The sequence below is a fragment of the Saccostrea echinata genome, unplaced genomic scaffold (assembly GCF_033153115.1).
Source record: "Saccostrea echinata isolate AGI-Se365-2 ecotype Australia unplaced genomic scaffold, CSIRO_AGI_Sech_v1 ptg000257c, whole genome shotgun sequence".
NCBI classification, from domain to species: Eukaryota; Metazoa; Mollusca; class Bivalvia; order Ostreida; family Ostreidae; genus Saccostrea; species Saccostrea echinata.
Genome location: NW_026890006.1, coordinates 1 through 52,889, shown reverse-complemented (window position 1 = coordinate 52,889; position 52,889 = coordinate 1). Strand labels below are relative to the sequence as shown.

General features: G+C 32.7%; 1 protein-coding gene and 1 pseudogene across 1 annotated transcript; one reads left to right on the top strand and one right to left on the bottom strand.

The window, feature by feature from the left end:
• Positions 1-16,335: 16,335 nt before the first annotated feature.
• On the top strand, positions 16,336-17,980 carry LOC133177830 (prostaglandin E2 receptor EP4 subtype-like; annotated as a pseudogene).
• Positions 17,981-19,776: 1,796 nt separating this feature from the next.
• On the bottom strand, positions 19,777-47,628 carry LOC133177829 (uncharacterized). Its single transcript, XM_061312714.1, has 16 exons — positions 47,568-47,628; positions 34,430-34,681; positions 30,611-30,859; positions 30,117-30,374; positions 29,436-29,687; positions 28,182-28,274; positions 27,635-27,873; positions 27,455-27,548; positions 27,251-27,355; positions 26,998-27,174; positions 26,463-26,561; positions 23,663-23,928; positions 22,517-22,601; positions 20,376-22,388; positions 19,979-20,103; positions 19,777-19,887 (listed from the first exon to the last, which is right to left on the bottom strand). The coding sequence occupies exons 1-16, from the start codon at positions 47,626-47,628 to the stop codon at positions 19,777-19,779; spliced, it is 4,479 nt and encodes a 1,492-aa protein (XP_061168698.1).
• Between the last annotated feature and the right edge of the window lie 5,261 nt (positions 47,629-52,889).

The following is a 52,889-nucleotide window of genomic DNA, read 5'->3' as shown; positions in this document are numbered from 1 at the left end:
TCATAGCAACTCTAAGGCGATCACATTTACACATTTTCGTGAACTCCTCCTCAAATTGTTGCATTAGGACGCGATTTTTTTCTTAAGATAATATTGCCAAACATACTTGCTTCAAACTTTGGCAATTTATTTATGACAACTATTTCTGATGAATGACACTATTTCGATATGTTTTGGACGACTTACTGGTATACACTTTCATATATCAATTTCTATACAGCTAAAATTAAATATCAGAGACAATATAAGTGCAACATATCGTTTATGCAACATATAATATATAGATTACAGTGTTATACATATGTTACTTCTGAGATTCAGAAATGTTTTGAAGACGGGGGATGGTGAGACATCAGCAGTTAGATCATAGGCGTAGTAATAGAGGGGCTAATGTCCACACCACCACTTTTGAAAAGGGGGCGGTCAAGAGTATCTTTGTGCCCCTTCCTCCATATTTTTTTACCTGAGTAAATATCTCCCGAAAATAATGGCGAATACTCGTAGTTGGAATATCAAATCTATTTTGTTTTTCTTTTTACTTGTCAAATAGTTTACTTGGTTTACCCCCCCCCCCCTTTGAACTTCGTGACTTATGCATATTGTCCGCGAAAATGAGGAATGGTGAAGCAAAAAATATATTACATCCTTTTAAGTAATAAGACGTTAAATCTGATCTGCTGATATTGGCATTTTATCTAATATTCTGTCATGATTCACTGTTTATATTTTTTGCGGGGGGGGGGGGGGGAGGGGGTCCAAGTTGTGGAGATTTACGGAGACCTATTCGAGATTCACGTCTATTTGGCGGATCCTATATGTTTACCACATAGTGTCAGAACGTCAAACCAGAGTTTACAAAACAAAAAAAAGTTTACAGAGTTTACAAAGCCAGTTCACTTTTATAATCTTTTTACTTAGGAATGATCAACGAATAGGCCTAATGCTACATATGTACATTTATATTATTAATACAACATTGAAGCAATGTCGTTAATTATTTTCCTCATCACAATATTTATTATGTATACTTTACAAGCATATAATTTTTATTTCAAAAAGAGATTGATGATTTTTTTTTCGGGGGGGGGGGGGGTAATAAATAGAGGATATTCAATGTTTGTAGTTGATATGGAATTTATTGGGACAGGGATTTTTTTTTAATATTTTCATGAGTGCGAAGCACGAGTGAAAATATCAAAAATCACATTTCTTGGCAAAATTTATGCTTGAAATACACCTTAAGTAATGCTTATCATATTGTAAACTTTAGATATTAAACTTTCATTCTATACCCAAAAAGGATCACATGTCAACTGGTTTTACTAATGCTGACTTTCACCTTTTATTGTGGCTTCCGTAGAATAAAGAGCTCCAAAAGTTTTTTTTTAATTCTACCACATTGATAATAACGCAAAAATTACATATTGTAATTTAAAATTCCATGCCAAATTGGTAAATTAAAATGTTTCTTTCTTTTAATAAACAGAAGAAATATATAAATTATTAAGTGATAAGTACAGTATTAGTTCTTGATATTCATCATATTTATTATTGAGGGGAAGGAGGGATTGATGATAAAAACAACGTGAATTTAGTTTTTTGTCAGACATTGAATTTTGATCTTGCCCCTTTAAGAAGATAAAATTGAACTGGTATTCCTTGTTAACAGGCAAGGAATTATCAAAATATGATCGTTAAAGCCTAACAAATCGTTTCATATCCACATGATTTATTCGGAATATTCAAAATAATGGGATTATTTCTATGCATTTTTTATTGCGACAAATATTACGCAAACATTATTATAATTTTAACAAATTCAAGAAAGCTTGAACAGGGCAGTTAAATCAGCCAGAGTATATCATTTTTTTCTGATCTCCTTGTACAAGTTGACAAAATTTTGATCTTATATACATTCCATTTGAAGATGACACTAATTTTATTTTGCAATTTTAAGGTATAACACAACAACATGAGGCGGTCACAAGTTTCCGTATATTTGTCTTCGGTCTTTCCAATAAACAATACTAATCAAAGGCATAACACAAAAAAAACTAGTATGCTGTTCCATAGAATCTTTATCACGCACACTTCAAACAAATTTGATCGACTTGCTTCTGTATATTTCCTATAAATAATGGTCTATTCTTTACTTAAATATATCAATTCTAGATCAATTTTTATCTCGTTATAACGAGATAATTATCTCGTTATAACGAGATAATTATTCTCGTTATAACGAGATAACTAACTTGTTATAACGAGATAACTTACTCGTTATAACGAGATAACTTACTCGTTATAACGAGATACTAACTCGTTATAACGAGAAAACTAACTAGTTATAACGAGATAACTAACTCGTTATAACGAGATAACTAACTCGTTATAACGAGATAATTATCTCGTTATAACGAGATAACTAACTCGTTATAACGAGATAACTAACTCGTTATAACAAGATTACTAACTCGTTATAACGAGATAATTATCTCGTTATAGCGAGATAACTAACTCGTTATAACGAGATACTAACTCGTTATAACGAAATACTAACTCGTTATAACGAGATAACTAACTCGTTATAACGAGATACTAACTCGTTATAACGAGATAATTTTCTCGTTATAACGAGATAACTAACTCGTTATAACGAGATAACTAACTCGTTATAACGAGATATTAACTTGTTATAGCGAGATACTAACTCGTTATAACGAGATAATTATCTCGTTATAACGAGTTAAATATTTTTTTGGTCTTGTCAAAAATGAGCCTATCCGGCTTTCGTACAAAATATACTATTTCTAAAAAAAAAAAAATATTGTCTCCAAGACCAGAAGACAAAGAGAAATAAATTTTTTGCCCCACAAAAAAATATGAGTAAACAAATAGTTTTTTCTAAAAAAAAAAAATATCTAGAAGTATCAAAGAGAAATTTCGAGCAGAATAGTAGGAAATTGATAAATAGTATTTCTAAAAATATATCTCAAAGAGATAAAGAGAATTTTTGAAGAAAAAAATCTTATCTTTTAAAGTAAACAAATAGAGTTTCTCAAAATAAATATTGTCTAGAAGAGACAAAGACAAAGTTCAAAAAAGAATTCTACAAAATAACAAAAAGTGTTTCTTAACATAAATAATGTTTGTATGAGACAAAGAGATTTTCGGCGCCAAAATGCACGATCGCTTGTGCGGGGTATTTAATTAAAAAAAAACCCACTTCTGACATCGATGTTGTATCTGAAATACCATACATATGGCACGCCAAATTCACAAAAATGAGTTAAACCTAGTTTCACAGTTGATAAACTAGGTTTATCGACCGTAAACCATAGTTAACGACGTTCATCTATATTTCACATCTCTAAACCATAGTTAACGCCTTAATCTATGTTTCACAAGTGTAAACTATACTTAACACCGAAAACAATCATTTGCGATTGCAAAACATAGTTTATCTGATAAAGACGGTTTCACGATTTGTAAACTATGGTTTACAACTCTAAAATACAATTAACGTATGTTAATTATAACTTACAGTTGTAACCTATAGTTCACAAATATTTAATGCGCCAAATTCACAAATTTGTGATAAATATAGTTTTACAGTTTAGAAACACAGTTTAAGGCCAGAATCCATGATTTTGTATCGGAGATGCACAGTTTTCTGTAAAACTATATTTCACGACTCTATAGTATAGCTTACGATCAAAACGACAGTTAACAATAGTTTTGTCCGTAACTTATAGATAGGTTAATTGTAGTTACAGCATAAGATTTAGCTATATAACGATTATTTTCAGTGGTTCTTAAATATATATATATATATATATATTTCTTGTTGACATTAAAAGTAAGTGTTCTTTCATTTTAAAGCAAATCTAGCTGGAAATAAAAAGAAAATGACGGGAAAATTATCGATAAAAATGTATGTTTTATTTAAAAGAGAAAGATAGGGGGAAATTCATTTTGATGGTTTGTAATAAAATTTTTCTTCTTTAGCAACGAAATAAATCACTGACATTTATCCTTGCCGTCTTTCCAACCTTTTGCATTGATCAAACAAAAATGACTGAGATTGCTGGTATCTAAAGAGTTATTGAAAGCTTAACATAAATTTAAGATTATCAAGATGAGAAATTACTCAAGTAATTCTGTTTATATGTTGCGTTTTTTATATAGAACTTACGGCAATGACACACATTCATTTTTTCCTCTAGTGATTGGTGCAGCGAGATTTTGAATTGAAAACTATCATTAACAGTTAACAGGTGTTTAGATTCATAAACTATATTTAACAACTCTTAACTATAGTTTACGAGTGTTAATTATAGTTTATGACGATAAACTATGATTGGCAAATATGAATCATAGTTTATCTCTCAAAACTATGGTTTACGATCGTTATGTATAGTTTACGTCTGTTAAATACATTTTATGAGTATTAATGACAGTTAACTATGGTTTACGACCGAAATCTATAATTATCGAATGTAAAACATAGTTTATCTGATAAATATAGTTTCACGATTTGCGAAACTATGATTAAGAACTCTTAACTATTGTTAACGAATGTAAATAATAGTTTACAAATGAGAATCTATATTTATCAGCAAAATCTATTGTTAACGTTTATTTACAGACAGATAAACTTAGATTAGCATTCGTAAACTACACTTTACAACCATTAAATATAGTTTACAGATGAAAACTATAGTTAACGAATCGTTAACTATAGTTTACAGTTCGTAAATTATAGTTTACAATCGACAAACCTAGTTTATCAACTGTTAAACCATGTTTATGAAGATAACGAACAGTATTCAATCTCGAAAGTCCAATGAAACGATACAAATTTGGAGCAGAGCAAACACGGACCTCAAAATATAGAAGTGGGATCAGGTGTCATGGAGGAGTGAGCATCCCCTGTCGGCCGGTCACACCGTGTGCTCCTTGTTATGATCGGGAAACAAAAATCGGAAAAATCCGTAGACAGTTCAGTGTATAAATAATGGTATAACAGTTAGTATGAAAAACGTCAGTCAGTGACTCGATGATAGGTTGTATGTACTGACAAGGTCATTGTATCGACCAAAAAAAAAGAGACTTGATATCCTTGTTTCGTCAACTTGTTTGTCAATAGCTTGCCTCGTTTTAGAAATTGTTCATGCGTAGAGCATGCTCTTGCGTATCGAATCAACTGAGAGACATAAACCCCATATGCAGGTGATAACGATATATTGCTACATAAATAAGGGAAGTTGACGGTTGAAAAGTTTATCTAATTTTTGTGAATTTGGCGTGCCATACATACAATATAAAAATAATAGCTCACCAAGGAAGGTGAATCAATGAGCTGCAAAATCTCCAGGATATGTTCAGGTCTATACACTGTCAGGTCTAAGATGCAGGTTGCGAAATAGTATTAAATTTTGCTATATATTCTTACGAAAATGCTCAACTTTTGAGTAGGTGATATTAATTAAAAACAAACTTTTGAGAGGTTTCCTTTTCAGATCTTGTAAAACAATTCTTTATAAAGTTTTTAGTACCAAAAAATATAGAGCCATCATGCAAGGTACGCAAGTTTGTTTTGGTCGAAGTCCAGCAGGTGCTTGAAAATTATGTTCAGGACCTAATCACGCCCCACTAAAATACAGTGTATAGAAAAATCAGCACGCTCTAAATTATAATGAATCTCGGCAATACAGGAAGTTTACATATAGTTTTTCACCCCCCCCCCAAAAAAAAAGAAAAATTCAGCTCCTGTCTCGTGCAAAAATGCCCGAATCGGGAGGAGGGATTCAGAAATTATTTTGCATCAGCCATGTTTTGACGTGAACCTCAACTGAAATACTGTTATAACACCAGAAGCAGCAGAATACTCTTCGTCACTTGTTTGCAGTTTACAGCAAACAACAATCGACATTAAATCTGTTTCGCTTTTAAAAACAAGTACTCTGGATGCATTTTACTTCTCGGTAGCCCGTTTAAACATTTTCTGTTTTATCCAGTTTTTCAGGGGCTCAAACTTTATGGAATGTTGTAAAATGACACTCTCTCCCCTTTTGACGTATTGATACATGTAAAAATGCTGTATTGTCCCTTGTAATAAGATGAACGTAAAAATTGGCAATTTTAAAAATAAACACTAAAGAACAATCTGGGTAAGCAATGATAAATAGCTAAGTCTATAATAACTTTTTAAAACGAATGGAATTCCCCTTAAATCTCGGATTTTGAGGTAGACTTTTCAACAAGGCAGTACTAGCCACGTCGAACAGCTTGTACAGGATTTGCTGTTCTATGGGAAGCTAATGTACGTTAACTAGCATGGGTTTTATATGGTCATATTTCTTTGTACGTGTAATAATCCTTGTAGCTATGTTTTGAATCTTTTGAAATCTTTTCAAGGAACTGGTATAAATAGCGTACAGTAAGACATTGACATAATCCAGAGGAGAGGTCGCAAGTGAGCATGTAAGGATCTTACAAGCACTCTCCAATATTAAAGGCGAAGTGCGGCAATTATTTCGCAGTTGATGGTAACACGATTTAGCGATGCTACGTAGTCCATATTTAGCATCGAATCAAAAAGATTCCTCGTTTTTTCAAATGAAATATGGAGATAACGAACAGTATTCAAGCTCAAAAGTCCAAATCAAACAATACACATAAGGAGTAGAGCAAAGTAGTACCTCTAAAACATCAGAAATGAACCAGGTGCCATGGAGGAGTGAGCATCTCCTGTCGACCGGTCACACACAGAGTGTGCTCCTTGTCATGATCGGGAAAAACGGAAAAATCTGTTGACAATTCAGTGTGTAAATAAAGGTGTAACAATTAGTATGAAAAAACGTCAGTCAGCATTTGATGACTTTAAACGAGACTGTTGATATTCTTGTTTCATCAACTTGTTTGTCAATAGCTTGCCACGTTTTGGAAATTGTTTGTACGTAGAGCATGCTCTTGTGTATCAAATAAACTGATAGACATAAATATTCACTTAATAAAATAAATTAAAATATCACTCTATCACAAAGGTAATCAGGGTATATTGCTACATGAGTAAGGGAAGTTGACGATTGAAAAGGTGAAGTCATCACGTTTATCATAAACCTTGGTTGTTAGCTTACCATTAACGTCTTTTTCTAGTAAAATATCCAAATATGAAGAAGATGTGTCAGACTTGGTGGTATCTTTTATTTCAAGGTCACTGGGATATATCGAGTCGACATATAAATAAAAGTAACTATTGTTTAATGATAATACGTCGCCGATATATTGTAGGCCAGTACAAGTGTTTTCTTCTCACGTACAAAATTTTGAATAAATTCTGCTTCATATGAATTCAAAAATAGGTCTGCTAATAACTGGGCGTAATTGGTACCCATGGGAAATCCGACAGATTGTTTGAAGACATTGTCTCCAAAATCTACGAAGATATTGTCAATCAGAAACGCAAGCATCTATTTAATGTTACCTTCAGAGTTCTTATGTTTAGTGGACAGAAATCAGAATGTTTTTAACAAAATAATGTTTCAAATGACCAATGACAAGGTAAGTATATTTACGAGTTCCATTTTTATTGAAAAAACAGTTGTCAGTGATGTCAAAAAACCTGGACTTTAATTTATCGTAAGGAATGGTTGTATAAAGTGTTGAAAAGTTGTACGTTTTGATGTTATTGATTTTGGTAAAAAAAAAATCATTTCAAATTTTCTAAAAGTTCCTTGGAATTTCTAAGTATCCACATCTGATTTACACCACTTCTTGAATATATTGTTGTGCAGTTGAAAATATCGTTGTGTAGTTTCTTTTTTACTGATAAGATTTTAGTGAGGATTAAAGAAAGAGGTTTGGTAGAACATTTACAGTAACCCGCTATGTATCTTTGTTGGTAAGGATTTTTATGAAGTTCAGGAATCCACAGTAGATATGGTAATTCAAATTCATTTTGACTGTTGGGAATATTAAAAATATATTGTAATGAACAAAAAACGCAGGATAACATAATATGTGGATTTTTTTTTACTGTCTGACTGAAAATTATGAAAACTGGTCAGAGAGGTATCTTAGTTACTGTCCACTAAAATCGGTGTTCATAATTACTCGATAGTGAAATGTATGAAGCCATGTAGCGAAAGAAAGTAGACTAAAAAGTTAAAAACACGTGCATATTGATGATGACAGGTTTTAAACATCTCTTGTAATGCCACTTGATGCACTGGAGGTATACACATCGATTTTCAATATTTATAGACAATTTGAAATTCTTGCAATTATGATACGGCTGACGGAAGTTCCATAGGGTCTGCCTACTGCATTGCCTAAGTAAAGAAAAAGGCAATAACAGGTTGAGGTGCAATTTGTGGGGACTTTATCCATTACAGAACTGGAAGGGTTTCCAACCAACCGTGATGATGACGTTGACCAGTAACAACGCCACAACAAGACTGAGCTATTCATCCTGCCACCTGTGTAATCACTACCCCACTACCACTGAAATCGCTATTAATACAGTAGGCAATCATAATCATTACATTCACCTAAACACTGAAAGAAACCGATTGCACGATTTTGGTTTTTGAGCTCGTCTTTACTCGCGCACACGTGCGTCGTATGTCTATGTTTTCAGCATGTTTACTCCCTACCCAATGCAGCCAGATTTTGCCAAGATTTTCTCACATACAATCACATTGGCCCACTCGACTGGAATCCGTAAAGTCTATATTTTTCTCCAGTCGAACATCTGTGGGATTGAGGACAGACGATACAAACAAACTTTCATCAAATATCTTGAAAATGACAACTTAAAGGTGCTTGGACACAGATTTGAAGTTAATATTTTCTCAAGTTTCTGTATAATTTCATGACTTATATGTTGCTATAGCATTTCATACGAAAATATAACAACAATTTTATTTCATCTCGAAGTTATTAAAACTTCGAATTTCTGGACGCGTTGGATTGACACATCCTTGCTCTTTCACATATTTTAATTTTATTCTTAATATTTAAGAAAAGTGGCAATTTTGTTGTGTATTAATAAAAAATATGAACTATAACCCAGAAAATTCAGAGTAGAAATGTTCGAAAGCAAAACCCACTCACAGTATTGGAAGTCCGTGCTCAGTGGTGTGTGCAGAGTTTAACAATTGAACACACCCGGTGAATCGTAAATATTAACAATAACAGAGCTCGTGCCCTGTTTACAAACACAGTTTACGTTTCACGGGTGTGTTCAATTTGTTAAACTCTGTACACATCACAGAGCACGGACTGACAATACTGATGAGTTGGTTTTGCTTTCGAACATTTCTACTCTGAATTTTCTGGATTATAAATGTAATACTTTTCATTAATACATAACAAAATCGCTTCTTTTCTTAAATATTAAGGATAAAGTTAAAATTTGTGTAAGTGCAAAGATGTGTTGATCAAACGCGTCCCGGAATTCGTAGTTCCAATAATTTCCAGATAAAATAAGTTTTTAATTATATTTTTGTGTGAAATGCTATTGTAATATATAAGTCGTGATATTATACAGAAAATTTGAGAAAATATTAAGTTCAAATCTGTGTCTAAGCACCTATAAGTCATGTTTATATCAGTAAATTGAGTAAGTTTAACAGCGTAGATTTTAATTTTTTTATTCAAGGTTTCACAATAATTGGATTTAAGCGAGAAAAAATTTGTATAGATTAATAAGAATGGTTACAGAAAGGTGGAATTTGGAACATCATAGAAAGTTTATAATTTCTAAATTTTTTTAGAAATTTATTATTCTAATCATTTACAACCAAAATAGGTACAAAAATATATACCAATCCAGGCATTTATTTTTTTGGAAGGCGGAGGGGTGGGGGTGTATCATCTGTCCATAACTGGGCGGTAGGGCTTGAAGGCGTCGGAAAGCCCGAGCGACTCTCCACCAGCTAAGGGCTGCCTTGTTGGAGGGGTTGAATAATATTCCTATGAGAAAGATAAGTGCACTGATGAACTCCATGCTGAAGAGAATCAAGGCTGTGACATAGCATAGGCATAGTAGATTTTGATTTTCACCGTTTACATTTATATGAAATTCAGTAACTCATGAATTATCAGTCAAAATCAAATGAGATTCTGGTCACTTGTTGGCTAACGATGAGTTTAAATTTAAGATTAGAATACTCGAAAATATGTATGAAAAAATAACATTAAATCACTTCAAAAGTTTACCCTGTATTTCTTTTTCCTTTCAGTGTATTTGAAACTGACATAAGACATATTACTTTATCATACCAATTGTTAGGCTTTTGTTTTTGTACTGAATTTGACTACGGAATATTCCGTCTATCTGATCAATACACAGGGCTCACGGCGTGTGTGACCGGTCGACAGGGGATGCTTAAGCCTCCTAGGCACCTGATCCAACCTCTGGAATTTCCAGTGGTCCGTGTTTTAGCCCTCTTCACAGATTTGTATTTTTAAAGATTTTTTGAGAGAAGGGTAGATAAATCGATCAATTTTTAAGAACCGTTTACTAGCATGCCTTTCCGATCGAGTACTATTGTACTCGGTCATTATTGGAGAAAATTCGAATTATACAGATAGATAATTTTGGTCCAACATATTGACAAAGAAATTATTAAGTTATACTGGTATAACAGATTTCTATATTTGGGATGGGTAAAGGGTTTAATGTAACAAGGAACTATAGTTTTACCAATCAAACACAGTATTGTTGATAGAACTACGTAATATATTTGGGGTAAAAACTTTTAATCTGACAAATCTCAGTTCCTTTCCAAGCAAAATGTTAACAATAACAAAGTACTGAATGGGTTTCACAAAAAACTATTTTTTTTTTAAATTAGATTATTCATTTCAACAAATATATCAAAGTGCTATGTTTACATTTCCTTATTGGTTGAATTATTCATGCAAACTCTTCATTCCTTAAAAACCTGGTAAAATCCAGTGAGTTTAATGTATAAACCTAAACCTTTTCTCTCCTCATAATTACCATAAGCATGCAACGAGGGATTTCTAGTAATATTAATGAGAAATTGATCAAAGATTAATGTTCAATGCAGTTTTATCGATCTCATATAAATATGAAAATTAAAATATGTCATAAAGCGCCAAATTTATTGATATACAGTACCGACCAGACACAACCTAACAGAAACCGAACCCAGAGCGCACCCTGGGTTCGCTCTCTGGGTTCGCTTCGGGTTCGCTTGGGGTCCGCTAGTGCTGACCCCGAGCGAACCCGTAGCGAACCCGCAGCGAACCCAGAGCGGTCCCAGAGCGAACGCTGAAAGCGAACCCCAAATTCAGTAGCGGTCCCAGAAAGCGAACGCGCGTTCGGTGTTGCGTAACAGAGCTGTCAATCAGGATTAGCGATTAACTCATCAGCGCGTCGACCAATCAACATGCCGAACAGGTCTGTCAATCAATATAAGGGATAAAATGCGTTGACCATCAGTGCATCGACCAGTCAACATGCCAGTTTGTAATCTAAACATTGTACAAGCAAAGCGTGTGAATGAACAGTGTAAAACTATTATCAATATGATTTTTAAACATGATTTTACATTTATATATTTTAATATCCAGGTACCATGTTACATGTATAGTTACATATTTATTTTCTTTATATTTTTAAAATCCATTAATATATAAATATACATTGCGTAAATTTATCAGACAATAAGTACTTTAATTCATAATAGAAAAAAAGAAGATTACATGTATAATGGTTATAACAATTATTACTAAAACAAAAGAATTTAAAAAAAAACAAACTGGTCTTCGATAAATTATAGAATTTTATCATCTCAAGATACAGTATAAGAACATGTACGTATACGTGCTTTAATTTAATTATTTTTTATTTATTATTTCAATTTACATGCACGTTTTAATTTATCCAGATCAACATCGAAATTATCGATCTTAATAATTGATCATTAAAAAAAAAAATAAATGTACATTGTACAGTATGAATGTGTATTATGTCAATACGTAAATTGGAGGGGAAAAAAATCTCATTTTTTTTAACTACTATGATATTTTTTTTAATTAATCTTTTACCAAAATTTAAAAAATAGCTTGATTTAAATACATGTATATAGGGAAAGATTATTTTGTCAATTTTAATTATCCTACATGTAGACCTTACATTGTATGTTTTTGAATTTTTGTAACTACTTGCAAGTCAGTCCAAAAAAAAAATAAATAAATAAATAAAAAAATAAAAAACGCAAAAATGCTTATCACTTTCCTTCGCGTCGATATATATAATTATACAGGTTTACATGTTCACGAACCTCTTACATGTACGACATGTAATTTTCGAAATACTTTATATGGATATAAAAAAAATACTAGACTTGCACTTTTTGTACTTGTGCATGAAAAGTACACGTAATTCCAACATTAGTAAATTGACCTAATGATACCTTAATACGAAAACGCACATATATTTTTTCAGTACATAGGTACCTGTATTTGAACTTTGTAATTGTCATAATTATTTAATTTTAACACTTTAATAATTATAGTTTCTGAGTGAAGCCAAGGTCATCACATGTCGGTAATCATCCACCTGTTTCGAAGATATTGCGGGTGCTAAGAGCAATTGCGGTGGGTTTTTTTAATTGACACTTGCTAGCTGGATGTATACTGTCTCCATGGTCACGGTATACCTGAGTATATACTCCCCCTACATTCAATGCCCCTCAAGTTACATGTGCTCGTCTGGGCACGTTATCAATGAGAAATTCAATAATTATTCTTTTTTTTTTTTTTTTTTTTTTTTTTTTTGAATTTAGAAACGTCACAGTTCTTTGGTACGTTGCATGAAGAGTACATGTTCATGTAATTTGCTGCCACCTGAATGCTTAAAATCAGTAAAATAGCTTTACGAGAGAGAGAGAGAGAGAGAATACTGTATATTATTTGAAATTAAGATCGCTACAACAGGCCCATAGAAAACAATTCGAGTACGGAGAGGGTTTGGGGGCTCATCGAAATAAAACAATAATTAAAAAAACAAAAACAAAAACAAACATCGGGCGTCATTATATTAATATCATCTACTTAATCATGCGAGTTTACAGTTATTGAATTCTTGTTTTGTTTGTTTTCTTTCTTGTTTTTATTTATTTTTAAACATTTAGAATTCTGTTTGTTAACATGCCGCTCCGGTATGTACATGTTTGTAGTGGGGCGAGGGAGGGGGGGGGGGATCATGAACCAGTAAGGAACACAAACTATTTAAATGATCAATTACATGTATTTGAAAACAACTTTAAAAAAATAATATATCCTTATCAGTGCACCAGTTATTGGTTTTTGTTTGTTTGTTTGTTTTGTTTTTTTGATTGTTGTTGTTTTTCTATAAGTCTTCCGTTAAACTCGCCTTATAAAACAATGACTTATAGCACGGAAGTAAATTATAAATGATCTGTAAGTAGAAAATCAAGTTACACTGTATGAGAATTTTTAGTGATTATCACGACCTACATATACATGTAATGGACGACAACCTAGCTTAAAGATAAACTGCTAAATATGAAAACTTAGCATTTTACATGTACGGTATGTCTCAGCTATTTCATAGATAAGAGCATAATTCAGTTGTTTGTCTTTCAAACATTTAAATTACAATTTAGCAATTGCAATTACAATTGGAAGTTCCAACTTATTTTAAAATGCATGAATAATGTAAACAAATGAATTTGAAAGCTTTTTTTATTAAGATACTCTTATCAATTTCACTCCATCCGATACATCGAAAATAAATTTAACACCTTTTCTTCTTTTTCTTTCGAGATATACTTAGCATGTAAGTTAAGAAAAATAAAAGTGATAATTCTACGTCGAATGTACGGGGAAATTCTTGGAAATTTATCAACGTTCTCCATATTGTCACTTACATGTACATGTTTCGATCGCCATAAAAACAGTAATGATCGATTTCACTACTGTATTTGGAATATAAAAGGGGCGGAGCTTACTGGCGGCAAGATTAAAGCGGGGTCCGCTTCACGCATGAGTGCGTAAAGCGAACCCGGTAAGCGAACGCCGGGTTCGCTCTAGCGGACCCAGCTGAGCTGACCCCGAGCGAACGCAGAGCGATCCCGAAGCGCACCCAGAGCGGTCCCAAATTTTCTGAAAGCGGACCCCGAGCGAACCCAGGAAGCGAACCCGGGGTGCGCTTTGGGTTCGCTCTGGTGTTAGGTTGTGTCCGGTCGGTACTGTAACTTCAATGCTGTATTTCATAATGTTTTATTTTTAGTATAGGCTCACTTAATCTATGAACCTGTTATTCCTATAAAAATAACGTCATATTGTAAAGTGGATTTTACTTCCATCCAGAAAATTTACACATTACAACAATGTTTCATAAAAAAATATGTATATTTCAATTCAGTTTTTTTTAAAATTAAATTTTTTTAACTTTTAATATACAGTATTATAGTAGAGTTAGATTCTTTCGAAAGATTTGAAAAAGTTTATCGTTCAACATAATGACAAATTAAATAGTTTTTGTACACACAGAAAAATGTAAAAACGATGTAATTTCAATAAAATATACTTTCAACAGACCATATACAATTTAAAAAGTGAAAAAAAAATCTGATTCTACACACAAGAACTCCGAGGTTGATATTAAAAGACGGATGAGTTTCTCATTGACAGTATTAATTGAGCCCCGTTTTTAGCAGGCCTGACAGGGCTGGGTTTTTCAAAAACATAGAAAGAAATGGTCTCTTCCTGTGGCATTCAATTCCATTAGATATATCGACAATTATGATAATATCAACTATGATTTTCATTTTCATTCCTACATTGTTTCGATATATCTCTTGAACTCGAAATAAAAGACTTCACAGAATCTGATACAATTGCTCCTTCAGATGCCAGGATGATGTGCCTTGGGGAGTTATGAAATATGAAGATAACACACGGTAATCAAGCTCAAAATTATGTTGCGAAATTAATTACAAACTGGGAGCAGAGCAAACCTCTAAAACATTAGAGGTGGGATCCGATGCCATAGAGGAGTAAGTACTTCCTGTCGACCGGTCACACCCGCCGTGAGCTCCTTGTCATGATCTGGCATACAGGAAATTCCGTAGGTCATAGAAAAATATTTTGCTTCATAATACGAAAAACGGCGAATAAAAAATCTGAGGCATAAACTAAATTGTCCAAAGAAGAGACAAGATAAAGTGAACCTTTGTTTTGAAAGTACAGCTTATCGAAGATCATGGAGAAATCATACAAACAGTTTAAGAATGTACAAAAATATTCCTAGCTGTAAGCTTTTGGGGAGTTGTAGGTAAACAATAAAAGCTGCAAAGAATGGTACTTACATTCAGTTATATCTCAGAAATCATTGATAATGATTACTCCTCAAATAAATATACACATAATGTTTCATCTACATATACACTACCTATCAAGTATATAAAAAATCGCTGCGAAGTGACTTTCGTATAGGTTATATAGACTCCCTTCTGTTTGAGCCATGTTTCTTAGAAATGTATTCTTACAATCATATATACTCTATATGTGCATTCGCTGAAGGATATAAATACCACACATAGGCATCGGAAGCAAATTGAAAGGGGGGCTAAACCAACAAAAACGTTTGGGGAGGTATATTTGCAAAGAAAGTGTGGGGGCTATGCCTCACACTAGCCCCCCCCCCTCCATGGTTTCGACGCCTATGCCACATGAAAAATAAAAAAAAGATTGTTGTACATTTATATTTAATAAATTGAATAGTAGTTGAAGGAAAATGCTGCCCGATTGTAATACGCATTAAGTGTGTGAATTTATTTATTACTTTTTTTAACTTAAAAATATAATTATATTAACACGTTTTATAAAGTAAAGCATTAAATACATGTATAAAATACTCATATAGCAAAAGAAATATTTGTTTTAACTATACATCTTGTAAAAAAAGCTAAAGTGTTTTGATTTTTTCCCTAAAAATCAATTAAATTCCAGTTTTCCGCAATTTCTATTCATCCCTTCCTTCTGGGAACTAATCGTCAGTTGTGGCATGATTTTGTTTTGTTAAATCTCCAATAGCTTTTATCGATGAATACATTAGGAATAAATAGAATTTCGTTATAATTAATCTTGAAATACTTTTACATCACCGGATATTTCATTGAATTAAAGTGAGTATATACTGATATATTTTCTTATTCATTTGCTTTATTTAGTTTTCAATTTTTAAAACTTAGGATATGCAGGAACAGGAAATATTATCTAAACAATATTATTAAATACAAGCTCTGTCTTAAACCATCACTTCGCAAAATGCAGCCGGAATTGACGGAATCACCTACAACTAACTTAACTATTGTGACAAAGATATGGGAATCAATGGTTCCTCCAGCCTTTCAGTTTGTATTAGGGGTAGCAGGGAACGCCATAGCAGTGGTTTCTCTAGTGTTATCCAAGAAGAGGCATAAATGGAAATCATTTTACAGACTTGTCGGGGGGTTGGCTTTGACAGATGGAGGGGGGATTCTTCTTTGGTGTACCCGTGATGATGAGATATTTCTCCAACTTTACGTATGATTTTCCTAAGCCTTTATGTGACTACAGTTCGTTCATTATAACGTTTATGACGGCATCTTCAGCTATGATTGTTTGTGCAATGTCTTTGGATCGTTTCATGGCTATTTTCTATCCATTCAAATACAACCTGCCTGGGAGGGAGCGTCGTGCAAATATCACACTAATTTTTGTCTGGGTTCTTGGGGCGGTCATTTCTAGTCTGCCTCTGGTGGGAATCGGTTCCAATGTTGTTTACTATCCAGGTTCCTGGTGCTTCTTGAATTTTGTGGGAACCTCTACTTTAGACAGAGTTAATTCATACATCTATTCAATATTTGGACTCTTTGTTTTGTCTACGACTATTTCCCTCAATTGTTTTGTAGTGATAAAACTTTGCAAAAATGTTAACGAAAAGAGAAAAAATCGAAGAAAAAGAGAAAGCACCATATATAACATGATATTACTGCTAGTGTTTGTGACTGTTTTTACCTTATGCTGGAGTCCACAAATTGTAAGTATTTAAAACTATCGCCTGATATAATCCTATATTTCATTGACTTGTTAGATTTTTTTAAAGAAAACTATAGCTTACCTGGTCCTTTATTCAAAAAGACTACTTGCTTTTTCTGGCGACTCAGTAACTTCACCACCAATAGATAGGTTTGTTTGCTTATTATTGTTTAACGTCTCTCTCGAGAATTTTTCACTCATGTAGAGACGCCACCACTTGCCGGTGCAGAGCTGCAAATTTTGACCTATACTCGGCACACAGGACCATTGAGCAGTGGGGGATCTTTTTCGTGCCAGCACCTACTGCGACACAGGACCTCGGTTTATACGGTCTCATCCGAAGGACCGGTCTCCACATCCCACGGTGGGATTCGAACCCACGAAGTAAGGATCAACTCCTTACTCCGCGACCCTAGAGCAAACGCTCTAACCACTGTGCCACGCGGGCGACCCAATAGATAGGAATTAATTTTTCTCAGCAGTAAAATTATTGAAAAAACAATGTGATTTTTTTTAAAAATCATTCAATCAATTCTTTTGAAAAAATGAACTAATGAAGCCATAAATAAGTTTGAATAAAAACCAAGTACTCAGTGGGTAAACAAGAAATAAACACAATTTTAATTTTTCAAACATTTTTTCTTTTCAGTTCTTAATATTTGGGTATGCAGCAATGTTGAATAAAGAAAATCCATCAAGAGATTTATTAATAGCCCGGATTGCAATGACAAACTCTGTGATTGATCCCTGGATCTATATTTTACTTCGGAAGGAAAATCTCCAAGCATTCCAGAGACGATGTGGGAGATTCTGCTGCAAAGTTCAGTCCTCAACAGACAATGACAGACAGAGTGATGCTAATTTCTATTTAGAGCAGTCAGAGTCTTCATGAAATGCTTCAAATAAGGCCAATTCAGGCGACCTCATGAATATAGTACACATGAAATTTGCGAGCTCAGGTTCAAATGATACGATTCCTGTATGTCTTAGCCTATCTGTTGAAAGATAACAAAGAATTCAATCAACAGAAAAAAAGTTAATTACAAGAACAAATATAAAAATGTCTATTTTGCTAGGGCATAATAAAATACTTAAAAATATATACATGTATATATATTTTAAATTTCATAAATTTTGAGGAAAGTGAGGTTTAAAACAAGATTTTTATTCTATAGCGAAAAATGCTTGTGTGTATATATATATATATATATATATATATATATATATATATATATATATATATATATATATATATATGTGTGTGTGTGTGTGTGTGTGTGTGTGTGTGTGGGTGTGGGTGTGTTACAGTAAATTTGTGTAATCAGAAATTTCATGCATTTCCGGAATTTTAGGAAATACATGAAATTCCTATTCTGCTTAGGAAATACACGTATTTACTGAATTTTTTAATACTTTTTACATGCACTTACTGACTGTGTTATGGTGAGATAATTTAAAATATAATTCAAAAATATGAGCAGATGCATAGTATATTCAATGTATATATCAGTTAGCATATCATGTGAATAAATAATATTTGAAATAAACCTTTATCTTTTTATAAATAAAAATGTTTTATTTTTGAATATTTAAAAAAAACATAATGATGCACTGCTTCCATTTTCTGGAATGAGTTGTCTATATCACAACATAATTTGATTTAAGTTATTTTTATATATTTTTTTTTAATTTATAAAAAACTTCAATCGCTTACTGCCATTTCTTGTTTTACTAGATATTCATACAATGCTTCTTAACATTTATTGACGATAATTTAAAACCCTGAAGCATCTTATTTGGAAATAAAACAATTCTTCTTCTGTCTCTTTAAAAATGCAAAAAATCTTACAAAATACATATAATATACATGTGTAACGAAACTAAAGTCAGTATTTCAATTATGAAACTTTTCTTTTAAGTATTTGCCACTCTCACAATTTTAATGGTTTAATGTAGAAAAAATGCATTTATTTTCACTGAATATAGTTTAAATTAACTAATAATTGCAAAACATTTATATGTTACCATATTTTTAAAGATGTAAGACTTTAATAAACAGAGGTACTGTATATGTAAGCATTAAAAAATAGTACATTTTTAATAAATTTTACAATAAAAATTATGTAAAAATCGGTTCAAATATATCATTCTGATGTTGAAAGCTCCAAAATAATTGCTTCTTTATAAATATATTTGAATTGTAAATATCAGGGAAACTATTTGACATTAGAAGTACAATAAAGAAAATGCCTGATTGAAGATACACGAGTAATTAGCTTTTCCTGCAAATATCGTAAAAATGAAGCAAAAAGTTTTTATTCACGTGTCGTAACCACCTTTAACCAAGTTCATAATCTGGTAGTCACTTTTTTGTTTATAAGAAGTTTACGCGCAAACTTTGGTGTTGGTTAAAGGTAGTTATGATATGTGTAGAAGTTGCATATCACACCTACCCTTTGAGTTTTCCCATTACCTTAATGCTAATAAGACCGATAGTACATTACTTTGCGACCCTATATCATAACAAATACTGCATCATTAACCAATCAATATTTACAATTAAATTGGATCATTAGCCTTCTAATTCATGAAGTTTTTAAGGGAAAAAGTACTACTTGAAAATTTGAAGTTATTATAGACCGCATAACAGCCTTATGTAGAATGGTCATTGTAGACCGCAAAACGGCCTTATATAGAATGATCCTTTTTCCCCGAAACCGTGGTCGAGTTTCTGCTGAGCTGTCGTGCATTTTGCCTTTCATCCATCGATATATTTTGACCCCTCTGTGATTCCTGTTTCTGTAAGAAAAGTTTTCACCAAAATGAAAGGTAGAAATAAATATTACTTGAAAATAACGATGAAAGACAAACAGTTTGCTAATGAACTTACCTGTCTGTATATCACAATAAATGTGTAAATGAATGGATTCAATGCAGAATTTAGAGGCAGCACGAGTACAACAACCCATGCATAAACATCGAACGATATATCCATCCCTCCGTATGCCATAATTCCTGAATATTAATTGATGTAAAATGTAAAATAAAAATTAATTTGATAAAATGGACACTTAATGTTTATTTTACTTCTTGTTTCTTTAGTCTTTCCTTTTAGTTTTATGTAAAACTTTGGACTATATACTGACACTATTTTACACAACATAAAATGCTTTTTTGTCAATATGATGTACGCAAATTACATGGTGATGCTATTTTCTAAAGAGTACTTATATAGGCAACCTTGTTCTATACGTAAGACTGAGCCTGTGTATTCAAAAGTTTCTCACCAATCAATATGATAGGAATCCAGCAACACATGTCTGACAACACGACATAAGATAGAGATTTCAACACAGCAATTTCTCTCTTTCTGTTGTCTTGTTGTAAGGCACCTCCAATGACCTTCACCTCCACAAATATCAGTATCTGTCCAATTACTATAGCAATAAAAATTATTAAGTTTAATCCTATAAAAACAAAGGTTGCATATTCCCATCCAGCAACCTTCTCAGCAGTTAACGGAAGAGAGATACATACTGTAGATCTGCTATAGAAGTCTGGGTAAACAGAGATGGGAAAAGCTGCTAGTAAGATGGTCATAAGCCATACCATTACTGAAATGACAAATTTATGTTTCCTCTTTCTCAAAAATTCGGTAGAAAATGGATATTTTAATGCCAGTAATCGTTCCAAGGTTATTAAAAACACGAAAATCACTGATGCTTCACTTGAAACTGTTGCAAGTAAGCCAGCAACGGTACAAATATTGCTTGATCTCCATTGACTATCGTTAAAACCGTAATTATTACGGTACTTCATGTCTGCTACTGCAATAATGAACAAATAAACTCCCATTAATAAATCGGAAAAACTGAGATTTAAAACTAAAATTCCGTGTGCATTATTCCTTCCATTGTTTGTACTTCTCATGCGGTAATATATAACATAAAGGTTTCCGATTAACGAGAAAAGAGCCACGTACCATATCACCTGGGCTAAAAATCCAACGCTAATCAACTGCTCGCAAGTTGAGATTCGGTCTCGTGGGGAAATACATTTTGAAGGGTCAACAGATAATGGTTTGGCACAACAAATAATATAAGAATCTGTCCATATCCATTCAAGGTTACAAAGACCCTGGAACATAGTTCGTGACACGCTTAATTTGTTTCTGTTAATATATAAATATTTTACTTCTTCTAATCTTCGAAAGGCATTACTCTCCAATATAGTGATGTCATTGTCTGATAAATCCAATATCTGAAGTTTTACTAAAGCAACAAATCTTGCAGGAGAAAGTTTTCTTAACTGGTTTCCTGTGAGATTCAGTTTGGTGAGTGATACCATGTTCTCAAAAGCCATTCTGTTAATTGTGTGGATTTTATTGAAGGCAAGATTAAGTGTTTGTAAAGATGTCAGTGTTGAAAATGAAAAATCATTTAAAACTTGTATTTGGTTGTGTTGTAAATTGAGGTATCCCAGCCTCCTCAAACCCGAAAACATGTTATCTGTGATGATACTTATAGAATTAAAACTCATATCTACTTCAACAAGCATTTTCATTGATCTTGAGAAATAGTCATCAGTATTTGTGATGGAGTTGTTGCTCAATAATAATTTTGATAAGAAACTTAGCCAGTGCAGTGCTTTTGGCATAATTGTTCTTATTTTATTGTTTCTCAAGTCTAACAACTCAAGGCTAGAATTAAATCGGTTGTAGGTTTCTTTTGAATGAATTATCACTATTTCGTTATTTCTAAGAATCAAATGTCGTAACTTTGGAATAACTCTGAGGAAGTCCAAGTTAATACCCGTGATTTGATTATGTGAAACATTAAGGTATAATAAATTTGAAAGTTTCTCAAAGGTAATCTGTTGCAAATTTCGTATTCTGTTGAAAGAGATATCCAGAGTTTGAAGACTGTGAGATTCTAGTTGTTTTCCTAGATTCTGAAGTGATGAATCTTCTTTCGAACATCCTGATAAATTCAAATGTAAGAGGAAATTGAAATCTCTTAAATCCTTGAGGTTGAAATTGCTTGAACTGAGATCAAGAACTCTGACTTCTTTTGTTACATTTTCTGGAGATTGACACTTGAATACTACTCCTTTACATTCACATTGATCGGGACAAGGTAGAACACATCCCTTTTCCATACGCAAACATTTGGATCTGTTGTAGTTACATAAATTTTCGTCTTCGTTATTTGGACAATCATTTTTCTTGTTGCAGAACTTGTCAGCATTAATACAGCTTCCGTCGTCGCATTGATATTGTGTTTTGTAACAAGGATCCTTATCTAGAAAATTCATCAATTTTTGTACTTAAGTACTTAAATTTACCATTTTCAGAATATTTTTCAAAGAATTTAGTATCATATACTCAGTAAGTATTTAAGACGTTGACTCTAAAGATGATTGAATTTACCTTTACAAATTCCTTCTTCGTAACTGATTTTTCCAAGTCGCATGATACCAGTAACATTTACTTGGAATGTTGCAACAATTGTTACCTAGAAATGATACTTTCATACAGAGAAATTATATAACTAACCAAATGCCTTTGAACCACAACGTTCACCCGAGTCATCTTTCCCTTTAAGATAAATGTGTAGATAAATGAATTCCATTATTTTTGCCCTCAAACACAACAATTTTAATTAACAGAATTTTCATTCTTAATGTCAAGTTCACAAATTGTGTGTAATTTGAGAACCTTACATTACTTTGATTGTAGCTGTATCCTAACTACGGGCGTTATCTTAAACAAAGAATCTCTACATTTCATTCCTAACTATTGACATGCTTCCAGTTAAAAACAACGGATTGTGGCCCTCTCGTGTTCCATTAAAGTTTTGTTTATTCTAAAAAGTATAATATGTAATACAGTTATCCCCTATTGTGACCCTTTTCTGCAGTTGATCACAGTGATCACAGCCGATTCTACCCGAGGCATCAGGCATGTGTAACTTACATTGACAAACTACTTTGTGTGTTGTAATTTTTTCATGACATAGTTTTTATTACATATAAATTATATAGATGATATAGTTTTTTTCGCCTTAATATTCATTTTGAGATGCAAACATTCATTTATTATTACATGCAGATTGTGTATACACGTGTGATTCTTCCGGTTGCGCAGAAAAATTCTGTTCACTTCAGAAGTTTAGAATGTACACCTTTAACACCTATGAGGAAAGATAATTCAATCAAATTTCAACCGAACTTAAGTATTTCGGGGAAAGTTGTTTCATTCATGAAAATTTTTGTTATCTGGAATGCACTGTCATGTCATTCTTACGTTAAAAATTGAGGAGTAAACAATTCTAATTAAAACGTTTCCCGATCACTTTTCCTTTTTCTTTAAAAATATGTCCTTTTTTGCACATTTGCTTCAAATAAGCAAAAGGGTTCAAAAGAAATCAAGGATTTAATGTGAAAACAGGCGACACACACCAGACAGATAGACGACGGAGACAAGGTATAATCAAACCGTTGGCTTTGATTATCTAAAAACGGTAGTATTAATTATCAATTACACAATATTGGAGGATGCCGCCACTCCTCTTACCAAATAAGGCACGTCAATAGGAATCTGAAAACTTGTAGTGGCAAAAAGGTCTGAATTTATATTCTGTCGCTGGAAAATCATCCCATCAAAAGTAAGCATTGTGCCTTGTGTTAAAAATACGGTTATTTGGACATTTTCCCCAGAATATGTCATTGTTATACACCCAAACTCGGACGATGAAGGCTGTGGTGTGCTATATAAAAAGGCCCTCTCCTCCGTTTTCCCACTCAAATGTTCTTTCTTTTCAGCAGAAGCAAACATTTCACCTGTGAATTAGATAAACATAAACAGGTAAGTATAAATTAACAAGAGTCCCAGAGGCCACATTGCTCACTTGAGTAACTATGGCCCTATTGTTCTTCATCAGCAGATTCTTTTCCCAACATTTTCTTACGTAAAATTTTGATCACTTTTTATGCACCCCCTACCCGAAGGGGGTCATGATTTGTACAAACTTGAATTTACACTATCTGAGGCTACTTCCATATAAATATGATAAATCATGGCTTTGCTGTTCCATGGGAAAAGATTTTTCCTATATATTCCTTTGTTAAACTTTGATCCAAATTTTTGTCCCACCCTACACCAACGGATCATGATTTGAACACACTTCAATCTGCACTACCCGAGGATGATTCCATATACATGTACATAAAACTGATCATGCCTTTGCTGTTTTGAACAATCTTGAATCTACACTACCTGAGAATGCTTTTATTTGAATATGACTTATCATGGCTTTGCTGTTCTTAAAGGCCCTTTCACAATTGGTGCACGAGCACTTTACAATACTTTGCGATCGGAATTTTTTAGCTTCGCACGAGCTCTCGCATACGATGCACGATGTCTCGCATTCGTTGCATGCGCTTTAGTGGTTGCATCAAGTCTCCTCAAAATAGTGGACATGCACACTATTCAAATGCGACCAAATGCAATCCAAATTATCGCAATGCAACGACGAACATTAATACGAACGTCTTACAACGTTTTGTGTATTCGTAAGAGTGATGCACGATTTCTAAAGGTCGTAAGATGAATCGCAGCAGTGTTTTGCGACCATGAGATTGTTGCTCAACGTGTCTCATGTCATCTTGCAACGTTTTACTATTATTGCACGATTTATCAGCTTCAATTTGCCATGCAAATATTATATATATACACCATATATATTATATTTATACACCAATACGATATCAAACCGCCGAAACACTTTGCTGTCATGATGATACAGTCAATAATTAATTACGCAAATCCTAAACGATAACAATATAAGAAGAAATAAGAAAAATCACAGCACTGTGTCGGGTTCTCTAAATTTAGATTTGCATGGCTGATGTGTGTTGCATAAATGCACTCGAACGAGCATTCGAACCATGGAACACATGATCGCACGAGCGCCGCACGTCCAATCGCATTGGCGCACGTTCAATCGTTCGATCACCTGATCACTCGCGCGATCCTATCGAATTATCTTACAAAACTCGCTTTCATTGTATATCAGTCGCATATAGACGCAAGATATATCGCAGGATTTACCAGGTAATGCGTTTGCATCGCACAACGGTCGATTTAGATCTTGCGAATTTGGTACGAACGCTTTTTCATATGCGATTATTTCGGCAACAGTTTACGATCCAAATCAATTTTTTTTCGGTCGCACGAATATTTTGTCGCGTCTGCTCTTCGCCAATTGTTAAAGGGACTTAAGAATTTTTTTTTTTTTTAGAGATTTTTCCTATATGTCTCTATGTACAACTACTATCCCTGTTGTGGCTCTGTCCTACCCCCGGTGATTATGATGTGACAAGCGTTAATCTGCACTACCTTAGGATGCTTCAGTATTATATGACTAATAATGGCTTTGCTGTTCTTTAGAAGAAGATCTCTAAATATATTTCCTGTATATATTCCATTGTAAAATGATGACCCCTTGTTGTGGTCCCACTCTTCCCTAAAACATCAATCTAAAACGATCTGAGGATGCTTCAATATTAATATGACTAATAACCTTCTGTTCTTCAGATGAAGGTTTTTAAAGATTTTTTCCAATATATACCTATGTAAAATTTTGATTCCCTGAAACTCTGCCCTACCCTGGGAGTTTTGATTTGAACAAATTTCAATCTACACTACACTACCCGAGGATGCTTCTACATTAATATAAATAATAAAAGGTTTGCTGTTCTTTAAAAAAAATATTTTTCTTATATATTTCTATGTTAAACTGTGACCCCCTATTGTGGCCCAACCCTATCCCAGGGGGTCATGAGTTGAACAAACTTATATCTACAGTATCACTGTATGTAGAGAGGCTCTCTCACAAGTTTCATCTTTTCTGGCCCAGGGGTTCCCGAGAAGATTTTTTTTTTACAGATGCCACCAAATTTTCACGAATTCTTATTATGTCCCCTTGAAAGAGGTCATTGCACTTCCTGTAAACAAATTTAAATCCCCTTCACTCAAAGATACATTGTGGCTAGTTTGGTTGAAATTTGCCAAGTGGTTCTTGAGAAGAAGTCGAGAATGTGAAAAGTTTACAGACCACACATGACAGACTGATGCTGTGCACTCTTCGATCAGAAAAGCTCACTTGACCCTTCGGCTCAGGTGAGCTAATAATATATAGAATACATTCCTACCATTTGAACGTCATTGAAGATGATCGATGAAAATTTAATTCTTTATTATAATTATTTATGCTTTTATAATATATATTATCAAATATTCTATTGCTATATTACATATATACACAAAAACATATATCAAGAAAAGCTGATGAGTACAGGGCTCAGAAACATACCAGTGTTTTCAGCTATTTGACGGTTCCATTTTATTCCACTTTGCATTTGTTTCCAGTCACACATATCCTGTTCAAAGTCACAAATTAAACTTCCTATGTCTACAAAATACCAAAATAATAATAATAATAATTAAAAAACCTTTTACAAAAATCAAAATAATTAAACATATCCCCAAACCTAATTTTTACTTTTATTTCAGCATGAATTATGTTTTCATAATATATATAAATTATATATATACACCGCTGTGAAGTTTTAAACTAAAATTTAAAGGCAGGTTCACAATTGTTTTTGGGAGGAAAGGGGGAGGTCTTTAAGAAGCCTCAATTTATTAGTCTGTCAAAGCATTCATTTGCTTAAAATAAATATCTAGCATTTAAATAAGTTAAGTGAATTTTATTCTAATATCATTTAAGATCCAGACACATGTACATTACGTTTCCTCAACTCATGATAACTTTTCGATTTAATTTTTACATGCAGAAATTACCCTCCCCCCCCCCCCGAAAAAAAAGCTAATGCAACAATTCTCACCACACTTTGGTACACTACATTCCTCCCATTTGAACTCAGAATCAACAAAACAACCCGGCTCTCTTTTGCTTGACAAATCGAACCTACAAGTATTTCCCATTTCTTCCACGCATTTATGAAGGTACTTTGTTTCTTTGCGAAATCCTTGGTACATGTTTTCGTGGTAGCACTCCAGAGCTGTAAAATATGGATAAAGTTGATTCTTTTCTATTCGCAAATTCTATAAGGGAAGGAAACTCCAAAATGTGCTCACCACAATTTTCCTCGTCACTGTAATCAGGACATTCCGGCATCATATCACAAAATCCGTGGCTTTTACCGGTAATACATAATCTGTCACTGAGACAGGCAAAGCAATCTTTAAAAAAACAAGAACTAAATTCATTAGAAATTATCAACAATTAGTGTATTATTCATTTGAATTCAATAAGAAATTGAATTTGTCCTACGCATCTACCTGTACATGGCCCATTTTGAACCTCCATGTATTCAATAGCCGCTTCTGTTGACGATTCAGACGAAGACGCAGTAAAATGTGGTAAAATAAAAACCTGTAGATTTAAAGAAAAATGTTATGATACTTGTAAATATACTTAAAGCAATGTCTCAAGGTACCTAAAGAGAGACTGTATCAGACCTTGTAATTATCCGGCTGAGGGTTTATGTTGACTTTAACTCTCTTAACCTCAGAGCTTTCCTTAAGCTTTGTCAGATTTTGTGTGAAGGTCGTCAGTACTAGTTCAATACCCTCACTGCGATATGCCAATCGCAAACAGCTTCCAGTTTTCGTAGAGCGCAAGAGAGGTGATGTCAGCGTGGGCATAAATAACTGTGGACTAGACACATTTTTCGGAGGACGGAAAAGTAAGTATTTTCCTGAAAAGATATGGTGCGTAATTAAGATATTATATTTTTATAAGCTCTTTATTTTTTAACAATATCCGAAAATTATGTTCAGCCACACAGGACTGAGATTCACATGTGAAATGTGATCTAAATTTGAATTAATAAAAAAAAAACGTGAAGTGATTCTTCACACCATGCTTACGCTGTCAGTGAAAAGACTAAACATGTCTGTGTTTTAAAAGGAATCTTTTAACGATATAAATAGAAATAAGTAGAATCCTGAAAATACATTTTGTGGATTCTTAAAGTGACTATTTAAAATATTTAATTCCGTATACCGTCTTCGGAACTGTTCAACAACCAACTCGTCTCTGTATGATTCAGTTGCTCAAGACCACACATGTCTTCTGAGAAATGACATTGAAATGATGCTAAAAATAGAAAGATTCTTTATTGTTCCTGAATTGATAATTATGGCTAATAGTGGTACAATAACAATGTTTGATTTTTTTCAAACGATTTTATTTATTACACCTATTCTAGTTTAACTTCTTCTTTATTCACATTTATTTCCCAGACCTATAACATTAAAGATTATATATAGGGCACCTACCAGGGATGGGGCCCTGACTAAACTCCCTCTATAACAAAATATAATATTAGTGCCTACAGCACCACGCAGGGTGCTCTATATCTAAATATCTATATCTAAATACAATGTCTCACATAATTTATTCATATCATACATTCAACATATATATTAATAAAATTGTATAATATATAAAAACAAAGAATATCTATCCGGATTCAATTTTGGTTCTAAATTTCTTGTTCGTATTTGCAACTTTTTAACTTCTTAATTAAATAAAATAATGCAAATTTAGCTTCAAAATGAAATTTCTTTAAAGCAAAGTTATTATATTCAAATATATTTAAATATCTATGATTTGCAAAAATGAACGCATCATACAAAATGAACTCGATATTGAAAGCCTGACTTAAGAAAAACTTAACGATTGTCTTATACTTTTCTTACTCCTAAATATGCTGTACATCATACACGTACTTAATGAAATCTTTGCTAAAGGAACATTTGACAGGAGTTTTGTGCAGATCTAATATTAGTTCATCAGACTGACAACACTTATAATTAAAAAAAAACAAAAACAAAAAAGAAACAAAAAAAAACAAAAAAAAAAACTACCAGTAAATTTGTGGTACTTCTTCCTATTGATGCGTTATTAAGCTTTTTAAAATGCTATGCCTGGTCCCCAGAGCATATAAACTGAGAAGAGACTTAAGTCAAAATGTAGATTTTGATTATCTTGATTTTTTTCTTAACAAACATATTTTAGAAATCGCAAGTTTTATAATACTCAAATAAAAATGCATGATGAAATATATGTTCAAATAATACATGAAATATGCTTTTGAAGCCGTCATTAAAATCATATACATCTAAAGTCATATGTTCGAGCTCCTTTTTACCTACACAGTGAAAATGCATAATTTTTATGCAGTAGCCTTAATTGTATGATCATGCCATATTGTCCATCCCTAGTTTTAGCTTTTCTTAAATTTTTCATACTTACCGTTTACACAGAATGGAATATCACAGAGCTGCCAGCGTACTTTTGGATCCATAGTGTAGCACCAGGGGGATGGTTCTCCGTCTGGGTTTCTACAGTAGTTTTCCTGTTGCGATAGAGTCGTCCCAGTGAAACGTATTCTGCTGTTAGGTATATGGGGATATCTACTGTCCCAGCGCTGGCAGGCTATACCACTTTGTGTGACATTACGTTTCCCTTGATATTCCATACCTCTCTCTGTGTCTTTACAGTCTTCTAAAAATATTATCATTTCTTCTAAATTAGAGTGATTTTTATATTCACATCAACTGACAATCAAAAAATAAATTTTTATGCATTTTTTGATTGAAAATCAAATGTTGCTTAAATTCCAAAGCAAAGGTTACCTCTGACAAAGTATATTTTTTTTACTCATAAATCAATCGAAATTTTTTAATGTCCTTAAAAACCCTTTTTTTTTTTAAAAAAAAAAATCTTATTGGTTTCATCGATTAAATATGGAAACTTTGTTTTAACATACATGTAAAATACTGAGAGATAATCTGAAATTAAAGATAAATTCATCTTGGTGTTTAGATGTACCTAAACCGTGTACAAACGTGATGCAAAGTACTGTTTCTTTAGGGGTTGTTTTCTTATATGATTAATTAAATATAAGATTTTAGAGATGTCGATTGTACTTACTTTCCTCACATAGCGGAATATCACAATACTGATACCGGACTGTGTCCTTTACTGTGTAACACCAGGGCTTTTCCTCATTATCGGGATTTCTACAGTAATTATCATGTTCAGAAGCAGAAAGTCCCATGAATCCAACGGAAAACCTATGTCTGTGTGGTGTTTGTTTGTCCCAGCGTTGACATTGTATGCCATCTTTGGTTTCAGCTTTAGTTCCAAAGTAATGTTGACCTTTTGTGCTATCTAAGCATTCTTTATTATCTTAAAGACGAAATATTAATTATCAAATTTAAAACAGTCTATAAAAAAGAATGTTTACATTCACTGCATTATTTGTTTTAAATAACAAACATACATTATGTAGGACGTGGGTTTTCTGAGATAATAACATTACAGAAACAAATATATAATACACTCTATAAATGTTTTAACAAATTACAATCAAGGACACGAACAAAAAGAAGAAATGTAAAAGGAAAAAGTGTATGTGTACTAACTTTGATAACAAATTGGTATGTTGCAATAATCAGCTGATATTTCAGAGGAAACTGTAAAGCACCACGGTTGTTCCCCTTGATTGCTTGGGTTCCTGCAATAATTTTCATGCGAACTGGCATTTCCCTCCAGGAACAGGGCAAATCTTGGTTCCGGAGAAAGGGGGCTATCCCATCTCAAACATTTTAAACCTGTCCTCGTGTGTGAAACTGTCCCTCTGTATTCTTCACCTCTAATCGTGTCTCTACATTCTTCGTAGAATAATACACAAGATATAATAACTACACGACATGAATACACATAACATTGGAGCTTTCATTTAAGAAATTAAAGTTCATGAAAGTACATTTTGTTGAAGAGTGTGAGTGCTTTTTGGAAAATATGCCTGGGTGAAGAGTATAATATCTATTTAATATGACATACATTACTTATATTACATTACATTAATTACATCACTTTTTTGCATTTCAACTCTTTTTTATTAGCTTTAAGCACCGTCTGATTACAATTATTACCATTCAAAAAGATGGCTTATTGCTTGTGCATTTCCTTATTTTTTATTCAGATTTGCTATTAAGTCAAAATTTATAACTTTTTCAGCAAACATCGTTTCAATTCAATCTATAGGTTGCCTAAATTGTTTAACTTTGGGTTAAAATTCCTCCTCCTAGGCACCTGATCCCATCTCTGCTGTTTCCATGGTTCGTGTTTATGCCTTGTTTACGATTCGTTTCGTTTACTATATTTATGAGATTGATCACTGTTCGTTAACTTCAAATTTGACATTTGATAAATAACTTATTTTCCTTTTGGCAACACACAGGATATAACCTGAGCTATGCATTCACATGTCAATCCATTTCCATCTTTATTTGAAAGTAGAGTTGTGTTTGTTAATATTTCTGTTATGACTGATTCTTTATAAGTCTCTATCGTTCAAACTTGAGGGGAACTATAGGTTGTCTGTCCGTCTGTTTGTCCCTTTATCTGTCAGTCAGTCTAACCCATTTGGTTTCCCTTTTTTTTCCTAGAAGCTTGTATGTATTGATCTGATTTCTCGATGAGTAACAGATCAATTTTGAATTTCATTTTGTTTCCATGATTTTAGACAGATCTGACCTTAATCTCTATATACTGTATACACTTAGTGTGCAAAGGTCATAAGAAATTGAAGCGTGACAAAAATTTGATTGATCTTTCAGAAATCCCAAGGCATAATTAAAACATGGTAATTATTATATAGGGGTTTGTTCATTTAGATAAAATTGATTCACACTTATCAACGTTTCGATAATTGATACTTTGTACGTGAACAGCAAATGGTAAGTATATAATGACAAAGATAAATGGCCTTTGGAATGTTCTGGATCCCTTACACTCGTCTCACTCGGTATTATGTTTATCAATCCCTGAAGTAGTGCTGTTTTGGTCTTTATATGAAATATTCACTTCATTCATTGATTGTGTACCGTTTGTTTACTAGCAGTCTCTGCTATTACTCTATAGATATCAGTTTGTTAATGCGTGTAATCATGGAACTCGTACCCCTCAAGGATACAATATTTTAGACATACAATAAAGGAAATAATTGACTTCGCACTTTTCATGATATTGCTCTCTGTATTTATCAAGAATGTGGTCTTTGTATAACGTCAAGATATTTCAGATATAAATAGTACTTTATTAAACAGTAAATAGTAAGTTTTGAGGAATGTCCAATTGAAACTCTTTGATAGAATACTAGTAATCAAGATATATTATTTACAATGTCACTTTAAAAGTTATATTTATATTTTTCTGAGTCATATTCTTCAGTATAATTAAAATCCATATATATCACTGCCACCAAACAAGCTTTTATGTTTTTTAGGTAATAGAAATGTAATTGTTTTATAACAATGGTATGACATTATTATAATAATTGGAAAACTAAACTTAAAAAGCGGAGTTTTTAAAAAAACAAACATGTTTTATTTATATATGTCAAGTCAATGTTGTGTGGCATTTCCATTTACTTCTACTGAGTTCATTTTGATAGAGCAAGAAATATAAAAATCGTCTCATTCAGCTTACAACATCATTGTGCAGTTTTGATAATTCAAGTAACTGATATTAAAATTTACAAGGGTATGTATAAGCTTAATATGTTGACGTGCATGACAAAGTGAGGAAATCTTTTATTTTAGTCCAAAAAAAAATCAATAATTATTATTGAAATCGAGTACCATTTCAATAGTTCTTAGTAGTTTTAGACTAAAGGCCCATAGGCCACAACACTCACATGAGACTCTATGGCCCTTCTGTTCTATTCTAAAGGAAAAATATTTTTTTTTCAAAAATTTTCTTCTCAAGAACGACAAAGCCATGGTAAGTGAAATCTATATAGAAGCATCCTCAAGCAGTTAAGATTCAAGTTTATTCAAATTATGACAACTAGGGGGTAGGGTGGGGCCACAATATGGGATCTTAATTGGAATCTGTGGGTAAAAATCAGCTGATAAAGAATAGAAGGGCCATAGTGTCTCAGGTGAACGTTGTGGTTCTTTATTTGAACAAATTTGAATACCCAAGGATACTTTGAGGAAGTTTGGTTGAAACTGGCCTAGTGGTTCTGAGGAAGGAGATAAAAATGTATAAAGTCTACGACAATGACAACGCCGATGACTTAGGTAAATTTAAAAAAAAATTATCATGTCATTTGGATCATTGCAATTCCGTAAGAATAATATTAGTATCGTATTTATTACTGGACATTATAGTGAGAATTAAGCGTCGCATTTTTTTTCTTAATACAGATGATAATTTTTTTTTTAATTAGAATTACACAATTATCATTATCCAAATAATTTTAAAGTGAATCAGATAGAAAGCAGTATTTATAAATATTGGCACTTTCAGCACCTAAAAATATATATGACAAAAATATTGTAATAACAAAAAAATGCCCAGGGGCCTTGACAGTCAACTGAGTATAACAATGTTAAGGATGCATAGGAGTATAAGATAAACATAAACTGATAGATGAATATATGTTGCCAAAAGCAAGAGAAATAGGATGATCAGGGATCAACAAGATAAGTTTGTCTAGTACTAATTAGCAAATCATAATACTTGTCAGTGCTATTACACTTTCATTTTCCACTTTCACTATGCAGACCAAATAAACAGTAATGCTTGAGCTCATATAGTAATCCCATCACATTGGCCTCTCACATTGGCCTCTCTTGGTCTTTGAAGAACATTTAATGTACAAAGATAAGGTATTTTGTCTCATTTTTATTAATCTATTATTTACAAGTCTAATCTGAGTATAGGTGTCTATTAATGCATTTTTATTTTCAAAAATATTTTTATAAAGCAGAGATTGGTTTGTATTTAAAGGAAACCACTGTGATTTGATATATCAAATAGCTATTAAAGTTCAATGTATATCGTGTAATTATATTTTATCTTTTTCCTTGTACATAAACACAAAAACATGCACCACGTAATACATGTTGTGTTATGAGTGAGGAATCAACTTCACCGATGACGGAGAAGGGCGGAAGACCTTCTTCATGCCATGGCAACACGTTTTATTTGTGTGTGTGTGTGTGAGAGAGGTGTGTGTGTGTGTGTGTGTGCTTGAGGGTGTGTGTGTGTTTGTGTTGTTGTTGTTGCTATTTTTTAATTGAAAAAAAAATATTTTTACATCCGAGTTAATCTTACTATGGACTTTAAAAAAGTTTTGCAATTTAAAAGATAAAATTATATTACTGATATCTGAATGTTTAAATATGCAAATCAAACAAAAGACTCCCCATACTGGATGTACTCATTACCACAAAATGGAATATCACACAGCTCCCATCTCGTATTCTGGTCCACGGTGTAACACCAGGGAGTAGGTTCTATCCCAGATTGGGTGTTCCTACAGTAATTTTCGTGTATACTGGCGTTCCCCGGAAGTCGGTCAGTGTAATAATGTGAATGTGGAGTCTGGCTGTCCCACCTCTGACATGTTTTACCGGAAACAGTAACTGATATGTTTCCTCTGTATTCCAGACCTTCCACGGATATTTTGCAGTTGAGTACTAAAACAATAAAAAAGACAATGTCAAAAGACCGCAAAAAATCACAAAAAAACACATTTTGTAGATTTTGTTGATTTTTCAAAGAAAGAACTACCCAGAAAGCCTTCACGCAATGCAAATGTTATTCTTTGAAAATTTTACTTCGTATTTAGAATTAGATTAATTAATGAAATTTTTTCGAGAACAATGATATATAATCTTCTATTACATAGGAACAGGCATTTATAAACCGGAGGGTTTGTTTATAAGAGACTCTCAGAAACATGAATCCAATCGGACAACCATTGCTATTTTTAAAAAAAATAACAACAATGAATAACACGTTATCTATAAACGCAGTTTTGTTTTTAATTCTGTTAATAAGCACCCTTGTCGACATCTTTAAATGACATGGATTTGCATATTTTTTTTTTGTTTTATGAACACAGTTGAAAATAAGTCAATTGTACTTTGGAAAATGACTTTCTAGAAATGTCATATTACTCCATCTGATGTTATCCTGTTTTTCCTTTAACATCCTTTAACATACTAGTATTCGAATTTTTAATCTATTATAACCACTATTCCAATATCTTCAAATTAAATTTAAAAATCCTTGGAAAAGATTTTTTAAAAGGGGTTTCAAATTATTTGGATAAACAATCATCCCATACCATTCAAGGGGATATTGCAGAAAGAGCAAAAAAAAAAAAAAAAAAAAAAAAAAAAAAAAAAAAAAAAAAGAAGAAGAAGAAAAAAAGGGGGTAAGATCATTTAAAAATCAATGAACAACAAAAGACAGAAATTCCTCGAAAAGCAAAGCTATAATCATTTTGGTCAATTTAAAATCTTTTTTTACGTAGGTTAAAATATGGTCAAATCCAGAAGCAGATGTTAGGGTTACAGTTGTGCGATATGGGGACAAAATTTTTCCCCCCAGAAATATCTAGCTGCGATTTTTGATATTAACTCGCAAGCATTCTTATACGTAATAGTTGAAGATTTTCATTACTTCCAACTTAAAAACAAGCTGCAATGGGTTTAAATTTGTAAGTAACAAATACTTTGAAAAAAAAACTCTTGCAAATTACGGAGCAATAATGCTACAATACAATTTTCTCCAATTCATTACCCCTGATTGTACGTAAGATGGCTCTGTACTTTGACTTAACAGTATAGATAGGAATAAAAAAAAAAAATAAGAATCATATTGTACAAAGCTACTTTTTGCTACGAGGTCAGGAGTCCATAATAAAGAGGGTTCAAGGTATATATGACTCTCTCTCTAGTTTTCTAATCCAGTATTCTTCACGTTGTCTATGGGAAGGTGTACTCAATGATGGGCAATTAGTATGACGGTAAATCTATTCTAGAATTCTCACTTTCATTGACAAAATAGAATGATCAATTAAATTAAAATACTTGTATAGAAGCTGCTTGCCCCCGTTGTTAATTTGAATTCTATGCCCCGATATTATTTTATTAAGTGAACCCTTGGTTTCACCAACATAAATAAGCCCACAAAGGGCACATTCTATTCAGTAGACAACATTAGAAGATTTGCAATTCAGATTTTCCCAAGTTTTGGCATAGAAGCTCTGTCAAGTAAGATTACTTGTAAACGAAGACCTAGAAATCAAAATATCATAGGTTTTACAGTTTTTGACAGAACATTTGGAAATAAAAACAAACGAGATAGGTAAAAGAATCGTCAAATATATCTCTAATAGAAACTTAACATTCCTTCATTTTTTGTATGAACTGTTGATTCTATACCAAAACTTGGAATCTGTATATATGACATAGGATTAATATCCCGAAGGATACCGATTGAACTCCTAGAGTCTGTGCCCCTTACAGACTCAAAAGAGTGACGCCTTTTTATACTGCCAGTATCTCTTCGTTATGCTTTGTACTTTTCATGAATAAATAAGTACCGAACGACAAGTATCTCGGGGATAGACTGTCCACCAGCAGAGACACATGTTCGGTGATTAAAATGAAATATATGGTGGAGACTTGACCCTTTTGCAGGGCTCTAATTGGCGACTAATTTAGTCGCCATGGCGCCTAAAATTTTTGATTGGCGCCTTAATTTTTCCCATGAGTCGACAAATTGGCGACCATTTTAAATTGACTTGGTGATCGTCGAATTCCGGAACTTTCAACATTTTTAACAATTTTTGCTTTTCTGAAGAATCGAAAAGAAACTTTAAAAAGTGGAGATTTTTCTTAGCAATGGACATATCGTGTTTTCTAGTCACCATTTTGTTCTTTTCAGTCACACGTGTGAAAAAAAAAAATGGCGACTAATTTTTTTGATAAGCTGTCGCCTAAATTTTAGAGGTCACTTAGAGGCCTGCTCTGTGATTAAGAATTTTACAATGTATACGGGGTCCATTCCTTTGTTGGAACTTGAACAAATTCCTGAGAAATGAAAGCAAAGCATATAAATTAACACCTAAATGAAAGCATTGGATTATAAAATATTTCTTTTTAGCAAAATATGATTTGCTCATATCAATCGTACGTGCCACTCCAATTAATAACCAAATTAATAGTTGGAGCGGTCAAACATTATTTTTCTTTGGAATGTATGAACGTAGCCCTGTCATACACAGAAGCAAACATGATTAATTTCCTTAAAACGTTTTCAACTGAAAGCTATATTATTCAGAATGATTCGTGAGTTAGTTGAAATATCAATCAAGACACATATTAACCGTATGCCCTGGGAATTTTTTATGACAGTAACAGTTTTAATACCGAGAGATGTGTAAATATCCATTAACCAGCAGTTTATACTCAATTTGAGACGTAGTTTCAATGGTTCCAAAGGCTTAAAGATTTGCATAAACATTCTGGAACGCAACTGTTTCATGAACTCAAATCTTCCTGTTGATTTATATTCAAAGAATATTTCAAGACTAAATTTTTATTTTGAGATTTCTACAAGTAAAGAAATCGATTGCATTTTACTTTCACCAGCTTAAAACCACATTTTATAGAAAGATATAACACAAAATTGCATTATTATTATTTATTTTTTTACATTTTACATAGAAATGTGAAATGAAGACATTCTCAAGATGACAGAAAACAAACTAAGGTTTAAAGCCCAACCTCAGCCACTGGCTAACATTAGCTTATATGCTCAAAATACGTTTGTATTTTGGTGGATGTGTAGGTCGGTTTGTAGGTTGGTTGTTGAGTGGAAAAGAGGAAGAAAGGGAGGGGGAACAGATGGACGGATGTTATGTAACATCTGAATCTGTCCTGTTAATGCAAGTTTTCATTGACCAAATTGTTTTTTTAAATGCAGTTTTAAATTGATCTATGTTCCGCTTTTTAAAATTTTAAAATTTTCTAAAATTCTTAAGACCTTTAACAAAACCGGCACATACCCGAGTTATTCAAGTTTTCAAAGGAAGGGAAATGTCTCTTTCTCAGGGAGTAGATTAAGAAATATGCAATTATTATACCAAAAACAACTAAACAATAAAATTTCGCAAAAATTGATAACTGCAAAATCTACCCGATAATCAAATAATTCATTGCCCTCTCTTCGGGATGGGGTAAATTTCCAAATTTCCGAAATTTACACAAGCTAACAATTATTCAGTTACATATGGCCTAGTGATAGGGCGTTTGTTTCGTAAGGCTTCGGAGGGCTTGGGTTCGATTCTAGTTCGCCGCTCCCTTTCAAACCTTCGACGTAAACATAGGTACCGACTGTTCCTTCGCCAAGCGCTCATATGCAGATTATCCCTATATAACGAAGTTTTAAAGATTTTTTTCAATTGCAGGGATAGGCAACAATTGTATTCAGAGAAGGGACGAGACAACAGTTGTAATCAGGGCAGGGATGAAGCAAACATTAAGAGCCAAACGAAGAAAATATTCTAAATAACATTTTAAAGAACGTCTCCCAAGCCCAGTAAAACAACAAAGAAAATTCGTCAAATTAGTGTTAAATTGAGTCTTGCATTACCTTCAACTGAAGCAATAGCAGCAAGAATGAAATCTACATGCAAGTACTCTCTGTGTAAATTGTACTTCGTTCATACCATGAACTCAAGGAATACGATTGGTCGCAAATTGATACTGTAACTTTAATGTAAGTATTATAATTTCATAAGCTGTCCTTTGTCAAATTGACAAGCAAGTATAAAGATGCATTTTGTGTTGATTAACATTTCTTGAATGACGTCTCTAGGATTTGTTTAGGGTTACGATTTGTATTATTGAATTTTTATATATATTTACCAATATTCCTGCAGATTCATGAATCAAATATTGAAGAGTTTTATATCAAAGTCAAGAACAAGCCTAAAGGCAGAATCTTCTAATCAAGTAATCAGACAAGTGTTAAATCAAACACAAGCCTTATCATCAGTCCACATAATTTGATGATTTGTTTTTTTTTTTTTTCTGACTTCAATTTAATGATGATGACGAATAAATGATGTTGTGCAAACATCAGATCCTTATACAGGGATCAATGAGTGTATTGATAAAATTGTTCTCAAGGGTTTTATCCCAAACAAAAAGTTATAATTGCCAAACACAAACAAAATCTCAAACACTTTTTAAAACAAGTACGCATTAGTTTATGAACTAAAATGTATGCTGAAAAATAATTCCATTATCAATAAAATAAGTGAAAGCAAAGAAAAAAGTCTAAATGCAAATGCACTCATTGTACCAAAACAAAGCATCAGATTAAAATTTGTAAAATGTGTCATGAATTCCCATCTGAAAATAACAAGAGCATTTTTGTGCTTTGAACAATATTTACGCCATACATTATTTTAACAATGGCATTCATAATTGATACGAACTATTCCGTTAAATTTTTAACTTTTCAATAGCACTTCAATCGTTAATTTGAATGCAAGAGTTCATCAGTAGCTGATCAAAAATGCGTTTTAAATTGGATGATTCTGTATAATTGATTTTTTAAGCATTTTTTTCTTCTGAGTTTGAAGCTAAAATGAACATTTCTGATCAAATATGTACTATGTATTTTATAACATTTATATTTATATGCCCCCGGATCGAAAGATCCCGGGGGTATATTGTTTTTGTCCTGTCTGTCTGTTTGTCTGTTTGTCTGTCTTTTGTCAACTTTAACATTGCCCATAACTTTTGATTGGTTGGAGCTATGACTTTCATATTTCACATGTGTATTCCTTGTGACAAGACCTTTCTTTGGATACCATCATATTTGACCTTTTGACCTTGACCTTGGAGTTTGACCCACTTTTGCAAAATATTATGAGACTTTAACCTTGGCCATAACTTCTGAACAGTTGGTGCTTGGGGTTTCAATCTTCACATGTGTATTCTTTGTGACAAGGCCTTCCTTTGAATACCAACATCTTTGACCTTTTGACCTTGACCTTAGAGTTTGACCTACTTTTGAAAAACTTTAACCTTGGCCATAACTTTTGAACAGTTGGTGCTTGGGGTTTCAAACGTCACATGTGCATTAATTGTGACAAGATCTTCCTCTGGATATCAACTTCTTTGACCCTTTGACCTAGGAGTTTGACCTACTTTAGAAAAACTTTAACCTTGGCCATAACTTTTGAACGGTTAGAGCTAGGGCTTTCATACTTCACATATGTAATCTTTGTGACAAGACCTTCTTTTGGATTCCAACCACTTTGACCCTTTGACCTTGACATAGGAGTTTGGCCTACTTTCAAAAAACTTTAACCTTGGCCATAACTTTTGAATGGTTGGTGCTAGGGCTTTCATACTTTACATATGTAATCCTTGTGACAAGACCTTCCTTTGGATACCAACAACTTTGAGCTTGACCTTGATGTTTTACTTTACTTTTAAAAAACTTTAACCTTTGCCATAACTTTTGAACAGTTGCAGCTAGGGCTTTCAAATTTAACATTTTTTATCTTTTGGCCTGGATTTTGACTTGCATTTAAGAAACTTTAACCTTCGCCATAAGATGCCATTCGGGGGCATCAGTGTTTCACAACACATCTTGTTGTAACACTATTTTTACTGGGAGACCACTGTTGTGTAAAACTCAAATTCATGAATCTTGCAAATCTAGACAAGAAACCGTCCTTCATGTCAACATACCTCCCCTGATACTTGCATGTCTCCTAGCCAATTTTTTAATGCATTTAATATTGTGACTTAGATTTTTCATCATTTACAATAAAATACATGTGCTTACAACTAACATGATTTTTTGTAATGATCCATATGGAATCAAACAGAGCTTCAATGTTGACTTGAATCAATCAAAACAACTATGGACTTAATAATTATACCTACACTTTCTTAGTAGTGGGGTCAATTCATCTTTTGAAGTATTATGGGCGATGGCCTGTAAATTTGCAAAAAGGTTTGGGAATTTTTATTTTCACCTTAATGACCAACTGGAAGTCAACATGAACATACACTTTTTTGTACATAAACCTTGTTTTCTAAACGAAAATTACATTTTTATCTGTAAACTTGGTTTCCAAAACACCTCTTCCACTTTACGCAATTTATCCTTTTGAATATGATTTCTGGTGTCCTGTATAGCTTCAATACGGTTTGAGAATATCTAAAATACGGTTTAAGAATTTTCAACCAAAGGGTCAATTATGAGGATGGAAAAACGATGTTTTCCTCAAAGTCTTCATCAAACCCCTTTTATATTTTAAGCAGTAGATAATTCATCTTTTAGAATATGATATGTTACCTCCTGTAAATGTGCAATAAGGTTTTAAAATTTTCATTTCATGTCAGAAGACACGTTCCTCGTTAATAGGTCAATTGGAGTAAAAATATTTTTTCTACAAAAACCTGCTCTACAAAGATCTGGTTACAAGAATTTCTCTAAAATTTTAATAATTAGTTGAATTTTAATTTGAAATGATATAGGTGCTACCATGTAGATGTGCAATAGGGTTTCAGAATTTTTATCATCATCCTGGGGCGAATTGGTGGTCCAAAAACTTTTTTTCTACAAAACTACGGTTCCCAAAACTCCTCCTTCATTTTAAGCAGTAGTCAGTTTATCTTTTGATATACGGTTGGTCATGTCCAGTAGATATGCAGTAAGGTCTGGGAAGTTTTATTTTCACAGGGGAGGCTAATTTTGGGGCCAAATACATCAATCCTTTTAATATATATATATATATATATATATATATATATATATATATATATATATATATATATATATATATATATATATATATATATATATATATATATATATATATATATAGTCAGAAATCGTCTCACATTATGCACATGCACAGTAGCCAAATCAAGTTTTAGAATCTGATGGTATCCTGCAGATTTGCACTAAGGTTTTGGAAATGTCATTTTAACGCGGTGGGTGTGACCGGTTGACAGGGGATACTTACTCCTCCATGGCACTTGATCCTACCCCCTGATGTTTTGAGGAGGTTCGTGTCTGCTCCCGATTTGTATTGTTCCAATGGACTTAAAGTTTGATTACTAATCGTTATCTCCATATTTCATTTCAGCCCTAACAGCATTTATGCGTCATTTAATTCTTAAGTTTCAGACTGCTAATGAATCTACCTTATGAAATACTAACGAGGCCCATTGTTAGTTTTCTCAATGGATCATTTTATGCAAATTATGGAATAACTAATGTAACTTCTTCATTAGCTTCATGTTCCCAGGCACAGAGGAGAATATTTTAAGAGGCAAACACTTATATGCGGGTATAATTGTTGCATGACACCATCTTGATATCATTGAATCATTAGAATCATATAAAAATCGAAATAACCCCCAGGCTTAAAGTACCATAATGGGTTTACCGTAAGATAACTAAAATGAAATACGCAGATGTATTTGTTAATCCACAATTTAGTGTCATTTGATGTACGATTTCATTAATATTTTAACTTTTCCATTATTGTCATTCAGGATAAACGAATTCTGATGGTGATCTTATTCTGATGGTGATCTTATTCAATAACTGCACGACATGAAGTAGTTTGTTTATACAGATGATACTCGTATATGTTTCCTTATACAGCATGATACTCGATATAAATTTCAAAATTATTTTGTTTCATTTGAATAGAAAGGAAGTTCAGGAATATTATTGATACTGAGAGATGAACTTGTTAAGTTGCGATAAAAAAAGTTATGTTTGAAACATTAATTTAAAAGAAAATCCACCCATTGTATTATAGATAGATCAGCACTTTCCTCTCCCCTTTACAATGACTATATAATAATAAGCAACCCTAACTATTTAAGACTGGGAGATGGGACTTAAAATGTTTAGATTTGGTGCATTACAATCTAACATAAGGGGCTACTATACCAAATTATTCCAAATTATCTTGACAATAAAAAAGAGAAAACAAAGATGTTCCTTACCCAAATAATTTCTGACTGATCAAATAGACGACAGATTAAGGATCATTGTTAAGTTGGGAAGGACTGGGCAATTTGCAGCCAAAATTTAAAAAAAAAAAAAAATGAAATGGTATGGAACATATCACGTCTTAATTCATCAGAAAGATGAAATTTCGGTTTTTAACACTTTAGAAAAGCAAAATTGCTCATTATTTTTAAAGTGCATTTTTCAGAGCAACACACATTCCCTTTTACCTCTCCAGATTTGGGGGGGGGGGGGGTGGAAATACGCGTTTTCAATCCTAAAATAAAAGGTAAACAAAACTTAAACGTTCGCAAAGAAAAAAATCAGAGTGTCTAACTTTTGGGCATCTCTCTATAATTTTAAACGTTATTTGTGTGTTTTAACATATTCATAACTGTAAAAAAAGAAAGAAATATGAAAATAACGAAAAGTATTCAATCTCGAAAGTCTAATGAAACAATACAAATTTGGAGCAGAGCAAACACGGACCTCTAAAACATCAGAGGTGGGATCAGGTGCCATGGAGAAGTGAGTATCACCTGGCGACCGGTCATACCCTCCGTGTGCTCATTGTCATGATCGGAAAAAAAACCCGGAAAAATCCGTAGACAGTTCAGTGTATAAATAATGACCTAGCAATTAGTATGAAAAACGTCAGTCAGCATTTGACTCAGTGATAGGCTGTATGTGCTGACAAGGTCATTGTATCGACCGTAACACTTGCGAAAAGATGACTTCAAACGAGACTGTTGATATCCTTGTTTCATCAGCTTGTTTGTCAATAGCTTGCCTCGTTTTAAAAATTGTTCATACGTAGAGCATGCTCTTGCGTATCGAATCAACTGAGAGACATAAACCCCATATGCAGGTGATAAGGGTATATTTCTATATAAGTAAGGGAAGTTGACGATTGAAAAGTGGAAGTCATCACGTTTATCATAGAGCTTTGTTGTTATGATACCATTAACGTCTTTTTCTAGTAAAATATCTAAATATGAAACAGATGTGCCAAAATCTGTGGTATCTTTTATTTCAAGCATAGTGGGATATATCGAGTCGACATATGAATGAAAGTAACTATTGTTTATTGATAATACGTTGTCTATATATCGAAATGTCGAGTTGAAATCCACAGCAAGTGTTTTCTTCTTCTCATGTAGAAGTTTTAGAATAAATTCTGCTTCATATGAATACAAAAATAGATCTGCTAATAAGGGGGCGCAATTGGTACCCATGGGAATTCCAACAGATTGTTGGAAGACCTGATCTCCAAAGATTCCCATTTATTCTATTTTTCTTCTAAGGACAGACTCCTCCATATGAAAAAAAAGCTGCCCTGCTTATAGAACTCTTTAGTGTGCAGTGCTTAGTGCTTAATTAATTTTATGTACTGATTTATTAAGATTTAAAAACTTTAGTTCATTTGCATCGAGAGAAAAAGCAATTCTTACAACCCACTGAAACTTAAATATAATTGCATTTTAACTTAACCCTATTATCTTATAAGTGTTTATTTGTTTGAAGTGTTACTTTGTTATCGTAATTATTGGGATATTACAATTTGACAAGGTATTTCAATGTAAATTTCAATGTAAATGTAACATTTACCAATGTACGTAACTTTGTTCATGTAAAGTCTGTCCAGTTGTGGTCAGCCGACCAAATCATAGACATTTAACTTATAAATGATTCGTACATATGATTCCTGCAGATCACCCGCCAAAACACCCATTTTCTTTAATAACTTTTTCATGTTTTGTTTGTATACATTATATGTAGATTATTTCCTACGTGTTCTACATTGTACATGATTAAATATAAGGCTTAAACACCATAAAATATGCTCTAAAATCCGAAGTATGGTGATGGGTTAATAATTTTTTTTTAAAAATATTTGTTAATGTTGGATTTGTTATTTCGGAATGTTCCATTACATTTATATTTCACAAAGGCAAAGTTATTATCAAAGCAAATCTGGAGAATCTTAAGGCAATTTTACTGCTCATCATCCATAAAATTGAGTGTACTTGCATTATTGTATGAAGAAGAGGTATCGCAGGTCGACACTCTTCAGAACGGGTAATGTTGTGTTTGTGTAAGATAATTAAATACTAAACACACTTTCTGTTCCCAGGATACAGCCCAAAAACCTTTGACAACTGTATTATCAATAAGATAGTAGTCTCTGTTTTCATATGCACCATTCTAATAAACACACACACACAATCATGACTAAAATAAATAAAAGTGTTTTAATACATAAACATGTATGATCATTTGACATTTATTAATTAACTACATACAATCTTTTTTTTACAATCAATTGTCTAGCGTAAGAGAAAATGAAAGTTTCACCACAAAGAAATTCAGAATTTTTACCATCTTTAACTATTTTTTTTTTGTTTTTGTTTTCGTTTTTGTTTTGTTTTTTTTTGTTTTTTTGTTTGCCATATACAATTATTTTTGAACAAGTAATCAGAGGGATACAAAAATAATTGGAAAAAAACATGTACTAACGCACATGAATTAAAAAATATGACATCTGCACAGCTCTCTTTTCACAGTTTGCAAATTAATCTGATTTCTACTAATATTACAAAAGAATTCTAGCTTAAGGTCAGACGACAGGTTCCTCGGTAATATATGATTTTCCCCAAAAACTTGTCTTTGAAATATTGCTACTTGAGGTACTTTACCAGGTCTGGACGATTTCCAAATATGGAAGTCAAGAAACGATAACTGAAAGTTGCTATAAATATACATCATATACACGTAAATATTTCTCTGCCCAATCAGACAATAGCATTTTTACACACCCTAAAATATATTTCAAAGGAACAAAAAGAGAAGACGTGCTTTGGTTTTTTTCCCCAAAAAGATTTTTTTGACAAAAAAATCTTTAGAAGTAAGATGAAAAGTTTGGAAGAATAAGGTATTCCCCACATATTTACCGTGAACAAACCTGACATTTTCATCTCGGGAAAAAAAATTAATGCTTGTAACTATGCGATCGTTTACGGAGGAATAGATCACACCGACAAGCTATTATCAAGTACAATTATAACATTTAGCAGAACATACTCTTGTGTTGGTAAATATATTCATCGTATAGACTACATGTACATGTTGTTTTAAAATAACACGGGTTTCAAGAGCGCCGAATACCATGTTATTACACTTTAAATGGACACAAAAGGTGGAAAACATGGAGAAAAGGGAATGTTCATGAATGCTTTTTATCACCATATCTTACATGTACCTCGCATATCTGAAACTGCATGGACGATTTTGTAATAAACACTCAGGAAATAATTAAGACTGTTACATTCCCATACGAAAACTTTATCATGTCAGGCTCTAAAAACTGAAAATCTGCCGTATTTATATCAAATTTCTTCTCACAAGTTAAACTTTTGGGATTGCTACCTTGTAGTGACAGATTTTTAATCCAACTTAGAATTTATATTAAGCTTTCAAGTCGTGTTTGTTCACGGTAGAATGTCAAATATACTATATTATTCCTTAATGTGCATAAAGTTTACAAAAAGGTTGTTCTAAAAAAAAATCTTTGGAGCAAAAAACTTTAAAACCAGGTGTTTTATTTATTTTCTCATGGGTTTGTCTAAATGCCGTTATCTGATTGCTCAGAAGGATTAGCGCCTTATTTATCTGTGTATTTATAATAGCCATTCACGGTTATCGTTCTTGACTTCCATATTTGGAAATCATCCAGACCTGTTTACCAGACATTTGTGCAAGATACCAGAGCGTGGTGTTTCCGATATAATCCTTTTGGTAATCTTTTGAATTGCTAATATTACAATTTTTGATGTACTTGTTTTTTAAGACATGTTGAAAGCAATTTAGAAATTACCAGAGAATGATAATTATGAATATTTTTTATATATATTACGATGAGCTATAAAACAGATATTTGAGGAACGCGTCGTCAGACCTTAATGAAAATTATCAATAAACATGTATTAAGTTTTCAATAGATCTATCAGTTTGGCATAATTCAAAACAGTCTTGAAAACAGTGTTTAAGATGTTATAAAAACCTGACTCTCACGTTTGAAAAGCTAGAAAGTAAATTATCATTACGAATATTTTTAGAAAGTAAAGTAAAAGTGAATTTTAGGGTCACTTGGTCAGTAGTCGTTATGCTAAGTAAAACACAAGACTTAAAGATCCCCATCTCTTTTCTTAAGTACCGGGTAAATGTAAAAGCCGTGAACGATATTCCAAAGTGATCCTTAAGTGTAAGTCTATTTTGTAGACCACACAGAACTCTGTCTCTCAGCAGTTACCAAAACATTGAAGATTCATCACATATGAATATGAATTGTTAATAAATCTATGATGGGCTATAAATTTTTAAATGTGAAAGAAAAATAGCAGAAAAGGTGAATCTTGTCATTGACAAATTAATTCTTCTTCCCAAAAGAAATACGTGGATTTTGTCATGATATTATGAACTAAATTAATTTATCAAGAAAGTTATTTAACTCACCTGTAGATTCTGTCACTTTGAATAGAGACAATACCATAAGAACACAACACTTCCCAGACATGATCCAATTTCCTACACCTTTTTACTCTTCTGCCTGTTTACCTTGAAATGCCTGTCTGACTATAGCTATTAGCTTAATAAGTATCAATTCCTGGTTTACATTGAAATGCTTGTCTGACTATAGCTACTCGCTTAATCAATTCCTGCCAATTCGGGGTCATCCAACCAAGCAGGTGAAGTTGTCAAGGTCTTCTTTTCATATCTCTTCACAATGTTGATATTATTTTGATCTATTTTTTTTTTTATTTTGTGTCATTTTTGTTCCCTAACTTTCAAATTTTTGAATACACTTAACATCATCATACATACAGAGTGACAATCATGTGATGTTGAAATGACCCTATTTTGCAAATCGATTAATTATTTGGAGGCGATCAATCAGAAGGTATTCGAATTTCCTCTAAGATTGGTAAACCACATTAGAAAATTAGGTGAAATAAGGATTATCTATTTAATTCAATCTTTTTTCTCAGTTAAAATTTGTTTCTAATTAAATAGACAATTTTCTTTAAAGAAAAAAAAAAGAATGTTGGGCGTGAACTTCGTGGTTTTGTGTCCAGATCTGATGACCACCATGACGTATGGAAATCTGAATCTCAAATTCCTATCGTTTGCTTCCACACAGACACTATAGCTAGGCATAGATGAGTTCTGTTTAACGTCTCAGCCATCCAAATATGTTGAAAATAAATAACATCACAAATATTTTTCTCTACACATGGACATATAGCAGGCAAATAGTTTCTATGATACAATAAACACGTAGTCTTCTATCAAATTGTGAAATTCATGGATATAGGCAAATGTTTCAGGCCCCAGGATGGGGCTTAATTGCAATATATTCTAAAATACATTATAATTTTGAATATTTCTTTCATATACATGTAGCAGGCAAACTATTAGCTCAATTTCAATGAGTAACTAACCCTTTACCGAAATTGTAAAATTCATGGTTCCTGAATCCAGCGTTCAGACCCCGCTGACTTTGCTAAGTTGGTCAAATTTTTAAAAAAAATACATTAAACCTTTGAAAGTCTTTTGTCAATCTGACTGATTCGTGGGAAAATATATTCTTAAGTAGGTTAAAGTTCAAAAGACATGATAAATTGAAATATTGCCAAGGTTTTGTTGGAGATGTAAATTCGTGGGCAAGGGTGACCCAAAAATTGGTCCACCAGGAATTCCACTAGAAATGTGTCATTATTTGGAATCCAGAAATATTTATGTAATGCTTAATAATATAGAAACGTGCAATACATGAAAGCAGTATTGTGTAACATTTTTGCAGTGTATTTTTAACAAATGTTAAATGCATATTTTTTTGTATTTAAAAAAGGCGAAATTACTTCGATAATTGATAAATTTTCCTTTCTTTATGGTTGATGTGTTCAACTCTCAAGAGTACATTCTGTATTATGATTTAATTTATAACTTATACAGAATTATCGCTCGGTTTCTTGTGAGATGAACTATACGTACATTGTATTTAAAAAAATCCTTGTGTGGTGAAGCATGTGAGTCCAAGTACTAGTTCCTGGGGACAGACTTGGGTTGCAATGGGCATATTATATGCAATTATCTTTATGTTAAGTACTAGGTTAAAATATTTTCAACTCATGGACCGGAAGTAAGGTAGGGGTACGACAGAATTTAACACAAGATTATGGATGAAAATTCTCTTTTTTCTCTCTCAGAAATAACAAGGCTGCAATCTCTTATATCGATACGTAAGCATCCCCATGTAGTGTAGCTGATGAATGTCATTACTTCAGATTCAAAAAAGGAGCAGCAATGGGTTTTACTTTCGAAATAAGCAATTAATTTGAAAATCCTCCAGAAATTTACAAATAAAATTGAGAATTCATAGAAAGCATTCTAGCCTAGTGAGGAATACATTTGATTCAATTCAAGTCCCCTGGTTCTAGGATATATCTGTATGTTGGCTTCCACTTTTTACGTAAGAATTTAAATATAAAGTAAAATTCTCATATTCCACAAAATCAGAGATCCATGATAAAGAGGGTTCAAGATCTAGGTACATGTATATAAAGGATTTTTTGCGAATCATCAGTCAATAATTTTCTAACTGGTCTTCAACATGAATATTAAAGACAGATGATACCGACAAAAATGGATGCCCGGATTGTTATATATTTTTGGACCCATTTTAGTTGTAAATGATACAAATATTAATTTTCTAAAATATTTATAAATTTTAAATTTTCTATAATGTTCAAAATTCTACTCTGTAATTATCCTTATTAATCTATGCACCTGTATATCACTTTAATTCGCATTATTGTGAAATTTGAATGAAAATTATAATCTATACAGTTAAACTTATTCATTTACTTATATATGTATGACTTTAGTTGTTATTTTCAAGATTTTTGATGAAAGTTTGTTTGCATCGTCTGTCAATGGCCCTGAGTGCCGAGTAAAGGTCAAAATTTGAAGCCCTTCATCGGTATATGGTGACGTCTCTATATGAGTGGAAAATTCTCGAATGGGACGTAAAGCAACATACAATCAATCAATCAATCCTTAAAGTTGTTTGAAATAAGATCTATGGGTTAGTTTTGGGAATCAAGAGCTGAGTTTATTCAGCTCTCTTATAAATTCGTAGTAAACACAGTTGAGCATTGTTTACTTTTTCTGACATTTCAACTAACAATCTCAATATCATTTTGTTCGAGCAGGCGTGGTTATTCGAAATTTTGATTGATAAGAACGGTTCAAATGAGTAGGGGTAGAAACATGTGTATAAAATCTTTTATTTTTATTTTGATTTTTTGTTTTATAGGTTGAATACAGTTTTTTATGTTACAAAAGAAATATCCCTATAATCAGACCGTTCACGATAGGTCAGTCGGTAGAGCGCTCGCTTCGTGATCGGGAGGTCGTGATTTCGAATCTCGGCCGCGATTGACCTAAGTCGATAAAAAATGGGTAGCAACTCTTCCTTCGCCATGCGCAAGGCACTTTGAAGTGAAAGTTGCGGGTCCTTCGGATGAGACCTTAAAAACCGAGCCCCGTGTCACGACAGGCTTTGGCACGATAAAGATCCCTCACTGCTCAATGGCCCTGAGTGCCGAGTAAAGGTCAAAATTTGAAGCCCTTCACCGGTATATGGTGGCGTCTCTATATGAGTGAAAAATTTTCGAATGGGACGTAAAACAACATACAATCAATCAATCAATCCCTATAATTAGGCTCAGTGGTTAGTTATATGCCATAACCGAAAATATAAAAATTGTCTGAAGGCCATTCAAAGGTTACTTCGCCAGGTCAAGTCGTCCTGCGGGTCCAATACATTGTATGTATGATTTGTATCTAAAGCCAGTAAAGGGCAGAAAAAAAATTCAATAATATCTAAATCAACTAAAAAATTTTCTCAAAAGGATTTTATCGATAACTAAATTATTTGATATGATACTATCAATTTGTCTATTTTTTTTCATTATCATTCCACATGTATTTCATTGCAATATGGTAAAACCGTACAACATAGGATTTCCACTCTGATTTCCCATCATATGCTGACAATTTGGGAGTTGCAAGACTGCATCGTGTTTTTGTGCTACTTCTCTTATCTTCTGTTTTTTCACTGTTATGATAAACATTTTGAGGAGCCAACCTATTTATGTGTGAAATGTATTCTAAATGTTCTCTCTCTGCTTTCACTCGTCTTAAATCTCTCTCCCTCTTTTGTCTTCTTTTGTCATTTGTCTTAAATCTCTATCCCTCTTTTCAATTTCTTTCTCTTTAAGATCTACTTCGCTCTTTCTTATTCTGAATTGTTCCACTTTTTCTATTCATTCTTTTTAATATAATCTTTGTACCCCCACTCTCTCTCTCTGATCTACAAATATTTGCATTTGTTCGTCTCTCTTTCTCTAGTAGAATTTTTTTCAGTCATTTCTTCCTCTTTAATTTCAAACTTTTTCTGCATCTCTTCAAACATTCTCTGCTTTCTCTCGACTAGCACTCATGCTCTTGTGTAATAGAGTTAGTTTTTTCTTTCTTGTTCAGCCACATATCTTTCTCCCTTCCACAAAAGTTTGTCTTTCTCCTTAATTTCATCCTTTCTATCTCTAATCTGAATCTCTCTTTCTCTTATCTTTCCTTTACTGATAACTCTCTCTCTAAATCTTGGATTTTTAAAAAACTATTCATTTTAGCGATCTTCTGAGGTTTCTGTTGCTTGAATGTCTGATGTGTTTGTTCTGGATTATCAGAGTGTCTTAGAATGGAAGGCAAAATTATTAATCCATCTTCTACCAGGGATCCAAGATTGTACTTGGGGTATTGGGAATTAATTTTAGAACTTCTAAGATTACCTCTCCCTTTTATCTCTGATCTCTAATATTGCTTTAGCCCTTTTGCCTCTAATATTTCTGATGGTTTTTAAGGATTCAAGTGAAGCCTCATTGATATTAATAGGAGTAGTCATGATCTAGATTTTATCGCTCCTATACTTATATACACCCGTTTTTATGATCCCTACTTGGTGTTATTTTACTAAATCATCAGAAAATCCGACGATTTAGATATGTTGTTTTGCTTTGAAAAACATGTAGGTTTATACTAGGAAGAAGAAATGGAAAAAAAATGAAAAACATAAAAATTAAAAAAGAAAAATAGAAGGGAAAAATACAAAATTACGAAAGCCGGATAGGCTCATTTTTGACAAGATAAAAAAAATAATTAACTCGTTATAACGAGATAGTTATCTCGTTATAACGAGTTAGTATCTCGTTATAACGAGTTAGTTATCTCGTTATAACGAGTTAGTTATCTCGTTATAACGAGTTAGTATCTCGTTATAACGAGTTAGTTATCTCGTTATAACGAGTTAGTTATCTCGTTATAACGAGTTAGTATCTCGTTATAACGAGATAATTATCGCGTAATAACGAGTTAGTATCTCGTTATAACGAGTTAGTTATCTCGCTATAACGAGTTAGTTATCTCGTTATAACGAGATAATTATCTCGTTATAACGAGATACTAACTCGTTATAACGAGATAATTATCTCGTTATAACGAGTTATTTATGTCGTTATAACGAGACAGTTTTCTTGTTATTTCGAGACTTAATAGCAATATAGGAATAAAAATGGCTGCAGTTTTAAATGCCGTTGAATTTTTAGCAAGTAATTATCAGTCAAATTTAACTTGAACAATTGATAAATGGTTGAAAATTTAATTTGCTCTGGGGTTTACTTATGATTAAATCTTGAACTATCTCGCTGTCAATAA

Coding starts and splice junctions, on each gene's coding strand:
- LOC133177829 (XM_061312714.1), bottom strand. CDS start 47,628: ATGTCTGGGAAGTGTTGTGTTCTTATGGTATTGTCTCTATTCAAAGTG. Junction 23,929..26,462: donor TCAAATAGCTGAAAACACTG/GTATGTTTCTGA, acceptor TCTAATTCACAG/GTGAAATGTTTGCTTCTGCT. Junction 20,104..20,375: donor GATTCCTATCATATTGATTG/GTGAGAAACTTT, acceptor ATTAATATTCAG/GAATTATGGCATACGGAGGG.